The sequence below is a fragment of the Callithrix jacchus genome, chromosome X (genome assembly GCF_049354715.1).
Source record: "Callithrix jacchus isolate 240 chromosome X, calJac240_pri, whole genome shotgun sequence".
Taxonomy (NCBI): domain Eukaryota; kingdom Metazoa; phylum Chordata; class Mammalia; order Primates; family Cebidae; genus Callithrix; species Callithrix jacchus.
The window spans coordinates 56,079,445-56,151,533 of NC_133524.1; the positions used below are offsets into that span (position 1 = coordinate 56,079,445).

Genomic DNA, 72,089 nt, shown 5'->3' on the forward strand with positions numbered 1-72,089 from the left:
AAATAATAGTCCCCTGATGTATCATGTCCTACCCCTACCCCACTCTCCAGAAGCAACATCTTTGAAATCTTTGGGGAATTTTTCTGGTGTGCATATCCCTACCAGTAGACTTTCTTATCAAATCTAGACTTTATTTATTTATTTACAGATGGGGTCTCGCTATATTGTCCAGGTTGGTCTTGAACTCCTGGCCATCCTCCTTCCTCGGCCTTCCAAAGTGCTGGGATTATAGGCATGACCCATCACTTCCAGCCCTAGACATCCTGTTTTAAACAAGTGGGAAGATGAATGTGTGTATTAAAATTCTCGATGAATCCCTGGTTTCAGCAATAAATAATTTCTAGAGCGCTTGCTATGTGGAAGACACAGTTCTAAGCGTTTTGAATGTATTAAACATTTAATTACAAACTGGATTGCAAGGATTAACAATATAAAGTAGGAAGGCAAAGACAATGCTCGATCTTCCCGGTCAAAAACCATTACTGGTAACCAGCAGTAAAAACGGGGAGCTCAGAGGCACTGAAATTGCCACCGGCTCCTTTAATTCTTCATAGCGGATGGGTGGGGCTAGGTCCACCCACATTAAAGAGGCCGAGGGCTCTCATCGCCCCCACCCCGCCCGCGGCGCGGAGCCAGAGCTGAGGCCACATGACGACGAAACAGACGGCACTCTGGCTTTCCCGGAGCAGTCTCTATGGTATTCTTCCCAGCCCACCCGTCCCTTTGGTAGCGACAGTCACGTGACAGACTCCGGGTTTACGGCAGGTGCCCACGTGATCCTGGCCTGCAGTCGGGTGGCTGGGGTGAGGTACCTGGGTTCCTGAAGGGCGGGCGGTTAGGTTTTAACCACCGTCGCCGCCAGCGGACTCTCCTGAGCTGCCCGGCTAGGAAACAACGGCTCAGCTGAGGCGTTCACCGCTTAGTGCCTACGGCAAGGGTCAGCTCTTTCTGCCACCTCCGCCTTCGCGGTCCCCACCTCTTTGCGGGTGAAGTTACCTTTGGGTTTCGAGACCTTGGGGCCTGAGGCCAAACTTGGAACGAACCCTTAGCCCACCTCTCTTTTCCTGTCATTCTCTAACTCTTACTTTGTACCACCGAATCACTTGGCCTTTGAGCTAGCCAGCGCGGCCGTGCCTTGAGGCCAGGTTCGGGGCGATAAAGGTAACCGTGGGGAAGGCGGCCCCCCAGTGGACAAAGGCGGAGGCAAGAATAGAGCAGTCCTGAGGGCTGTAGGCGATGAGAATAGGCGGTTGAGGGGTGAACAAGAAAACAAACAAACAAACAACAATAACAAAACCCCCCCAAAGAGTACTGAAGATTTAGAAGGAACTGGAAAAGACTTGTTGCGCAATGGAGGAATCTGACTCCGAGAAAAAGATGGAGAAAGAAAATCTGGGGCCGAGAATGGATCCTCCTCTAGGGGAACCGGAAGGATCGCTTGGGTGGGTGAAGGGTATTATGTCAAACCTGGAAGAGGGGGTGTTCTAATCGAAGAGAGTATTGTGAATTAGAAAACTTCTCCCCACCCCACAATGATAAATTGCTTCGATATACCAGTAATGTTGATCTGTGGTATGCTTTTGACAAGAGGATAAACTGGAAAGCAAATTGGTGCTAACTGGGCAGAAACAACCCTTGGGAAGGGGCTGATATTCCTGGTGGAGGTGTTGGGGGAGTGTTCTAATTAAAGCAGTTGCGTTGCTTTGAATTATCAGTAAAGGAGATTTCCTATCACCAGTCTGGGGATAGACTAGAAAGAAGATTTGCATTTCCAGGTCAGAGACCAGTGGTTTTGAGGGTGCTTTCTGTGCCAGTTTGTACCTGAATTTGAGACTTGTGTTATATGTACTGGTGCCTGTGATGAGTGAAATAGGGGTTGGAAGGACAGCTGAAGGACTAAAAAGATGCTTCTAGATTTTAACATTAGGAGGCTGAATGTTTTTTAGAAATAGAGATTATTCAATATTCAATCCTCAAATAGAGGATATTCAATATACTCTTACTTTTTAGAAATAGAGGATATTGTTTGATTCATTAAAGCAGCTGCGTTGCTTTAAGATGATGAAAAATTGAATCTTGAATTTTAATGGCTCATTTGTATTCCTAAATAAATCTTCCCAGGAGCTATCTCTTGAGCTTCTAATTAGGAGATAGGAAGCATAAACACAGTTTTATAATTTAGGAAAATGGGGCCTCTATTCATCTGAGGTCCCCCACAGAACTGTACTCAGCTGTTGTCCTGAACATGCTTTCTTTGTACCTCCACGTTTATTTATATTTCATTCACTTCAATTTCTAAGGGAATTGGATCATGGAAACTGTCTTTTGGTTTATATCTGCAGGTGGGTGCTACCAAATGCAGCCATGAAGAAAAAGGTAAGACTGTTAGATACATCAAAACTATGAAGGTAAAGGTAAGAAGTTGATATCCAGGAACTTTGAAACATATATATATATATATGCACACACACCATCTTTTCTGGACTGTTGCAGGAGTCTTCTATGTGGTCTCTGTGACTCTCTTCCCCTTTTATACTATGAGATTTAATTTTTCTAATATGGAAATCTGACTGAGTCATCCACATACTTAAGAACCTTTAGTAACTTCTCTAAGCCCATGGAATAAAATCCAAATGACTTCATGGCCCTTTAAAAATCTGTTACTGACCAAACCCTATGCCACACATATGCACTCTATTACAGCCATACAGAATTTACTTTTCTCCAGATTTACAAAATAAATTTGCACTTTGTGTAAGCCATATACCACACACCATTCAGGCCTCTGTCTGCACATTTATTTTTAACCTAACTCAAATGTTACCACTAAAAGGTGTTATGTGAAGTCTTTAGATGGAATTGGACACACCTTCCTTTCTGCTCTCATAGTATTGTGCCCCACATTGGGGTTTAGGCAGAATTGCTAAGAGTGTAGCTCAAGCTAATTTCTTAACCTTTGGGGGCTTCAGTTTCTTCATTTGTAAAATGGTAGTAATTATATTAACTGTATCATAGGATTGTTGTGACGTTTAAATGAGTAAATGCCTGTAGAACACTTCGATCAGTATCTAACATGATTAGCCTTGGTAAGTCTTTCATAGGGTATTGAAAGAGGTACATTTTATAAATTAAAAACCAAAGGAAATATATCATATTTAGCCTTAGCTTCATCTAATAATTCAGTTCTGTAACTACAGTTTGCTAAGGGAATATTCTTGATGAGCCTGTCCAAAGTTGCTTTCATCAAAAATGCCTAAATATACCAGAAATTTCTACATGAATAAGAACAAAAATTAGTTTGATTTAATCATTCTGCATCATATACATATATCAGAACTCTCAGAGTACCCCCTAAATATATACATTTATTGTTTTTCCATTAAAATTTTAAAGAACACAAGCAAACTTTTTGTGGCAACTTAGACTGGCTCAGCAGTGACATTTCCTTAGTAAGATAAAGTTACGCAGATTGTTAGATTAAATCAAGCCTGAGTATAGTATATATTCATCTTATACTGCTTATATTTGTAATTAGAATTTTTTATGAAATATCCTGAGATTGAAGGTAGAACATAAATTCCTTTCATTTGAAAAGCAAGGTTAAGGTTGGGCACAGTGGGTCATGCCTGTAATCCCAGTACTGTGGAAGGCTGAGGCTGGCAGATCACTTGAGGCCAGGAATCCAAGATGAGTCTGGCCAACATGGCAAAACCCTGTCTGTACTAAATATCCAAAAAAAAATTAGCCAGGCATGGTAGTGCAAGCCTGTAATCCCAGCTACTCAGGTAGGGTGACTGAGGCATGAGAATCACTTGAACCGGGGAGGCAGAGGTTGCAGTGAGCCAAGATCATGTCTTTGCACTTCAGCCTGGATGATAGAGAAAGACGTGGTCTCAAAAAAACAAAAAGATAAAAAAGAAAAGCAAGGCAATTAGAACTATATTTCATAAATTCTAGATTTGAAAGGACTCTCCAAAGTCACTTTACTAAATTCTCTTTTAGTACGAGAGTATATAGCATCTTTGACAAGGTCTCTCTGTATGAGATGCTGACATTCACAGGAAGGCTGCTTACCTTCATGAGGCTACCCTTTCTTTCCCTTGGACAATTCTCACTGTCAGTTACTCTCTTGCTTTATATATTTGTTTTGATAACTTGCTTGTTCTTTTGATGTACATGCTTTGAGCATCTGTTATATGTTAGGCATTGGAGGTATGAGGGGACTGCCCTTCAGGAGCTAACAGTCTTCTGAGAGAGAGACAGACCCCCACAAAATAAGTGATTGCAATGCATCATAGTCTTTGCAAGGAAATAACAGTGCCATGGCAGGACAGAAGACAGTTGAATCAGTCTAGAGCATTAGACTCAGAAAAGCTTCTTGAGAAAATGATTACTGAACCAAGTCTTGAAAGATAACTGCAATTTAGCTGAAAGAAGAAAGGAGAATAGACAGTTAACTGTCAGAGAGTACTGCATGAAACAACGGCACAGGTGCAGGACCTCCCAGAGGACTGGGAACAGTCAGAGGGACTACTAGCAGTTCAGTTAAGTGTGGCTGTAAGCTAAAAGTTCCAGGCCAAGAGCGACAGGAGATGAGGGATGAGAAGTAAATAGACTACATCAAGGAGGGTCTTATATGTAGTCTCGGGACTTCATCCTGCAGGCCATGGGAAGCTTTTGAGAAGAAAAAGGAGGGACAGTGTAATAAATGGAACAAGAGCATAGAGGTAAATGGAAGGGATGAAATCAAGGGCAGAGGTGGAACGGTTGACCTTGAGCAAAAGGAAGAAGAACTGTCAGTTATATTGCAATCCTTTGCTAGGTAATTCCATTAATAAAACATTGAATTATGAGAGAACAGTGTTTAGTTTCTTCTAATGTGGTATTTCTCTACTCTGTTTCTGAACATATTAATGGTACATGTTAATAGCATAAATTCACTGTAATTCTCTCACCTAAAGGATGTTTGTCCTGTGACAGGTAAGTGCCTGGCTCCTGGAATTCTAAGTATCTCTGCATTCACCATTGGTTGAGAAGAGTTTCGTTAGTTCTAAACGTCCACACCAGATTGTTGGTACTGTCATTTCAGGAAAATATCAAATCCAGGGGACAAATAAATCCCTTTAGACTTGATTTGCTCTAGATTGCTAACTTTTTCCCTTTCTTTTTCCCTACTTTGTCCTTAGGTGCTGTTGATGGGTAAAAGTGGGTCTGGTAAGACCAGCATGAGGTCTATTATCTTTGCAAATTATATTGCCAGAGACACACGTCGCCTTGGTGCAACAAGTAAGATGTTTTATCTTATTGTAAAGTCAGGTGATCTTAACTATTAATAATCTGCATAACACACTTGGTTGCAGTAGCTTGGGGATGCAGAGAGGTTGAGTGATTTGTTATGGAGCATGTTTACCCTTTTTGCATTCGTTCTCAGAGAGGTGTGGCCTAATTCCAGTTAACTACTGCTTTCTCTCTTGGGGGAGATTCTTTTCTTTCTAGGATGTTTATGAAGTAGATTGCCCTTGTCCAACTTTTTGTTTATCCTGCTATTTCTTAAACAAGCATTGTTTGTTCGTCCTGGGAGGGGAGAGTATTTTTAACTGTTATACAAAGGGAAATCCATAGGTATTAACAAGCATAACAGTAAAATACTCTAAGATTTTTTTTAAAGCAGCAGTTACACCTTGTCATTGTTAAAAGGTAAATTAAGGTGGTGGGAAGGAAAGAGGTTAACCTGGTTGGTACTCTGCTACTTCTTTTCCTGGATACACATAGATGATCTGATTAGAATTTTGGCTCTGACTTGGGGAATATGTTACTGCCTTTTATAGTTTGAGTGTTAGAATAGACTAATTGGGCTGCCATGGACAGTGAATGTAGGATCCTGGGAGAGCCCTTTTGTCTCTGGGTTGTACTGCCATTTCATTCTGCTGCATCCAAGCATTTCTGGATTCTGCCTTAGTCCTTGATTTTTAGGAGCAGACTACTGATTACTCTATACAGTTTCTGAAGTTTCAAGAACAACAACATTTTAAAAACACATTATGTTTCAGACCCTAGGAAAAAAAGGAGAGGAAACCTCATTTCTTTTCTTATGGTGCTTGGAGTGTAAGTGTAGACTTTGATAATTGGGGCAGCTTTGATGACTAGAAAGCTGTTTCTTGAATGTATTTTTTTTTTTTACATGGAGTCTCGTGCTCTTTTGCCCAGGCTGGAGTGCAGTGGTGCAGTGCTACCTACTGGGTTCAAATGATTCTTATGCCTCAGCCTCACGAGTACCTGGGATTACAGGCACCCACAACCACACCAGACTAATTTTTGTATTTTTACCAGAAACGGATTTCACCATGTTGGCCAGGCTGATCTCTAACTCTGGACCTAAAGTGGTATGCCTACCTTGGCCTCCCAAAGTGCTGGGATTATAGATGTGAGCTATCGTGCCTGGCCTATTTCCCGTTTTTTTCTGCTGGCTTATTCTCTTTCTATTCTCTTAAGCCTTTGAAAATATTTGAGGATAGTCAGTGTCTCAGTTTGTCCTAGCCATCTCTTGCCTCACAAATCTTTTTTTTTTTTTTTTTTTTTGAGACTGAGTCTTGTTCTGTCATCCAGGCTGGAGTGCAGTGGTATGATCTCGGCTCACTGCAACCTCCACCTCCCGGTTCAAGGGATTCTCCTGTCTTAGCCTTCCAAGTAGCTGGGACTACAGGTGTGTACCACCACATCCAGCTAATTTTTTTATTTTTAGTACAGACGGGGTTTCACCATGTTGGCCAGGCTTGGTCTCGAAATCCTGACCTCAGATGATCCGCCTGCCTCGCCTCAGCCTCCCAAAGCGTTTGGACTCTAGGTGTGAGCCTACATGCCTGGCCATCTTGCCTCACAAATCATGTCTTCCTTAAGTCAAACATGTCCAGCTCTTCCATCTATTTCTCATTTGACAAATTTTGAAACATTTTTTTTTTTTTGAGATGGAGTTTCGCTCTTGTTATCCAGGCTGGAGTGCAATGGCGCGATCTCGGCTCACCGCAACCTCCACCCCCTGGGTTCAGGCAATTCTCCTGCCTCAGCCTCCTGAGTAGCTGGGATTACAGGCACGCGCCACTGTGCCCCACTAATTTTTTGTAGTTTTTAGTAGAGACGGGGTTTCACCATGTTGACCAGGATGGTCTCGATCTGCCGACCTAGTGATCCACCCACCTCGGCCTCCCAAAGTGCTGGGACTACAGGCTTGAGCCACCACACCCGGCCTTGAAACATTTTTAAGGACGTGTCAACTTGTCTATATTTTTCTTAAGGTACCAAGACTTGAATGCAGGTGGAGTCTGATCAGGACAGAGTGGGCCTATCACATCTCTTATCCTGGACATTACATTGCTATTAGCACAGTATAACACATATCTTCCTTTCTTGGAGTAACTTTTATTGTGCAGAATCTTACTAAAAAAACCCAATTCCCTTTCATATATGTTGTTATTAAAACATATACTCTTCTGGCTCTTGTGCATTTACTATTTTGAAACAAAGAATAAATGCTTATTTCTATTAAATCATTTAGTTTTGTTTGTTTTAGCCCATCATACGTTCCTGTACCCTTTGTTTGTTAACTGTGAAATCCAGAACAAGTCCATCTCTTTTTTTCCTTTATCCATTAAAAAAGGGATGGGATCTTATTTTCGTTTTAGCTACTGATTCTCTTATCTGATATATTAGCTATCTTTCCTAACTCTAATGTCTGACATATTAGCAATCTTTACTAACTCCATGCAGTTTGTACATTTGATGAATATCTCATCTAGTTTTCGTCTAAATTATAGGTCAAAAGTTTTGGTCAGGATAGTGTCCTATGGCCTGTCATGCCTCTATAATTGACATCTGTGACTCTGGCCCTGGAAACTCTACCTGTCCAAACTTCTCTTTGTCTTGATTTAGTAGATTAAATCTCTGTTTCTTTTAAGTTAAATATCTAGGCCTAATTACCCTGATGGTTTCAGTAGATTAGAGAAAGCTAACAGTTATGGAACAACTGTTATTTGTCAGACTCTTGTGTACTCTTTTATTTACTTTAGTTCTGATGTTAACTTCATTTTATTAGAGAATAAAAAAGGAAGTACAACTTAGAAGTTAATATCATTCCCCTAGGAAGTGTTAGAGTTGGAATGTCAATCTATGCTCTTCCTTTATTCCTTATGCTACATTCTGTCTAGCTTACCTTCTGCTAACAATTCCTGGTAGACTTACTTTTCTTTCTGTTTTAAATTCTGCACAGTTTGTTGAAGCACCTTTTCTAGTCCAATTGCTGTTGCTGTTCTTATATAGCTGATCGGCAGAGTTGACTAACCCTGAGTCCAGAGAATAGTCTTCCAACCAACATTTCAGAGCTATTCAAACTGCTTAAAATAGTTTTGACACAACCTAGCAGTCTTATTGTGAACAAAACTTTAAAAATATGTGAACCCTATACATTAAGGCAAACCATTTATTCAGCAAATATTTTTTGGAACTTTTTGTGTAGCAGGCACGAAGAACATGACAGAGCTCTTGACCTTAAGAATATCAAGCGGGACCTTTATTACTAATACTTTGTTGGTAATTATTGTATCTCCTTACAGGTAGTGAAAGTATACATTAAAATATTATGTTGGTCTTAAGGCTTTAGGATATCATCATTAGCTTCTCATTGCTAAAGAAATACCTGGGTTCTATTACTAAACTTGTCATTTAGTTTGTCATTGCTAAAGAAATACCTGGGTTCTATTGCTAAACTTATGGACAAGTTCAATATAGTGCATTGCTTTTTACTTGATAGTCCTCTTTATGTAGTTGCTGATTTTCTTTAACAGTAGTAAGAGTACTTCTAAAATATTACATTGACTTTAATGTTTTAGTGTTTTTCTAGTTTCTTATTGCTGAAAATAGTCCAGTTTTATTTTGTTAAACTTAGAGCCTACTGTGTTTTGAAATTTGAAGTAAGAATACATGATGGTGATATTACTAATTTATTAGGGGGCTGCTAAATGTATTTGTTGGAATAGTAAACTTGTCAATAAAAATTTTTATGAAGTATTTTAGTCTCAAACACTGTTGACGGCTCCAAGATTTCCTACCTTCTCAAAATTCTCTGTTCCCTTGGCTTTTATTTAATGCTCTATTACCCTGGTTTTCTTCCTTTATCTTTAATCATCCCATCCCTCTTTTAAAAAAATCTTTATCATGGTATTTTCTTCTTTCTGCCCCGTAAGTGTGTGTCATTCCCCAAAGCTCTGTTCTTGGTTCTTTTTAGTTATTCTTGTGACAGTAGGGTAGGAAGAGTAGGAGAGCTCGAAGGCCATATGTAAAAGACATGAGACTAAAGAGGGAAGTAGGAAGTGGGAAGTTAGATCATAAAATGTCTTGTAAGCCAAGTTAGGTAGTAGGAACTGAGGGTAGAGAGAGTTTTAAACAGAAGAGCAATATTTTACAGGTCCCAGGGATTAGGGAAATGTTTGTTTTTGTTTGTTTGTTTGTTTGTTTTTTTAAAAAGCAACATGAACAGATTTATATTTTTTTATTTTTAATTTTCAGTTTTAATTACAAAATTAGTACTTGTGAAAAATTCAAACATTACAGATGCATAAAATGCTGCTTTCTCCCTCACTCACAGGCCTGCTTCCTAGGGACAACCACAATTAGTACTTTTGAGGTTATCCTTCCGTTTTTCTTTTCTGGATGTATATATTCATGCATATGCAGAGACATGATTTTTTACTGTTTAAAGAAGAATTGAATAAAAATCTGCATTTTGGAGAGATCACTCTATCTGTAATATGGAGGATAGATAGGCTAGAGGGAGGCAAAGCTAGAAACAAGTTGATCAGTTTGGAAACTATTTTAGTAGACCAGGTAAGAGATGATGGGTGCTTGATTTGGGCTAGGATGATGATAGCGGATGTGGTGAGAAGCAAATGGATTTGAGATCTATTTAAGAGGTAGCGTCAATGGGACTTTCTGGTAGATTTAGGGAGAATGAGGAGGAAAAAAGTGGACTAAAGGACGAAACAGCTTTTGGCTTACGCAACTGGTTGAATGCACTGAGATAGAGAAGACTGAAAGAGGAGGAGATTTTGTAGGAAGAAAGGGGAGTTGATGAGTTATATATACTTGGATACATTGAGTTTCGGATACTTGTGGTTTATTCAAATGGAGATTTGTAATATATATCAGGAAGGTAGGAGAGAAATCTGTCCTAGAGATACCTATTTCTGAGTCATCAGTACCCAAATGGTAAATAAAATAATATGAATAGGCTAGCTTGTCTTGGGAAAGGTGGCCAAGGATGGAGTCCTGAAGAATTCCAACATTTAAGGGACAGAAAGAAGAATAGGAGTTGTAAGGGAGGATCTGCCAGAGAAGTTGTAGGTATGATATCAGAGACCAAGAGAAGAGAATTTTTTGAGAAGAAGAGAGTAGTCAACAGTGTCATGCTGCAGAAAGTAAGACAAGGACTAAAAAGTCCACTGGATTTGGTTATGGGGCCATTGGTTACTTGATGAGAATAATTTCTATGATATGGGATTAGAAACCTGATTTCTATCCCATGTGCCCCATGTCTAAACAGTCACTGAATCCTGTCACTTCTTTTGTTATTGTCTTTCCCTTTCTCAGTAGCACTTCTTTCCATTTTTTTTTAGTACTAGACCGTATACATAGTCTTCAAATTAATAGCAGTTTGAGCACCTACTCTCTCGTAGACTCTGTTGGAAATACAAAGACATGTAAGATATGATTCCTTTTCCAAGGAGGGGGAAGTAAAGGGGAGAAGGGAAGTAGTTTGAGCACCTACTACGTGCCAGGCACTTTATGTATGATAACTCATTGAATCCTCATAGTAATCCTGTGAGGTCAATGCTATGCTTTGCACCCCCCCGCCTTCTTTTTTAATTGAAGAGGAAACTAATACTCAGAGCTTATGTGACTTGCCCAGGGTCACACAGAGAGGTAGAGCTGATACTTGAATGAAGATTTGTTTGACTACAAAGCCGACGCTTTTTAAAATAATGCTCTGCTGTTCATGATGTAGTTTATAAGAAGATAAAATTGCACAAAAGTTAGCAGTCAATTTAAGCAACAGCTTTGAGATAGTCATAGGAGAAATATCACTGGTTGATTGATTATCACAAATTGTATAGATGATAATTCCTAGACTTTGATAAATTTTCAGGATAAAATCTTTTATTATTACTCCTTGGGATTTTTAGTGCCTGGCAGAGAGTAGATGCTTAATAAATGTTGAAATGAATTCAGAGGGAGAGATGATGGTAAGTGGGGATAGCCAGGCAGGGCTTTTAGAGGAGGTGGGATTTAGGCTGGGTCTTAAAAGATGAACATATTTTGAAAGAAAGATGGGGAGGGCTTTCCAAGTAGATGAACAGAGTAGGTGAAGAATACAGGGGAGGGAAGTATAACTCAGAGGTCGCAAACAGGCAGCCTGTATCCTGGATAAGGCCTGTAGATGTGTTTTGTTTGGCGCATGTGATGGTTTCTAAAAATGGGAATTAGTTATCAACATGTAAAAGTTTTTGTAAAAATCTGGATTTCCCACTACTGTTGAAAAACCTAAAGATCTGGTAACCCCTCCATTCCTGCATGGCAAATGAACAAGACCTTAGTAATTGCTGCTCACTCTGCTGTTGCATTGGGTAGATGTTTACCCTCCATATGCGGACAACTTTGCTCATACATTTACTGGCCTGGCCCCTGTTAGCAAGTTTGCGACCCCTGGTGTAAAGTATCTTGGGGATTGGGGAGGTAGTGGGGTTTGGGAGTACTGTGAATAAACCAAATTGGGCTGGAGTGAAAGGCTGTATTGTGGATCATTGGGGAATGTATAGGTAGATTGGAAGCCAAATTGTGAAGGACCTTGAATGCCTCTGCATAGGCATGGAGGAGCCATTGAAAGTGTTTTGAATGGGGAGTGACATGTTCAAAGTGGTGTTAAGAAGATGAGCCTGGTAGTAGTAGCCTGTAGGATGAAGTAAAAGTAAGTAAGGCTTTTTGGTGGGGAGGTCAGTTATGGAGCTATTGTAGTAGTGTAGACATGAGATGATAAGGCGGCTTCCTTAATTTTGTGGTGGGTTATAAAATAAGGAATGGAATTGAGAGAGATTACAAAGGATTAGCAATGTATTGAATGTGGATAGAGGAGTCAAAAGTGGGAAAAAATTAGGGTCATTAACTAGAAAGGAAATCAATAGCTGGAGTTTGTTTGGTTATATTTTATGTTTGGTTTTTGTTACTGTTTTATAAATGTGTGTGTGGTGGGGGAAGTTGGTGGGGGCAGGTGGAACAGGGAAGATCGATTAAATGGTATACATCTATTACATGTTGAAATTTTAACATTAGTATTATAATTGGAGATTGTTTCTGCTCTAAGTACTAAACTACTAAAAAGTAAAATGACTTACATGAGAGCCAGTTCTGTAGCTCAGGGTAGTTTAGGTGCCCACCTTGCCACTAAACCACACTACTAAGCTGAAAATCACCTTCTTCTTGTGGCTTTGAGCATTTCACTCCGCTTTGGTCCTTTTAAATTTTATGGGTTAGTGCTTTGCTTATTTTGAATTTCACGACACCTGCTATAATTACTAGTTTGTCATATTTGTCTTCCAGTCGATGTAGAACATTCTCATGTTCGATTTCTGGGAAACCTGGTATTGAACCTGTGGGATTGTGGTGGGTAAGTGCCATCTGCTTACTTGTTTGTTAAGCTAATATCAGTAATCACGGCATCTAGTATATCAGCATGGCAAATACACTTAGAGTAACTATCATTTGTAATAGATTGGTTAGAAATTACTTCAAAATTGACACTTGAGTCAATAAAGAGCTCTGACTTTTATGGAATTGTGAAAATGCCCTCTGTCTCTATGAGACATATTTAAATATGTCTGTATGTGACATATTTAAATAGCACTAATCCAAGCTTCATCTAGGTATCTATAGTTTGGGACAGATTATCCCTTTTTGTGGAGGAATAAATTAGGTTTCTGTCTCAGGCAGCCCAGTGCTGAGTTCTTAGCTGTCACACCATACTACTTTATTCTTAGTTACGATACTTCAATAATTTTCTCCAGTCAGTCTCAGTACTGTAGATCAGATGCTGAGCACATGTTCTTTAGCTAAGTTACCTACTTTCTGGAAGAGTAGGAGTTAGCTCTTCCTTTTGTGAGAGAAGTATTCACCACACATTCCATGACAAATGTACACACACTGTGGATGTATGCTCATGTTGCTCCCTACTCTATGGCCATTGCATCTTTGTGCTGAAGGAGCAGTGTGCACTGCACAGTGGATAGGAGCATAGGTTTTGGAGTTAGATTGGGTTTGCACCTAAACTCTGTTAGCTGTGTTATCTTGAGTAGATCATTTAAACTCTCTGAGCCACAGTTTCTTCATGTGTACAGTAGTGAAGGCAATGGTACCAGCTCATAGGGTTGTTTTGATGATTAGGTTAGATGACTTAAAGTTGCACAGCAGAGTGCCTCACAAAATAAATAGATACTGTTAGCTCAGTGTTTCCCACCTCTTCATATAGAGCCAGCCATAGAGTAGGTACTCAGTGAATATTTGTTGAAAGAATAATGCAGTAGCTAAATAATCTATAAGAAAATGACTCCATTCCTGCTAGTAGATGGATCACTTAATACCCTAGCACGTATCTCCATACAAATCCTTCCTCATTATCGTTGGTTCTAATTTTCTAATCTGTGTCAAGAGATTAGTCCCTAGTCCCTTGCTTTTAGGCACTAAGATGTGATGATCTTCATTTTTACAGATAAGGCAGCTGAGGTCTAGGGAGATGATGATTCTACTAAGTTCACACAGCTAATTAATAGCAAAGTGCAAGACTAGAACCTAGGTTCCTGATTTTTTTCTCCTACTATAGGATGCTACTGTTTTCTGCTGGCCAACTGGTAGTTGAGAACTTCCTGGAAAGCAGCACTTTGCCTAAGGAGCAAATAGCAACATTCTGTTAAAAAATTACCTTTGGAGTCATTTTAATGTAGTTTAGAATATTTGACTATTGAGTTATTCATTCAGCAAATTTTCATTGAGTACTTAACAGTCTGTTAGAAGCTGGGAAACAACAAAGAATAGTAATAGACGTGGAACTCGCTGTCTAGGGAAATGAATGGTATTAATGAAAAACTCACACAAGCAAGTGTAATAACTTGTGGTAAGTGTTAGAAATAAGGGAAATGCATTGGTATAAGAGCCTGTGCTGAGTGGATTGACCTATCAGGAGGCCATGGGCAGTTTCTGTGAGGAAATACGGATTGAACTGAAATCCAAAGAGACAAGCAGGAGTTAGCTAGATGAAGAGGTAGGGGGTAGCATCTGAGACAGCGTAAACAGCATGTGTAAAGGCCACATAGTGGATAAACCATGTGCTACTTGAGGAATTGAGAAAAAGTCAGTGTTAGAACATAAGGAGAGGGGCAGAGAAATGGATCTGGTATAGGAGGATCAAAGGGATCTGGTCAGAAACAAAAGGGGCTGCACCAAATGGTTGACATGTTTTACAAACTTAGTTTGTTGGCTCAAGTTGTGGCTTAGGAGGTTATAAGGCCAGACTTATTTATGATTTGCCCTTTAATTAATGATTTGCCCTTTAAATTGAAGCCTTAAGATTATCTTTCACATTGAGCAAGCTAAGAAAAATAGGTCATAAGGAGGAGTAATTGAACTTAGGATTCGCTTACTATAGATTTTTTTTTTCTACCAGGCAAGACACCTTCATGGAAAATTATTTTACCAGCCAACGGGACAACATATTCCGAAATGTGGAGGTTCTGATTTATGTCTTCGATGTGGAAAGCCGCGAACTGGAAAAGGACATGCACTATTACCAATCATGCCTGGAGGCCATTCTGCAAAACTCTCCAGATGCCAAAATATTTTGCTTGGTACACAAAATGGATCTGGTACAGGAGGATCAACGGGACCTGGTAAGAGACAGAAAAAGTATTGCATCAAATGCTTGACATGCTTTGCAAACTTATTTTGTAGAGGTGTAGGTAAATTTGTACCATTTTTTGAGCAATAAAAGGTCAGCAGAAGTTTTCAAAATAAAGTTTTCTCATTTGCTTTAACAAAACACTCTTTTAAACACATTTTCAGTGATAAGGGAAATAAATTATTTATTAGTAAATATTTTTCAGAATTAGGTAAAGAGTCTGTCCAAGTGATCTCCTTACTACACAGCATTTATTTATTTTAAAAATATATTTGCTGCCTCAGTTTTATTGTGCTTCAAAGCAGGAAGCTATTGTCAAGGTTAAGACCCACTAGGAGTGAGATGAAAAGAGGTTGCTGCTTTCATTAGATTGACTTAGGAAACTGGTATATACCAGTTCAAGTGCCAACCACAGTGTGTTAGGCACTATGCCAGGTCCCTCATAATTGCACTAATATAGTAGATTTCTCATCTGACATAGGAGTTAGTATACACAAATTTAAACCAGAGAAGACACAGTAGGGGTTGATGTCACCAAAATAGGGGAGTAGGAGATACCAGTCTTTATCGCTCTACAAAAAAACAAATATAGGTAGCTATCCACATACCAAAATAGCCCCAAGAAGGCTCAAAGGCCCATTATAGAAAGACAGAGTAGAATGGGTAAACTCCTGCTTAGCTGTGAGACTCCAGGACTGGCAAATCATGTAGTCTATCTTCAGTTTGCTCAATATAAAATAAAAGGATTGGATTTTAAGGTCTAAGCTGCAAGAGAAGATCCTCCTCTATTTCTAAGGGTATAACACTAAGGAAAGCAGTTTTACTATATGCTGGTCATGCAGAAGAATACAGTTTCTCTTTGAGTTGGAGTATAAGAATCTAAGGAAATCCTTTAATGAAAGGATTTTTTTGTAATAGCTGCAATAGGGAATATTTTTTTTATATGACTGGTTACAGGATTGTCTCCACTGACTATTCCAGTGTTTTAGTTAGCTTATAGGCTTTCAAAAACCATTTGAAGGGTTCCATATTTGACTCAGAAAACTGTTTTTGATTATTTAGTGTCTTTTTAGCTCTTTTTACCTCACCTTCTGTCATTAAGTATTAGTTACTATTTAATACCTAATAACTAATACAGTTTTAATTCAGTAGAAAATCATGTATGTAGCTTGGGTCTTGAGTTTGTGAAGGCCTTGTTATTGCTTTTGTTGCTCTTGCTGTTTTACTATCATTTCCTTTAAAAATCACTTTATTTCCTAGCCAAAATTGCAGTAGAAAAACTTACAGCATTCCAATAAATGAGCTCCTTTAAATATTTACAAGTATTTTATTCACTTGTAATTTTGTGGTTTTTCAGTATTTTTATTTTATTTATTATTTCAATAGCTTTATGGTTATATGTGGTTTTTGTTTACATGGATGAATTGTGCTATGGTCAAGTCTGGGCTTTTAGTGTATTCATCACTTGAATAGTGTACATTATACTCAATAGGTAATTTTTCTTTCCTCACCCCCCCATTCCTCCCCATTTCTGTGTCTCCAGTGTCCATTATACCACTCTATATGCCTTTGTGTCCCCATAGCTTAGCTCCCACTTATAAGCGAGAACATGCACTGTTTGGTTTTCCATTCCTGAGTTATAAACAGATAGTTTGACTTCCTTTTTTCAATTTGGATCACACTTATTTCTTTCTCTTGCCTACTTGCTCTGGCTAGGACTTGTAGGACTATGTTGAATAGAAGTGGTCAAAGTGTGGCTGGGTATGGTGGCTCACTCCTGTAATCCTAGCACTTTGGGAGGCCCAGGCAGGTGGATCACCTGAGGTTGGGAGTTCGAGACAAGTCTGACCAACTTGTCAGGCTTGACAGGTGGAGAAACCCCATCTCTACTAATAATACAAAAATTAGCTACTTGAGAGGCTGAGGCATGAGAATTGCTTGAACTTGGGAGGTGGAGGTTGCAGTGAGCCGAGATCACACCATTGCACTCCAGCCTGGGTGACAGAGCAAAACTCCATCTCAAAAAAAAAAAAAAGGTGGTAAAAGTAGATATAATTGTCTTTTTCCAGTTCTTAGGGGAAATGCTTTAATCTTTTCCCCATTCATTATGATGTTGGCTGTGGGTTTCTCATAAAGGACTCTTATGTTTTTTATTATTCTTTAAGTTCTGGGGTACATATGTAGAACATGCAGGTTTGTTACATAGGTATACACATGCCATGATGATTGGCTGCATCCATCACCCCATCATCTACATTAGATGTTTCTCCTAATGCTATCTGTCCCCTACTCCCCCCTCCCCCAATAAGCCCTGGGGTGTGATATTCCCCTGCCTATGTCCATGTGTTCTCATTGTCCAATACCCACTTGTGAGTTAGAACATGCAGTGTTTGGTTTTCTGTTCTTGTGTCAGTTTGCTGAGAATGATGGTTTCCAGCTTTATCTGTGTCTCTGCAAAGGACATGAACTCATCCTTTTTTATGGCTGCATAGTATTCCATGGTGCATATGTGCCACATTTTCTTTATCCAGTCTATCATTGATGGGCATTTGAGTTGGTTCCAAGTCTTTGCTATTGTGAACAGTGCTGCGATAAAATACATGTGCATGTGTCTTTATAATAGAATGATTTATAATCCTCTGGGTATATACTCAGTAATAGGATTGCTGAGTCACCTGGTATTTCTAGTTCTAGATCCTTGAGGAATCGCCACACTGTCTTCCACAATGGTTGAACTAATTTACACTCCCACCAACTATATAACAGTGTTCCTATTTCTCCACATCCTCTCCAGCATCTGTTGTTTCCTGACATTTTAATGATCACCATTCTAACTGGCATGAGATGGTATCTCATTGTGGTTTTGATTTGCATTTCTCTAATAACCAGTGATGATGAGCTTTCTTTCATATGTTTGTTGGCTGCATAAATGTCTTGTTTTGAGAAGTGTCTGTTCATATCCTTTGCCCACTTTTTGATGGGGTTGTTTGTTTTTTTCCTGTCAATTTGTTTAAGTCTTTGTAGATTCTGGTTACTAGCCCTATGTCAGAAGGGTAGATTGCAAAAATTTTCTCCCATTCTGTAGGTTGCCTGTTTACTCTGATGATAGTTTCTTTTGCTATGCAGAAGCTCTTTCATTTAATTAGATCCCATTTTTCTATTTTGGCTTTTGTTACCATTGCTTTTGGTGTTTTATTCATGAAGTCTTTGCCCATACCTATGTCCTGAATGGTATTACCTAGGCTTTCTTCTTTGGTTTTTATGGTTTTAGGTCTTATGTCTAAATCTTTAATCTGTCTTGAGTTAATTTTTGTAAAATGTGTAAGGAAGGGATCCCGTTTCAGCTTTTTCCATTTGGCTAGCCAATTTTCCCAACACCATTTATTAAAGAGGGAATCCTTTCCCCGTTCCTTGTTTTTTTGTCAGGTTTGTCAAAGATCAGATGGTTGTAGATGTGTGGCATTCTTTCTGAGGCCTCTGTTCTGTTCCATCGGTCTATATATCTGTTTCGGTACCAGTACCATGCTGTTTTAATTACTGTAGCCTTATAGTATACTTTGAAGTCAGGTAGTGTCATGCCTCTAGCTAGCTTTGTTCTTTTTGCTTAAGATTGTCTTGGCTTTGTGGGTTGTTTTTTGGTTCCACATGAAATTTAAGGTGGTTTTTTCCAATTCTGTGAAGGAAGTCAATGGTAGCTTGATGGGGATAGCATTGAATCTACAGATTACTTTGGCAGTATGGCCATTTTCATGATACTGATTTTTCCTGTTCGTTAGCATGGAGTTTTTTTTATTCGTTTGTGTCCTCTCTTATTTCCTTAAGCAGTGGTTTGTAGTTCTCCTTGAAGAGATCCTTCACATCCCTTGTAAGTTTTATTCCTAAGTATTTAATTCTCTTTGTAGCCATTGTGAGTGGGAGTTCACTTATGATTTGGCTCTCTATTATTGGTGTATAGGAATGCTTGTGATTTCTGCACACTGATTTTGTATCCTGAGGCTTTGCCAAAGTTGCTTATCAGCTTAAGGGGATTTGGGGCTGAGAAAATGGGGTCTTCTAAATGCACAGTCATGTCATCTGCAAGTAGAGACAATTTGACTTCTTCTTTTCCTATTTCAATACTCTTCATTTCTTTCTCTTACCTAACTGCTCTGGCCAGAACTTCCAATACTATGTTGAATTGGAGTGGTGAGAGAGGGCATCTTTGTCTTGTGCCAGTTTTCAAAGGGAATGCTTCCAGTTTTTGCCCATTCAGTAGAATATTGGCTGTGGGCTTGTCATAAATAGCTTTTATTATTTCAAGATACATTCCATTGATACCTAGTTTATTGAGAGTTTTTAGCATGAAGGACTGCTGAATGTTGTCAAATGCCTTCTCTGTATCTGTGGAGATAATCATATGGTTTTTATCTTTGGTTCTGATTATGTAATGGATTACGTTTATTGATTTGCATATGTTGAACCAGCCCTGCATCCCAGGGATGAAGCCAACTTGATCGTGACGGATAAGCATTTGATGTGCTGCTAGATTCGGTTTGGCAGTATTTTTATTGAGGATTTTCACATTGATGTTCACCAGGGATATTGGCCTGAAATTTTCTTTTTTAGTTGTGTGTCTGCCAGGTTTTGGTATCAGGATAATGTTGGCCTCACAAAATGAGTTAGGGAGGATTCCTTCTTTTTCTATTGTTCGGAATAGTTTCAGAAGGAATGGTACCAGTTCCTCTTTGTACTGCTGGTAGAATTCAGCTATGAAACCATCTGGTTCTGGACTTTTTTTGGTTGGTAGGCTTTTAATGCTGCCTCTATTTCAGAACTTGTTAAGTCTGTTCAGGGATTCAACTTCTTCCTGGTTTAGTCTTGGGAGGGTATAAGTGTCCAAGAATTTATCCAATTCTTCTGGATTTTCTGGTTTATTTGTTTAGAGGTGTTTATAGTATTCTCTGTTGGTAGTTTGTACTTCTGTGGGATTGGTGGTGATACTGCCTTTGTCATTTTTTATTGCATCTATTTTATTCTTCTCTTATTAGTCTGGCTAGCAGTCTATTTTGTCGATTTTTTTTTAATTTTTTGTTTTATTTTTTATTGCATTTTAGATTTTGGGGTACATGTGAAGAACATGCAAGATTGTTGCATAGGTACACACATGGCAGTGTGATTTGCTGCCTTCCTCCCCATCACCTATATCTGGCATTTCTCCCCATGCTATCTCTCCCCAACTCCCCACCCCCTGCTGTCCCTCCCCTATTTCCCCCTGACAGGCCCCAGTGTGTGATGCTCCCCTCCCTGTGTCCATGTGTTCTCATTGTTCAACACCTGCCTATGAGTATTGATCTTTTTAAAAAAACAGCTCCTGGATTCATTGATTGTTTGAAGGGTTTTTCATGTCTCTATCTCCTTCAGTTCTGATCTTAGTTATTTATTGTTTTCTGCTAGCTTTTGAATTTGTTTGCTGTTTGCTTCCTTAGGGAGTCAGTTTTAGATCATTCCTGCTTTCTCTTGTGGGCATTTAGTGCTATAAATTTTTCTCTACACACTGCTTTAAATGTGTCCCAGAGATTCTGGTACATTGTGTCTTCATTCTCATTGGTTTCAAAGAATATATGTAATTCTGCTTTCATTTTGTTATTTATCCAGTAGTCATTCAGGAGCAGGTTGTTCAGTTTTCATATAGTTGTGTAGTTTTGAGTGAGTTTCTTAATCCTGAATTCTAATTTGATTGAACTGTTGTCTGAGAGACTGCTTGTTATGATTTCCATTCTTTTGCATTTGCTGAGGAGTGTTTTACTTCATATCATGTGGTCAGTTTTACCCACAAAGGGAAGCCCATCAGACTCACAGCAGATCTCTCAGCAGAAACCCTACAAACCAGAAGAGAGTAGGGGCCAATATTCAACATTCTTAAAAGAATTTTCATCCCAGAATTTCACATCCAGCCAAACTAAGCTTCATAAGGCAAGGGGAAATAAAATCCTTTATGACAAGCAAATGTTGAAAGATTTTGTCATCACCAGGCCTGCCTTACAAGAGCTCCTGAAGGAAGCACTAAACATGGAGAGGAACAACCAGTACCACACTGCAAAAACATACCAAGTTGTAAAGACCATAGACACTATGAAAAAACTGCATCGACTAACAGGCAAAATAACTAGCTAGCATCAAAATAGCAGGATCACACATAACAATATTAACTTTAAATGTAAATGAGCTAAATGCCCCAATTGAAAGACACAGACTGACAAAATACAGTCAAGACCAGTCAGTGCTGGAGCCGGGGAAGATGGCACGGTAGGAGCAACTCAGGATTGCAGCTTTCAGTGAAGGTGCAGAGAGTGAGTGCAAGCCACATTTTCAGATGGATCTTTGTTGCCCACAGAACAGGGAAACTCCCAGGTGTAGGAGAGACACGGGAGGCCAGCGCAGCTGTTTCAGCTGGCGCAGCCATTTCAGCCAGCGCCGCAGCACAGCAGCACTCCACACAAAACACACTGTTCTGGGTGCCATGTTAAACCAGCAATTTGAGATTTGGGAAGGCAGATTAGCATATCCATCTGATTAAACAGGACTTGGACAGTGAGCCAGGCCAGGAGATTCCTGGGAAGTGACGTTTGAGCCGGTGCAGTGGGTCGCTGCATGGGAAATCACAGAGATCCCAGTGCCCGATCTGCAGGCGACTGAAACACCTGGGAGAGAGTCAACCATTCAACTTAAAAAAAAAAAAAGAGGGCTCTGAGGCAGGGAACCAGGTGATCGGGCTCAGCGGGTCCCACCCCCACAGGGACAAGCAAAACGGCGATTCGAAACACTCGGGGTTGAGAGTTTCACTGCGGGCACAGCTGAACCCAGGATGGTGCTGCTCAGTGGGGGAGGGGTGTCCGCCATTACCAAGGCATACCGCCCCTACTGAGGTACACTCCCATTGCTGATGCAGCCTGCTGTTGCCGAGGCAACCCACCATAAGAGAGAGAGTCCGCCAATACAGAGGGAGACCACCATCACCACAGCAGTTTTAACCACACCCATATAAACAGGACTACAGGGAATTATACTCGGCAGCAGGGCAGAGGCCACGGCAAGAGGACGGAGCCCACGACAGCAGGGTGGAGCCCACAGCAACAGGGTGGAGCCCACAGCAATAGGGTGGAGCCCACGACAGCAGGGCAGAGCCCACGAAAACAGGGCAGACCCCACAGCAGCAAAGCGGAGCCTCAGCAGGCAAATAGTGACTAGACTGCCTCCTAGCTGGGCAGGACAGTGCAACAGATACTAATAAATAAAGTGCTAACTCTGCGAGACAGAGCATCTGAAGAAAAAAAGGGGATTTATGAGTTCTGCTGCAGCAGACATAAATGTACCTGCCTAACATCCCTGAATGAACAACGGAGCTCACAGCTCAGCACTTGAGCTCCTATAAAGTACAGACCATCTTCTCAAGCAGCTCCCTGACCCCCGTATATCCAAAGAGTCACCTCAAAAAGGACTGATCAGACTGACATGTGGCAGGCAACATTCAGGGACAAAGATAGCAGAAGAAGAAACTGGTAGCATCCCTCACTATTCCGCAGCTGCTACAGGTGTACCCCAGACAAGCAGGGCCTGGAGTGGACCTCAGCAGTCTTACAGCAGAGGGGCTAGACTGGTAGAAGGAAAATTAAGAAACAGAAATACTTCATCATCAACAACAATCTGGGTGTCCTCTCAGAGACCCAATCGAAAAGTCAGCAACTACTCAGACGACAGGTGGATAAATCCACAAATATGGGAAGAAACCAGTGCAACAAGGAGGAAAACATCCGAAACCAGGACACCTCACCTCCTACAAAGGACCAAAACTCCTCACCAGCAAGGTAACAAAGCTGGACAGAGAATGAGTTTGATGAAATGACGGAATTAGACTTCAGAAGGTGGGTAATGAGAAATTTCCATGAGCTAAAAGAACATGTTCTAAATAAATGCAAAGAAACTATAAGAACCTTGAAAAATTTGAAAAAAGATTCGAGGAAATGATACCAAGAATGGACAACTTAGAGAGGAATATGAATGAATTGAAGGAGCTGAAAAACACAACACGAGAACTTCGCAAAGCATGCACAAGTTTCAACAGCTGATTGAACAAGCAGAAGAAAGAATATCAGAAGTCGAAGATCAACTCAATGAAATTAAACAAGAAACCAAGATTAGAGAAAAAAGCGCAAAAAGGAATGAACAAAGTCTCCAAGAAATGTGGGACTATGTGAAGAGACCTAACCTACGTTTGAGAGGTGTACCAGAATGTGACAAAGAGAATGAATCCAAGCTGGAAAATACTCTTCAGGATATTATCCAGGAAAATTTCCCCAACTTGGCAAGGCAGGCCAATATTAAAGTCCAGGAAATACAGAGAACACCACAAAGATATTCCGCACGAAGAGCAACCCCAAGGCACATAATCGTCAGATTCGACAGGGTTGAAATGAAGGAGAAAATACTAAGGGCAGCCAGAGAGAAAGGTCGGGTCACCCACAAAGGGAAGCCCATCAGACTCACAGCAGATCTCTCGGGAGAAACTCTACAAGCCAGAAGAGAGTGGGGACCAATATTCAACATGCTTAAAGAAAATAACTTTCAACCCAGAATTTCATATCCAGCCAAACTGAACTTCATAAGTGAAGGAAAAATAAAATTCTCTGCAAACATGCAAGTACTGAGAGATTTTTTCACCACCAGGCCTGCTTTACAAGAGCCCCTGAAAGAGGCACTACACATAGAAAGGAACAACCAGTACCAGCCATTCCAAAAACATGCCAAATGCTAAAGAGCATCAACAAAAAGAAGAATCTACATCAACTAACGGGCAAAACAGCCAGCTAGCATCAAAATGGCAGTATCAAATTCACACACAACAATATTAACCCTAAATGTAAATGGGCTAAATGCACCAATCAAAAGACACAGACTGGCAAATTGGATAAAAAACCAAAATTCATCAGTGTGCTGTATCCAGGAAACCCATCTCACATGCAAGGATACACAAAAGCTCAAAATAAAGGGATGGAGGAAGATTTACCACGCAAATGGAGAGCAAAAAAAAAGCAGGAGTTGCATTTCTCGTCTCGGGTAAAATAGACTATAAAGCAACAAAGATCAAAAGAGACAAAGAAGGTCATTACATAATGGTAAAAGGATCAATACCACAAGAAGAGCAGACGATCCTAAATATATATGGACTCAATACACGAGCACCCAGATATATAAGGCAAGTTCTTAACGACTTACAAAGAGACTTAGACTCCCAAAAAATAATAGTGGGAGACTTTAACACTCCACTGTCAATATTAGATCAACGAAACAGAAAATTAACAAGGATATCCAGGGCTTGAACTCAGACCTGGAACAAGCAAACCTGATAGACATTTACAGAACTCTCCACCCCAAATCCACAGAATATACATTCTTCTCAGCACCACATCACGCCTACTCGAAAATTGACCACATAATTGGAAGTAAAGCACTCCTCAGCAAATGCAAAACAACTGAAATCATAACAAACAGTCGCTCAGACCATAGTGCAATCAAGTTAGAACTCAGAATTCAGAAACTAACTCAGAACCGCACAGCTTCATGGAAAATGAACAACTGGCTCTTGAATGTTGATTGTATAAACAATGAAATGAAATGAAGGCAGAAATAAAGAAGTTCTTCAAAACCAACGAGAACGAAGACACAACATACCAGAATCTCTGGGACACATTTAAAGCAGTCTCCAGGGGAAAATATATAGCAATAAATGCCCACATGAGAAGAGTGGAGAGATCCAAAATTGACACCCTATCATCAAAATTGAAAGAGCTAGAGGAGCAAGATAAAAAAAACTCAAAACCTAGCAGAAGACAAGAAATAACTAAGATCAGAGCAGACCTGAATGAGATAGAGACACAAGAAACCCTTCAAAAAAATCAATAAATCCAAGAGCTGGTTTTTTGAAAAGATCAACAAAATAGACCACTAGCCAGATTGATTAAAAAGAAAAGAGAGAACAACCAAATAGATGCAATAAAAAATGATAAAGGGGAAGTCACCACAGATTCCACAGAAATTCAAACCATCATCATAGAATAATACAAACAACTCTATGGACATAAACTAGTAAACCTGGAAGAAATGGATAAATTCCTGGACACCTGTGTCCTCCCAAGCCTAAACCAGGAGGAAGCCGAAACTATGAATAGACCAATGAGAAGGTCTGAAGTCGAGGCAGCAATGAAGAGCATACCACACAAAAAAAGCCCAGGTCCAGATGGGTTCACGGCCTAATTCTACCAGACACACAAAGAGGAGCTGGTACCATTCGTTCTGAAACTATCCCAAATAATCCAAAAAGAGGGAATCCTTCCCAAAGTATTTTATGAGACCAACATCATCCTGATACCAAAACCCGGCAGAGACTCAACAAGAAAAGAAAACTTCAGACCAATATCCATGATGAACATAGATGCAAAAATCTTCAATAAAATACTGGCAAGCTGATTGCAACAGCACATCAAAAAGCTTATCCATCATGATCAAATAGTATTCATCCCGGGGATGCAAGGCTGGTTCAACATACACAAGTCTATAAACATAATTCACGACATAAACAGAACCAGAAACAAAAACCACATGATTATCTCAATTGACGCAGAGAAGGCCTTTGACAAAATTCAACAGCCCTTTATGCTAAAAACCCTCAATAAACTCGGTATTGATGGAACGTATCTCAAAGTAATAAAAGCTATTTAAGACAACCCAACAGCCAATATCATACTGAATGGGCAAAAACTGGAAGCATTCCCTTTGAAATCTGGCACTAGACAAGGATGCCCTCTCTCACCACTCCTATTCAATATAGTACTGGAAGTTCTAGCCAGAGCAATCAGGCAAGAAAAAGAAATAAAGGGTATTCAAATAGGAAAGGTGGAAGCCAAATTGTCTCTATTTGCAGACGACATGATAGTATACCTAGAAGACCCCATTGCCTGAGCCCAAAAACTCCTGAAACTGATAAGCAACTTCAGCAAAGTCTCAGGATATAAAATCAATGTGCAAAAATCACAAGCATTTCTATACACCAATAACAGACTTAAAGAGAGCCAAATCAAGAACGAACTGTCATTCACACTTGCTACAAAGAGAACAAAATACCTAGGAATACAACTTACAAGGAATGTAAGGGACCTCTTTAAGGAAAACTGCAAACCACTGCTCAACAAAATAAGAGAGGACACAAACAGATGGAAAAACATTCCATGTTCATGGTTAGGAAGAATTAATATAGTGAAAATGGCTATACTGCCCAAAGTAATTTACAGAATCAATGCTATCCCCATCAAGCTACCATTGACTTTCTTCACAGAACTGGAAAAATACACGATGAACTTCATATAGAACCAAAAGGGAGCCCGCATAGCCAAGTCAATTCTAAGCAAAAAGAACACAGCAGGAGGCATCACACAACCGGACTGCAAACTATACTACAAGGCTACAGTGATCAACACAGCATGGTACTGGTACCAAAACAGAGATACAGACCAATGGAACAGAACAGAGGCATCGGAGGCAACAAAACATATCTACAACCATACAATCTTTGATAAACCTGACAAAAGCAATGGGGAAAGGATTCCCTGTTTAATAAATGGTGTTGGGAAAACCAGCTAGCCATGTGCAGCAAGCAGAAACTGGACCCCTTCCTGACACCTTACACTAAAATTAACTCCAGATGGATTAAAGACTTAAACATAAGACCTGGCACCATAAAAACCCTAGAAGAAAATCTAGGCCAAACCATTGAGGACATAGAAGTAGGCAAGGACTTCATGAACAAAACACCAAAAGCATTGGCAACAAAAGCCAAAATAGACAAATGGGACCTAATCAAACTTCACAGCTTCTGCACAGCAAAAGGAACTGTCACTAGAGTGAATCGGCAACCAGGAGAATGGGAAAAAATTTTTGCAGTTTACCAATCTGACAAAGGGCTGATACCCAGAATTTACAAAGAACTCAAACAGATTTACAGGAAAAAAACAAGCCCATCCAAAAATTGGCAAAGGATATGAACAGACACTTTACAAAGAAGACATACATTAGGCCAACAAACATATGAAAAAATGCTCATCATCACTGGTCATCAGAGAGATGCAAATCAAAACCACATTGAGATACCATCTCACGCCAGTTAGAATGGCGATCATTAAAAAATCTGGAGACAACAGATGCTGGAGAGGATGTGGAGAAATAGGAACACTTTTACACTGTTGGTGGGAGTATAAATTAGTTCAACCATTGTGGAAGACAGTGTGGCGATTCCTCAAGGCCTTAGAAATAGAAATTCCATTTGACCCGGCAATCCCATTACTGGGTATATAACCAAAGGACTATAAATCGTTCTACTGTAAGGACACATGTACATGAGTGTTCATTGCAGCACTGTTTACAATAGCAAAGACCTGGATCCAACCCAAATGCCCATCAATGATAGACTGGACTGGGAAAATGTGGCACATATGCACCATGGAATATTATGCAGCAATCAAAAATGATGAGTTCGTTTCCTTTGTAGGAACATGGATGAATCTGGAGAACATCATTCTCAGCAAACTGACACAAGAACAGAAAATGAAATACCGCATATTCTCACTCATAGGCGGATGATGATCAATAAGAACAGATGGACACAGGGAAGGGAGTACTACACACTGGGGTCTATTGGGGGGAATAGGGGAGGGATAGCAGGCGGGGGGAGCTGGGGAGGGATAGCAGGCGGGGGGAGCTGGGGAGGGATAGGCGGGGGGAGCTGGGGAGGGATAGCATAGGGAGAAATGCCAGATGTGGGTGAAGGGGAGGAAGGCAGCAAAACACACTGCCATGTGTGTACCTATGTAATTATCTTGCATGTTCTGCACATGTACCCCAAAACCTAAAATGCAATAAAAAAATAAAGAAAGAAAGAAAAGACCCATCGATGCTGTATTCAAGAGACCCATCTCACTTGCAAATACACACATTGGCTCAAAATAAAGGAATGGAGGAAGATAATCCAAGCAAATGGAAGGCAAAAAAATGGGGGAGTGGTTACAGTCCTAGTCTCCGAAAAAACAGACTTTAAACTAACAAAGTTCAAAAGAGACAAAGAAGTGCATTACATAATGGTAAAGGGATCAATGCAACAAGAAGAGCTATCTATCTTAAATTTATATGCACCCAATGCAGGAGCACTCAGATTCATAAAGCAAGTTCTTAGAGACCTACAAAGAGATTTAGACTCCCATACAATAATAGTGGGAGATTTTTAGCACCCCACTCTTGATATTAGACAGATCAACGAGAGAGAAAATTAACAACGATATCCAGGACTTGAACTCAACTCTGGTCCAAGCAGACCAAATAGACATCTATAGAACTCTCGATCCCAAATCAACAGAATATACATTCTTCTCAGTACCACATCTCACTTTTTCTAAAAACAGGCGCTTGTTATTTTGAGGTATGTTTCTTCTGTCCCTAGTTTGTTGAAGGTTTTTAATCATAAAGTGATGCTGGGTTTTATTGAATTCTTTTTCTGCATCTACTGAGATGATCATATGGTTTTTGTTTCTAATTCTGTTTATATGGTGAATCCCATTTATTTACTTGTGTTTATTGAACCATGCTTGTATTCCTGGGATGAAACCCACTTGATCTTAGCGAATGATCTCTTTGATGTGCTGGTAGATTAGATTTGCTAATATTTAGTTGAAGATTTTTGCATTTATGTTCATCGAGTATACGGAATTGTAGCTTTCTCTTTTTTGTTATGTCCTTTCATGGCTTTGGCATCAGGATGATACCAGCTTCCCTTATTCCCTGTCATTTGGAATACTTTCATTTGGATTGGCATCAGTTCTTTGAATGTCTCATAGAATTTCACTGTGAATCCATCTGGTCCTGGGTTTTGTTTTTTGGTAGGGAGATTTTTTTTTTATTACTGATTCCATCTCCCTAATTGTCAGTGGTCTGTTCAGATTTCTATTTTTTTTCCAGATTCAAGCTTGTGGGGTTGTGTGTTTCCAAGAATTTATCCATTTCCTCTAGATTTTGTACTTTGAGTGCATAGAAGTGTTCATAGTATTCTCAGTCACCCTTGGTATTTCTGTGTTATCAATATGATGTTTCCATTTTCATTTCTGATTGAGCTTATTTGAATTTTTTCTTGCTTTATATAGCTAGTGGTTTATTAATTTAGTTTATCTTTTCAAAGAACCAACTTTTTGTTTCATTGACCATTGCATTTTTTATTTCTTTTCAATTTTCTTGAATTCTACTCTAACCTTTGTTATTTCTTATTTCTTTTCTTCAGCCTACTTTGGGTTTGACTTGTTTTTGTTTCTCTAGTTCCTTGAGGTACGATGTTAGGTAGTAAATTTGTGATCTTCTTGTCCTTTTGATGTAGGCATTTAGTGCAATAAACATTTATCCTCGCACTGCCTTTGCTGTATCCCAGAGATTTTGATAACTTGTGTCAATGTTTTCATTCACTTCAAAAAAATTTTTAATTTCTGTCTTGATTTTATTTTTGACCCAAAGATCATTCAAGAGTACACTTTTTAATTTCCATATTCTTTTATGATTTTGAGAGTTCCCCTTGTAATTGATTTCTGGTTTTATTCTGCTTTGGGTTGATTCAATACTTGATATGATTTTGATTTTTAAAAATTTATTAAGACTTGTTTTGTGGCCTGTCATATGGTCTATCTTGAAGAAGTTCCATGTGCTGACAATAAGAATGTATATTCTGCAGTTTTGGTGTAGAATATTCTGTAAATGTCTATTAAGTCCACTTGTCTAGAGTCCAGTTTACATTCAGTGTTTGTTGACTTTCTGCTGCAGTGATCTATCTAGTGCTGTCCATGGGGTGTTTTAGTCCTCCACTATAATTGCATTGCTTTCTATCTCTATTTTGTAAGTCTGTAGTTTCTGTTTCATAAATCTGGGAGCTCTGGAGTTAAGTGTGTATATATTTAGCGTTGTTATATGTTCTTGTTGAATTGATTTCTTTATCATTATAATGACTTTTTTTTTCTTTTTTACTGTGTTGATATAAAGTCTGTTTTATCTGATATAAAAATAGTTACTCCTACTCACTCTTGGTTTCTGCTAACATGGAATATTTTTCCTACCCATTTACCTTAGGTCTATAAGAATCTTTACAAGTTATCTGGGTTTCTTGAAAACAGCAGCTATTTGGTTTGTGTTTTTTTCCATTCTGCCTTCTGTATCTTTTAAGTGGCACATTTGATCATTGACATTCAGTGTTAATATTGACATGTGATGTCTTATTGCAGTCATCATGCTGATTGTTACCCAGTTGCTTGGTTTTCTTCAATGTGTTACAGTTTTATAAGTCATGTGGATTTTTTGGTTTCAAGTATTTTTATATTGGTGCATGACCTTTCATTTTGATATTTAGAACTCCTTTTGCATTTCTTATAGGTCTGGTCTAGTGGAGACAAATTCCATCAGCATTTGCTTATCTGGGAAAGACTTCATTTCTCTTTCATTTATGAAACTTAGCTTTGATAGATACAGATTTCTTGGCTGACAGTTATTCCGTTTGAGGAGACTAAAGATAGGACCTCAGTCCCTTCTGGCTTGTAAAATTTCTGCTGAGAAGCCTGCTGTTAGTCTGATAGGTTTTCCTTTATAAGTTATCCAATGCTTTTATCTCACTCTTCTTAGAATTTTTTCCTTCATGTTGACTTTAGGTAGCCTGATGACTATATGCCTTGGTGATGAGTTGTTTATAATGAATCTCCTAGGAGTTCTTTGAGCTTCTTGTATTGGGATGTCTAAATTTCTGGCAAAACCAGGGAAGGGAAGTTTTCCTCAAATATTTCATCAAATAGGTTTTCCAAACATTTTACTTTTTCTTCTCCCTCAGGAATACCTGTGATCCTTAGATTTTGATGTTTTATACCTAAATCCTATTTACTGGAGACGTTGCTCACTTCTTTTAATTCCTTTTTAAAAATTTTTTATCTGATTTGGTTAATTTGAAAGCCTTGTCTTCAAGCTCTGAAATTCTTCCCTGTACTTGGTCCAGTGATTTCTTTATATTGATTTCTAACTTTCTCCTGAATATCATTTAGCAACCTAATAATTAACATTTTGAATTCTTTATCTGGCATCTCAAAGATTTCATTTTGGTTTGGATCCATCACTGGAGAGTTAGTGTGATCTTTTGGGGCTGTTGTAGAACTCTCTTTCTGCATGGTGCCAAAACAATTTTTCTGGTTCCTCCTCATTTGAATAGACTATTTCCTCTTATTATTTTCAAATTTATTTCTTGTTTTACTGGGTTTTAAAATTTTTTCTCCCCTTGAGGATGTGACTTTAATGTGTATAGTGTATGGTCACCAGCTTTGGCTTTGGGTGCTTTCAGTGGCAAAGACTGTGTTTGAGCTCCTTGGTTGTAGAGAATCTTTGTTGTGCCTCGGGTTTCTTAGCTACTGGTTGTAGTAGCAGTGTGCTGGGTGTGTGAGAAGGCTTGCTGTCTCCCATGGGCCAGAATGGCAGAGATCTCATGAAGCATATCTCATTTCCCAGTGGTGTGCATTTTGTTAGTTTTGTGAAAAATATACTGGGGAAAAAAATAAAATGCAAACCACTGGGAAATGAGATAAGTTTCATGAGACCTCTGCCATTGAATTGTTCAGCCTTCATGCTAGTACAGGCGCCTACAGGTAAAAACCAGCTGCAGCTGAAGCAAGTGGGTATATGCAGTACCCCATTTGTGGGCAAAAGGCCCAACCTTGACTGAGCTGGCTGGGGGAGCTGTCAATGAAATGTACTGAGGTCTTTGCAGGGGGACAGAAGGGAGCTACCTCAGCTCCTCTCCCAGGCCAACAGGAAAGCCATCTGCCTCCCCATCATGCCCTTGTTTTGTTGTTGTGGATATTGAGATCAGACAAGCATCTCTATCTGTAGGAATGCTGACATTTTGTGTAAGAGGGATTGTGACTTCTTGTGCAAGCCTGAACCCAGAGGGCACTGCTCTTGTGGAGATGTAGTCATCCTGAAGTGCTCCAGAACGACTGTCTACAGGCACACCCATGCTAAGTTCCTGGAACAGAAGCCCAGCTCTATCTGTAGTGGTGGGCAAGGGAGAGAAGTTTCCTTCTCTAGGTCCCTTTATGAGCACTGGAGCTGCCTGACTCCTGGGGTAGAACTGCAGTCTTTTCCCACTGAAGATGGCCTTGCACCTGTGACTCTGCTAAAGGAAATTTCCCACAAGTGGAAAGTTCTGGGACTCAAGGCCTGCAGTCTGGTTTCTTTTGTCCTACAGGGTGCTCCCTTGATGTGGTGCACTCCCCGTTTCCTTAGGTGTGGCAGTCCCTGAGGGCCAGACTACTGTGAATCCTGGGGCTCATCTGGTCTAGTCACCCTGTAGGGCTTCAACACTCTAGGCTGTTGCTGGGGGAATATCTGCAAGGCATCCAGTGATGTGAAGACACAAGGATTAAAGGTCCCTGACCAAAACAGTTTCACAATGGGTGCACATCTAGCATAGCACCCACTGCTATAGCTCAGGTCCATAGGGAAAGGGAAGGGACCTTGTATGAGCAAGATAATGCCTTTGAGGAGTTCCTAAATCACAGCCCATTCTGGTACTTGTGTTCATGAGTGCAAAGAAGCCCTTTTTGAGCTTGGATACTAGCAGTCTGCTGCAAAGGCCAGAGAAGCCAAGAGCACTTCCACCTACCCTTTCCACAGATTACTAAGTCTCTCAGGGTTTGATCTCGGCCTGCTTCTTGTTACTTTCTTTTTAATTTTTTGGTGTGTCACAGATTCTTTGACTGAACTCGCTGATAGGCTCCAGTACTCTCTGCTTAATATTCCATTTGGGTTATGATTACTTACTGTAAATTTGGTTCTTCCTTCTGAGAATTGGTCACTGATACTTCTTATCAGCCAACTGAAGAAGCTCTCTGATGCCTCAGCTGTGGACAGGTCTGCAGGATGTGTAGTGGTTTAGGCTCTGCTCTTGAGTTTCAGAGGGGGACAATGTTGGGTGAATATGGACCAAGCTGCCCTGCCCTCTCATCTCTCAGCAGTAGGTGTAAGCACAATCTATGATAAGGGTAGCAGGGGAATGACATAGATTCTGAAAGATTTCCCTGGTTAAAAATAACCTTAATGTGATGGCTTTCTCAAATCCCAGCTATAGTAGTAATGTACTTGGCACATGGATAGGCTCAAGGCCTCCTGATTAGCTGGGATGGTGTGGGTAAATGATGTTAGCTGAGGTTATGTAGAACGTTTCTCTTTCTTGAGTGGTGTGTTACTGTGTTAACAGATGTCATAATGGGCATATGTTGGCCTCTAGCCAGGAGGTGGCGTTTGCAAGAGAGCCAATTGCGATGGTGGCTGTGGGATTTGTGTGTGACTTATGATACCCAGGGGTAGTTACTTGTGTCTCAGGCAATGGGCAGGGCCAAAAGTCCCTATCTGTTGTGTTATGCTACCAAGGCAGGTGGAGGGGCAAAACCAGGTTGGGGCTGGGTCAAACAGATTTGCACTCTAGCTCCCCATGTGTAGGTATAAGCAGTGGTCCCAATGGGGCTTGGAGGGCAGTTCCCTGGCCACTAGGGTAATGTTCCAGGGAGAAGCACAACTGACTCTGCTGCACAAAAGAATCCACACTGGGAGAAGGAGTAGTAGGTGTCGGTGAGACCCACTCAACTCCCACACTCTTGATAAGGTGGGTTTCACACCCACCGTCTTCTGCATGCAACAGCTAGCTGGGTCCCATGCAGTCTGTTCAGAATGCAAAACTGCCCCAGGCCACAAGTCTTCCTGCTGCCTGAGATAGAAACCATGCCTTTTAGGCCTCACTTCTGTGTATTCGTGAAGCTGGGGCACTTGGCTCCTGCTCCTGTGGCAAGAGCATACTTCCCACTCACCGCTCAGTTCTGGCCAAGGGAATTTACCCCCACTCAAGAGATTAGAGTGCAAATCTCAGTTGGGAGCTTCTCCCAACCTACGACCACTGCCTGAGTTAGCTGTGAGGTTCCTCTACCAGGAATGGTTTCCTTTTGTCCCCAGTGGGGTTTCAGGGTACATGCAAAGTACTTCTCAATACCGCTCTTTTTCATATACTTCCCACTGTCACCAAATCATCTCCAGTGCTGGGTAGGGGTAAGGCTTTCTCCTGTGGCCTGGCTTGCTCAGCTTCTCGGTGGGAACGTGTATCAAGGAGACATTCTCTCCAGCTTTCATGCTCTGGAGACTCACAGTGGTCTGCCTGGCTCATGGTGTGGGTTGCTGCCCACCACTTCTTTCAAAGTGTCCAAAGTTTCTTTCAGTTTTTCTTTTGAGTTTCTGTGTTCCTTCTTGGATAAAAATTTACGCTGTGGATCTCTACACACTGCTCTTTACAAGCAGGTGAGTCCCGCTAACAATGCCTTCAGTCTACCATCCTGGAAAAAACAAATCACTTATAATGTTGATTAATCATCTTATTTTCTAAATGCGTATATAAAGATTCCCAAAGATAGATTGATGTTCTTCAAGATGCTTTAAGCTTAATTAAGGAAAGTATATTCTTTATTAAAAATGTAGACTTAGAAGTTTTAAGGTAAAAATGGTAGGGTTCTTCCTTAAATATCCATTTCAGGTAAGGTTGGTGCAAAACTAATTGCAATTTTGGACCATGAATTTTAAATCATTATAACTAGGCTCAAACACATCTTTATTAATCAAAATAGGAACCATTACAATCAACATATTTTTGCCAACAAGAAACAAGTTTGTTTAATCCTGTAGCACAAAAAGCCATGCTTTGGGATTTGCAGACTCTTGGAAAGCATTTTCTGCATCCTGCTGTCTGTGGAAGTGTTTTCCCTGCAAAAAGTTGTCAAGACACTTGAAGTGGTAGTCGGTTGGCAAAAGGTAAGGCGAATATGGTGGATGAGGCAAAACTTCATAGCCCAATTCATTCTACTTTTAAAGTGTTGACTGTGCAATGTGCAGTCAGGTGTTGTCATGGAGAATTGAGCCCTTTCTGTAACCATTGCTGGCTGCAGGCATTGCAGTTTTTGGTGCATCTCATTGATTTGCTGAGCATATTTATCATACGTAATGATTCCACCTGGATTTGGAAAGCTGTAGTGGATCAGACCGGCAGCAGACCACCAAACAGTGACCATGAGTCTTTTTGGTGCAAGTTTGGCTTTGGGAAGTGCTTTGGAGCTTCTTCTCAGTCTAACCACTGAACCGATTGTCACCAGTTGTTGTATACAATCCACTATTCCATGCACATCCCAATCCGATTGAGAAATTATTTGTTGTTGTTGTTGTGTAGAATAAGAGAAGACAACACTTCAAAACATTTTTTTTTTTGCTCAGCTCATGAGCAAACCTATTAAGCTTTTTCACCTTTCCAATTTGCTTCAAACACTGAACAAGCATAGAACAGTTGACGTTAATTTCTTTGGCAACTACTTCTCATGTAGTTGTAAGAGGATCAGCTTTGATGATTGCTCTCAGTTGATCATTGTCAGCTTCTGATGGCCAGCCACTATGCTACTCATCTTCAAGGCTCCTGTCTCCTTTGCAAAACATCTTGAACCACCACTGCACCATTTGTTCATTAGCAGTTTCTGAGCCAAATACATTGTTGATGTTCTGAGTTGTCTCTGCTGCTTTACGACCCATTTTGAACTCAAATAAGAAGATTGCTCTAATTTGCTTTTTGTCAAACATTATTTCCATAGTCTAAAATAAATATAAAATAAACAACAAGTAATAAGTCATTAGCAAAAAAAAACATAAAGCGAGAAATGGACATTAAAATGATGTATAACATAACCACATTTACTTAATAACGTATTCCAACATCAAATGGCAAATTTCAACAGTACAAAAACCACAATTACTCTTGCACCAACCTACTTATTTTCTTCTATGTGTGTAACTTAGGGTTCCCCAGGGAAACAGAAGTAATCTTGTGTGTGCGTGTGCACCCATGCATAGGAAGACAGGAAAGACAGGAAGAGACACACACACAGAGAAAGGGGTATTTATTTTAAGGTCGTCAACTGATTAAATAAGGCCCACTTATGTTATGGAGGGTAATCCTCTTTACTCAAAGTCTTGATTTGAGTGTTACTCTCAACTGAAAAATACCTTCACAGTGATATCTAGACTGCTGTTTGACCAAATGTCTGGATACTATGGTTTAGCTAAGTTAACACATAGAACTAAACATTATAGTCCACCCCTTGTCAACTTGGCACTCATACACATCTACTGAAACCATACTTAATCTCCAAATAAAAACAATAACAAGGTCACACTTCCACTTAACATGATACAGTAATCCTGCATTCAACCAAAAATCCACTAATTGTTTTCCCAGAAGACAATGTAAAGTTATTGGTTAATGTTTACTCTTCTCTTTTACATTACATGTAAAGTTAATACTTAAATATTGTGATATATCATATGTTCATGATAAGGGATTAGGAGGGAAAAATAAACATTTATTCTCTCTATATATATATACACACACACACATTAATAACAATCAAGATGAAATACTCATGACAATTGCAATTCTCATTTGCACAACTGGTCACGTGATTTTTAGCTGGCATTTATGACTGCCTTATTCAGTTCCAGATTACCTTTGCCCACAGCAAGTACCTCAGTTTGTTGTATTCTCTGGTAGGGCGACCCAAAACGATTAGTGGACTTTGCTGAACTGGGCATTGTCGTTTGCCATTGAGTTTAATCACAGAGCATGGTATTACTAAGAAACATCCTGGGAGCTCTCCTATGTTCCAAAAATACTCTTCTTCCTTACCTCCATTGTGGAGGAGAAATCCAGTTTCCCCATGGTAGTCAGGATCAGTTACTCCAGTCAGCATGGTAACTTCCTTCTTTGCTTGTTGATTCAGAGGCTTGAGGGACCCAAAGTGGTGGCTGGCAGTCATAACTTCCAATTCAATGGAATCACTTCCAGGTCAGTGGAATCACTGTGTCTCCTGGTAGACAGATTTGTGCCTTTGGAACTGAAACCTCTAGGCCAGCAGAGCATAAGGTCACAGGGGCAAGAAACAAAAACTTTGCTAGTGCGTCACTGGAGTTAGTGGTAGCTAACTTCATTTTCCACCCCATGAATCCTCACTATGAAAGAAAAAGCACCATTTACTGGACGCTGATTCAAAGTACGTACAGCCTCCTAGAGAACCTTGCCCTAGCTCTGCCAAGTATTGCAGCATAGTTGGCACTATAACTGTCTTCAAAAGGCCATTCTGACCAGGTATGATGTCTCATGCTTGTAGTTCTATCTACGTGGGAGAGTGAGGTGAGAGGACCTCCTAGCCTTGCTAGAATCCAGCCTAGGCAACATAGTGAGATGCATTTCTAATTAAAACCAAACAAAAGGCCATTCTGCCATTCTGTCAAGCCACCTGCTTTAGGATGGTGGGGAACATGGTAAGACTAGTGAGTTTCATGAGGATAAGCCCATTGCCTCACTATTTGCTGTGAAATGAGTTCCTTGATCAGAAGCAATGCTGTATATAATACTATGATGGTAGATGAGACATTCTGTAAATCCATGTATAGTTTTGGCAGGAGAAATGCATGCAGGGAAGGCAAGTTCATATCGAGAATGTGTAATTCAGTAATTGTGTCCCTTCCATGATGCAAGTAGACCAGTGTAATCAACCTGCCACCAGGTACTTAGCTGATCACCTTGGGGGATAGTGCCATATTAGGGACTCAGTGTTGGTCTCTATTGCTAACAGATTGAACACTCAGTATTAGCTGCAGTCAGGTCAGCCTTGGTAAGTGGAAGTCCATGGTGTTGAGCCCATACATAACAACCCTGCCACCATGGCCACTTTATTCATGAGCTCACTGGGCAGTTCCCAGCATGGCTGGAGAAAGAGGCTGAACAGGTCATCCTGGTTACTTGGTTATTAAAATCCTCCTCTGCTGAAGTCATTCTTTGGTGCCATTCATATGAGACACAAATATCTTTACATTTTTCACCGATTTAGGGAGGTCTGTTTATGTGCCTACCTCTTCCACAGACCTTTTTGTCACCAATTTTCTGATCATCTTCCTTCCAAGTTCCTAACAATCCAGAAAACCAGTAGCCATAGTTTGTGCATTAGTACCTAGTTGTATGTCTGGCCATTTCTTCTTTGTAGCAAAGCGAACAACCAGATGGTCAAAGTTTTGCCCATTGAGAGGATTTCCCTTTACTACTTTGTTTCAGGACTATCCCATACAGGGGCTGTGGTATTGCAGTTGTCCACTTGCAGATGGTCCCTGTGTATCAGCAGAACTATCTGTAAACCAGTCCTGAGTTCTCTTCCTTCTATGTCAGCTGATTGTGGGTAACTCCCCATAAGACCATAGTTGCAGGCTGGAAAACAGAGGGTAGTATAGGCCGGGCATGGTGGCTCATGCCTATAATCCCAGCCCTTTGGGAGGCTGAGGTGGGCAGATCACTTGAGGTCAGAAATTCAAGACCAGGCTGGCCAACATGGCAAAACCCCACCTTTACTAAAAATACAAAAATTAGCCGGGCATGGTGGTGTGCACCATGTGCCTATAGTCCCAGCAACTCAGGTGGCTGAGGCACAAGAATCGCTTGAACCTCAGAGACAGAGGTTGCAGTGAGCAGAGACTATGCCACTGCACTCCAGCTTGAGCAACAAAGTGATTAAAAAAAAAAAAAAGAGAGAGGGTAGTTTAGCAGGTATGGGGACTGTGGCAATGTTCCTTAAGTGTTCATCCAAGGCCTACTTGAGCCTGATCTCATATATACCACTTTAATTTGGTGATGGAGTCCTACTGTGTATACACAATTTTATGGCTTGGTAGGTCAAATAACACCCTGTTCATGATGAGTAGCTCAGGTCTCATGGTAACTTAGTGGTCCCTGATTAAGTATTCAGTCTATACTAAGACATAATAGCAAACCAAGAACTGTTTCCCAAAAGGCGTATAGTTATCTGTGAACAACAGCTGGGCTTTGCTTCAATGTCCTGAAGGATGTGCTCTAATTCACCTATGGGTGCTTGGCAGTGACTAAATGGCATCGCTATCTGCCACTGACACTTCAAGCACCACTGGATGTGCTGGATCATATGACCCAAGTGGTAAAGCAGCTTGAATAGCAGCCTGAATCTGTTGTGTAGAGCCACTTTCTGTTCTGCGACCCCTGTCAAAACTGTCAGGTTTTTGGGTCTCTTGGTAAATGGGCCAGAGTAACACAGTAAATGAAGACTGTGTTGCCTCCAAAATCCAGAGAGGCTTACTAGATATTGTGCCTCTTTCTGGGTTGTAGGAGGAGCCATATGCAACAACTTATCCTTTACCTTACAAGGGATATGTCTCCATATCACTGTACTAGAAATTCCACTGAGGTAGAAGGCCCCTGAATTTCTGTCAGATTTCCCATCCTCTGACATGCAGCTATGTTACCAATAAGTCTAATGTAGTTGCTGCTTCTTGCTCATTAGGTCCAATCAGCATAATGTCATCAGCGTAATGGAATAGCCTAATATCTTGTAAAAGAGAAAGGTGGTCAAGGTTCTTGTGAAACAAATTATGACATAGGACTAGAGAGCTGATATACCTCTGCAGCAGGACAGTGGTATTGCTGGACTTGCCCGCTGAAAGCAAACAACTTAGAGTGTACTTACAGTGGGCCTTAATAAAGACAGATGTGGAGAAAAGAGCATTTGTTAGAAAACTAGCTCCATACAGGTACCAGGGATGTGTTAATTTGTCCAAGCAATGAAACCACATTTGGCACAGCAGCTATAATTGCAGTCATGGTTAGTTAAGTTTATGATAATCCACTGCCCAGGAGTCATCTGTCTTCTACACAGGCTGAATAGGAGAGTTGAAAGAGGATATGGTGGGAATCACCAACTCTGCATCTTTCAAGTCTTTAATGGTGGCCCTAACCTCTGCAATCCCTCCAGGAATATGCAGTATTGCTTTTGATTACCATTTTCCTAGGTAGAAGTCATTCTAATGGGTTCTGCCTGGCTCTTCCACCACAATAACCTTCACTCCACAGGTCAAGGAACCAATGAGGGATTCTGACAGTTGTTGAGTATGTCTGTTTCAATTATATATTATGGAACAGGGAAAATAACCCACAAGAAGATTGCAAGGACTCACTGGACCTACATGAGACAGATCTGAGCTAGAACTCCATTGATTACTTAATCTTGATGAGGCCCTACTTTGACTGGTGGACCACAGTTACCTTTTAGGTATCCCTGGAATTAGGGTCAATTCAGAGCCAATGCCCAGTAGTAGATTATTTCCTTTTCCCTAATGCACAGTCACCCGGGTAAAAGGCCACATGGGTCCATTTGAAGGAGGCTGGGAGGAAGATTAACCATATAAATACTTGGCAGTATCCTAAGGGGACCCAGGCTCCCCTTCCTTCAAGGGGTCTGGGTTTGTAAACTGGTACAAATCTGGATATTGATTGAAAAGCTGTGACTCTCCAATTTAATAATTCAAATTAAATTTGTTATTGCTTGACCTAGAATTCTTCCACATATACAGATCAAGTAAGAATTTAGTAGACTTCCCATCCTTTTCACTTCTAAGAACATCATGATAACTGTCCAACACCATAGGTCTCTACAAGTCAGACTATTCTGATTAATGCTTTGACACTGCTTCAATTATAATACTATGCCCACCTTGTCTTTGGTGATTAAGTGCCCCCACTTGGTTCCTGCCATTCTAGGATCCAACTACTCCCATTGCATTTAGGTTTCCCAATTCAGTGCCAGCAGTTCCCACTATAAGTTCTAGCCTGTAGAGAAGAATGGTCACATAATTGAGGAAAGAAGCTGGAGCTGCCCTCACAAATTTATTTTTCACAGTCATGATGAAAGAAAGGTGTGTCTTCTAGAACCTCCCAGGTTTGGTGAGTAGGCCTTAAATAAACGTTTTAATACTCGAACATTCCAATGTCCCTAAAGCTGCTTCTTCTGCGGATCTCTTCTTCTAGAGTATACCAAGGCAGTTCTGGCATTTCAACTTCATGTCGTTTAGGCCATCTTTTAGTCCATGTTTCATCCAGCTGTTCAAACAAACTGTTAAACCTCTTTCTTACCCCATGGGCTGCAACATTAAGTGTGGAACCGCTGCTTGATGAGCTCATATCAGTAAATTCAGCCTAATCCAACTTTATATTTTTTCACCATTATCCCATACATTTAATACCTATTCCTATACATATTTCCTTGGTTTTTGTCAGTGTAAATTGGAGAAATTATGTAGTACTATGGAGTAGAGCATAATTCCTTTTGGGTCACCCTTCATACCTCACCTTTAGGAGTCTGCTGAGACTTGAATTAATTATAGGTCTAGAAGCAAAGAAGAATCATGGGGGTGAATCAGGAGTGTCTTGTGTGGCACATACCTCAGGGGTGTCTCAGGCCAAATAGAGTTAATCTCAGATATGGATGGAGTGGCTTCTTCTACTGGCAAAGACGACTCAGAATTTAAGGGTTCAATTTTGCCAGCTTCATCAGGATCTTCCCAAATAACTTCCATTCCAAATTTTAGAATCCTATTTCTTCCTGGTCAGTGCCCTCACTTTATTAGCAAACAACCTGTGAGGTTGTGAATTCAGTTTGCATTGTAATTCATCCACTTAAAGAGTGAGATTCTGAATTTGGTTTTCATCAGTCTCAGCTCTGCAACTATATGGGTAAGAGTTTTTTTTTCAGGGCAGTCATAGAAACTTTATGGTCATTCATAAAGCACTGATACTGATAATTCAAATCTCTTAGCCCATCCTTTCTCTACTTTATTCAGCACAATTAGCATCAGCCAGCCAATCTCATATTTGTTATTTTGACAAAAATATTCAAAATTATATATGTGGTCACCTGGAACCTTGCCTCTCAAAAGTATTTTATTAGGAATATCCAGTGGTAGTATTTTGTGCTCTGCTGCCACATCACATTATGGTTTGTCAGTACTCTTTTTTTTCTACTGGAAAGAGTCATTAGGGCCTTTAAATCTAATCATATTAGAGAACTAACCCCAGAACCAATTTAGAAACCATCCTTAAGATTCTTCTCTAGAATCACTGTCATTAGTAAGGTCTGTGTTAGGATTCTCCAGAATAACAGAATTAATAGAATATGTGAATATACATATACATATGTATGTGTGTGTGTGGCGCAGGGATGGTGCGGGGAGAGAGAGATTGAGAAAGATTGAGATTGATTTTAAGGAATTTTCTCAACTAATTGTAGAGACTAGCAAGTCCAAAATTTGCAGGGCAGGCCGACAGACTGGAGACCCACGGGACAGTTAATGCAGAGTTAATTTTGTGGTTCAAGTGATAAAGCATTGAGGCAGAATTCTTTTTTCTTGGGGAAATGTCAGGCTTTTTCTCTTAAGGCCTTCAACTGATTGGATGAGGCCCACCCACATTATAGAGAATACACTACTTTACTCAGAGTCTACAGAGTCTACTGATTTAAATGTTAATCTTAACTAAAAAATGCCTTTGCAACAACATACGGATTGGTGTTTAACCAAATGTCTGGGTACTGTGGCCTTGCCAACTTGACACGTAAAATTAATCATCACAGTGTGTATGTACATATTTAACACCAACCCACTGACTCCTGGCAAAATATCTGCGTATATGTTTATGTAGATATTTTTCCATATATATGTGTGTCTGAGAGAAATATATATACAAAGGTTAAAATATTTTCATTTATAAATTATTGATATGGGTATAACTATCTTAAAATGACCCAGATTTGGTGACTTGGAATGTTTGATGTATTTTAATAAGACTCCTCTGTATGATAAGCTTTGTTTATAAACATAGTGCTCATAGTGAGTATTCAGCATAAGCAGGATAGGACTGAAGAATTCTGGCTATTGCACTTTCAGATCTGACCTGAAATACTTTCTGCCATACTAGTTTGTGAAATAGACATACTTAAAATTCCTCTTAGAAAGGAATAAAAACTCTGGTTAAAATATGATAAAATAACTACATCTTAGATTGAAAGATGAACGTTATTATATGTTGATCAGTATGTTGGGCTTTTTAATTTAGATTTTTAAAGAGCGAGAAGAAGATTTGAGGCGTTTGTCTCGCCCATTGGAATGTTCTTGTTTCCGAACATCTATCTGGGATGAAACTCTCTATAAGGTGTGTATGTCTCCCTGAGTTCCCTCATTTTAAGAGCATGAAAAAAAACTAGAAGAATATTAACAAAACTAAAAGATTTTAAACTATTTCATAGCCACCTAGATTTGTTGTACTAAAAAGAGAAATAATCTGCAACAAATTGTTTGAAGAATATCAAACTTTAACAGACTTGGGTTTTGATACTAGATTGGGTCGACATAGTTACCAAATCACACTGAATTAGCCAGTTTGGTCATGATTAATTTGATACTGGTCTTTGTGATAAGCAGAGGTTTCACTTACTGGCCATCATCCATTTTGACCTGTTGTGGTCTCAATGCTGATTGGAGTTGTATCTAGTATTCAGGTACACTACACGTTATAAACTAGTCTGCCTAAGTTTGGATGGCAATAAAATGAAAATATTTAGGGAAGAGACTGGAGAAGGAGTCTTAGAATCAGACATATTATGCCTAGCATATGATATAATAGCTTCAACATTCATGCCAAATTGGAGACAAGCATTCTTTCAACCAGAAGTACTGTTCCCATTGCTGGAATGGATACCACACTGCTTACACTAATTACAGAGGTTACAACAATAGTTTTGTTATGGATGATGCTGAAATTACCTTATTGGGCACATATGCTCCTTATCCTGATTCCTCCGTTTCTCCTACTGATGTAGTTATTTGAAGGACTAGCTCCTTTTGGATCCTCCTATAGTTAACCCTTTCCTTCAGACTGCTTCTGGTATCCATTGACAAGTCTGACTCTGGGTAGGAAAGCACCCTTCTCTGTCACTGGTAGCTAAAGACTCAGTGTCAACAGCATCTGACAAGTATCTACAACCAAAAGCACAGAAACCTGACATGCCAAGGAGAAAAACCATTGGACTTTTAAATAGCATTGCTTTTTTTTTTAACTAATTCATTTTCCCCAATATTATGTTGACCCAGCCTCACTCTAATAACAGATCATTTTGAGATACCTGTCTAGGAAATACTGTTCTAGATTAATATGGGCCGAATTTCTCTCAAAGCCTTATTCCCATAGAACAGGTAACCGTGAATAAGGATGGACATGACGCACTGATAAGAACCAACTGCGGTGTGAAGGATGGCAATACATAACACGACCAAAGACAATTGGCTAATCACAACACTGCTGTGAGTGACAATGTCTCTGCTGTGGTTAGCTTTGGTGCCTTCTCCAAGGTAAATTCAGCAGTGACATTAACACCGACCTGGGAACTTGGAACCTGAACCCTCATGCCTAAGTAATAAAATTAATTGAAACAGAGACATGGCACTTCTATCTCTTACATCCATGTTGCATAGAGCTGACTTAAATTTTTATATTAAGTTTTATTCAACAAGCACTCATTACATACCTGCTTGATGCTGTTGGATACACAAATGACTAAGACCAGGTTCCTGCCCTCTCGTAGGGGAGAGAAGAACAAAGTACACCTTACCAGACAAATTGGAGTGAGAGTGAAGGAAGTATTATAATGAAAATACAAATCAAAGAGCCTACAAGAATAGAGGGAGAGTGTAGTTAATTTCAACTGCTTACATTAGTCATACTCCTGGATGAAGTCAGTTTTAGGCAAACACACAGACCATTTTGAATTCAATTGATCAATAATTTATGCAGATAACAACAGACCTTTGGGAATGATAATGCCACTAGTTTCTCTTTTAATGGTATATTATTCCATTGAGGGGAGGGGCCATTTGTCTATGTGGCTCTGCTATTTTCATAAAATTGATTCTTGGGTGTATGTTAAATATAGCATCATTACGTTCTGATCTTTAGAGAAATCTATACTGTTGGACTTAAATATTTGTTTAATGATTAGATTAGAAGCTTCTAAGCACAGTAGATCATATTTTTCAACTTTGTTCCTAAGGCAACATGATAGCATTAAATATTTGTTTGCTTCCAATTATCAGTGGAAAGAAGTTTCTCCAGCATTTTTCAAGTGTTTGAACTTAAAAAAATTTCAACTCAAGAGTAGAAATCAGATGCTAGCTTCATTTTCTCATTTCATTTGTGTTATATCATATTTAATGTCAGCATTTGTTTGGGACTGGATTATCATCATATTTTGCTGTCCACATGTTATAGTGTACTTACTCATTTCAAAGGTCTGGGACTGGCTAGCTGTTAATAATAGTACATTGTGTTTCTGTTCTGTTAGGCTTGGTCCAGCATAGTTTATCAGCTGATTCCCAATGTTCAGCAGCTAGAAATGAACCTAAGGAATTTTGCTGAAATTATCGAAGCAGATGAAGTACTTCTGTTTGAGAGAGCCACTTTTCTGGTAAGAACTTTCTCCGTTGCAGATGAACTTCACACTGTACCTTCTTTGTTTTCAGCAACAGAGAACAGCATGTCACTATTTTCAGGAAGAACCTTTTTTCCTCTTGTCAACTTCAGCATGTACAGCCTTATTTATAAAATAGTATTGTCAGCAAGTGACCCGAAAGAAGCTCTTTGGTGTGTAGCTCTTTAGAAGTTAGTGCACCTTAGATTTTTGCAGGTATGTCTTACTAGAGAGCTCAGATTATTTGTGCTAATAACTGTTCATTTGTGTTAATGGATTTCTATTTCCTGTGGACTTTTATTATGAAATATGGGATATTTTCCTTTTGAGAAAACTCACATCCTATCCTTTTCTCTAAAAGACTGATTGAAAACTTTTAATATAGAAGAGATGTTATGGTCATCTCAGTGATATAGGAGTTCACATGAAGAATTAGAGAGGGAAAGAGGCATGTTGGTATTTTAATTTTTCTTGTAAATTGAACTTAGCAACTATATTGGAGCCTACTGTTTATATAGCCCTGAAAGGGTAATGCAAAAACTGGTATTGTATTTGTAAATACATTTTAAAAATAGCAATAATAGAAACTAATTTAAGATTTCACAACACACTGCATAAGTAATTGCTAATTAGCCTTGGTAAATATAACTCTAAGAACAGTTCCCAGTGAATAATTTTTTTCTGAGCCTTGCCAATGCTTGGTGATTTTAGAAACAATTCTTAATCTCTAGGGGCTTGTTTTCCTTCTACAAATATCTGTATCATAGGTTTATTGTACCGATTAAAACGGGCCACAGGAATATTGAGCACCTAGCAAGCCTTGGCATTTAGTTGGTAAACTATTAAATATTGATTCCTTTTGCTACTGTAACAACAGGGCAGAGAATCCAGAGCACAATTTTCCCCTCTTCCTTTGTGGAAATATTATTTGTAACCCCAGAAGTATTTGGGAGCCATCCTTCTTGCTAGCTGGTACAGATGGCACAAGGAGTCCTAATTAGAGTATCTTTTTGTCTCAGCCCACTGGCAGAGGTCACTTGCTTGGAACTGTGCTACCCTGAGCCTGTTTTTCCTTCTAGTATAAGTAGCAGTGAGCAGAAAGCTATTCTGTCTTGATATATGTGGCAGGACCAAAACCTTCTTCAGCAGTATTCTCCTACCATGTCTGCTACACATGGTTGTAGAGGTTAACCTAATATAAGCTCCCTGTTCCTCACTAAAAGTAACACATAGTTTTTGTTTCTCTTGAGACCAAGTTTAGAGGTGACTGAACATTTTCATTGAGGTGGGGTAAAGTCAAGCAAGGGGAATTTGTTCTTCCATTGGTTTAGAAATTATGTTTTGAAATTTTCACATTGTGTCATGGAATTTCCCTATGAGTTTTCTTCTGGCGAGTGACTCAGTTTTGCTTCCTACTCTGCATTTGTATATTCAGCCTTTAGGTAATACTTGTGTAGTGTTATTAAAATCTGAAAATGTTAGAAAAAGTATTTTCAGCTGGTGTGGGTGTCCATCCTGAATAAGTTCATTTGTAAATAGTCCTCAGGGATTAGAATCAACCAGTTAAGCTTTTAAGATATAGTTCCAAAAGCTATTTGATTAGCTTGGCCTTTATTAAAATTAAACACATGAAATATTCCTCGAGAACAGCTAGTAATTTTTATTTGTTTTTCTTTTTGATTTGTACTTTTTAAAAACTGAAGACCAAAATAGGCAATACTTAAATGATTTAATAAACTTCTAGGACAATCCTGAAAATACTGCAAAAACCTTTATTTCAATGGTTGTGACAGTCATGGCCATTATGATATGGAAGCATCAAACACCCATTCATGCCCATAGCAAAAATATGAGAATATAGTACATAGGAATATGCAATGATATCTAAAATGGTTTGTCATTTAATAGTTTAGAGTTTAGATTTAATAAAATTAAAACCATACTAGATGGGCCATCCAAATAGATGTTGAAATCACACAGATTGTTAGTAAGATATAGGACAGAGGAAAAGAGACAACAAGCCAGGTAGCTCCCAAATCTACCTTGAAAACTAGAGTGACCAAGGGACTGACAAATGTCTGCTTTGAGGAATAGCAGAGGATGATATGACTGTTTTGCATGGATTCAAAGGACAATATTTTTTTATAGGTGATTTCTCACTATCAGTGTAAAGAACAGCGTGATGCTCATAGATTTGAGAAAATAAGCAACATTATTAAGCAGTTCAAGCTGAGCTGCAGGTAAGAGATCTTGTAGGTATGATCTACTCATCTCTTGAATAAAGTGTCATTTTTTAGAAGTTCAAAAAACTATAGTTTACTTCTATATTCAGAATAGTTCCTTCAGTCAAAGAGAAAGCTAAATTCTAAGGGCCCTCCAGTTGACCAAAGTGCAGGTCCTTGTCCTTTAATGTAAACTCAGCTGGTCCAGAAGCAGCATATGAAAAATATCCAAACAGAATATCCTTTTGAAATGATTGATACTATCTGGGAAGAAAGAAACAGAATATCCAAGAGAGTTTTGAAGAAGAAGAAGGAAGGAAGGAGAATTTGCCTTACTGAATACCAAAATTTATCTAAAACTACTACTTTAAGTGTTTACTATTTTAAGTAATTAAAATAGTGAAGTACTGATTCAGAAATGGTACAGAATAGAGAATCTGGAAATGTTTAATCATATTGTATTAGCTTTCATTAAATAAAATTTGAATCATAGCATTGTGAATATAGGAAAAGAATGGCTGAACATCGTAATTTAGCAAAGATTTAATAATCAAAATCTTTACCCTGATAAAAGTTTGATGCCAGAACAGCAGTATAAGCTTACTGTCTTTATGTCTTAGAACACTTTGAGACTTTCTGGAATGTTGTTATGCTAACATTTTTAGGAAGAAATAGCCAATGATAAGCAAATATAGTTACCTTGTTTTCAAAGAAATAGGATCATTTCTTGAATTTAAATGTAACTCTGAAAAGATACAGTTATTAATTTCAACAATAAGGAAATTTCAACTTAAGGTGCTTATTAAATACCGGAGAAGTCTTTTGAAAATGATTTTAAACATGGATCTAGGTCTAAGCCAATTTTCATTTCACAGTCAGTTTCAAGTGCTTTAGCCAGATGTGGTGGCATGCACCTCTGTAGTCCCAGCTACTTGGGAGACTTAGGCAGGAGGATCACTTGAGCCAGGATTTCAATGCTGCAGTGAGCCATGATCGCACCACTGCACTCCAGTCTGGGTGACAGAGTGAGACTCTGACGCGTAAAAGAAATAAATTGAAATTTTAAAAAATCAAATCCTGGCCCACTTTTGTCCCAGTTACTTTTCAAAATACAATAAATTCACTATAAAAGTTTCCTTGGAAAAAGTGGAGTTAGTGATTAACCATCTTAATGAAGTGGTGAATTGAGGTATAATGCTATAAAAAATGTTTAACATAAATGATAAAAAGCTTGTTACAGTGTTATTATTTTGTTGTTTACTCACTTTTCTTCTTTTTCCTATAGCAAGCTGGCTGCCTCTTTCCAGAGTATGGAAGTCAGGAATTCTAACTTCGCTGCTTTCATTGACATCTTTACATCCAACACTTACGTGATGGTTGTGATGTCTGATCCGTCCATTCGTAAGTTTAAACTTAGCTGACCTAGGTTCAAAGCCACATATTCTTTAAACAGTTGTACCAGAGGTAGTACTTTATTAGATGCTTGAAAGCTATTTTATAGTGGGGACGGTTATACAACAGCGTGAAGGCACTTAATCCCAATGAACTGTATGCTTAAAAATAATTAAAATAATAAAGTGTTATGTATATTTTACCAAAATAAAAAAAGACTATTTTAGTACTAGTGGTAGTTTTTATTTAATAGACTTATATTTTAAAGCTTAAAAATAATTTAGCCTCTAGGGTATTACGTTTTTCTTCATGGGAACTTCAAAAAGCAAGTCACTAAATCCAAGAATTTTAAAGAAAAGAGAACCCAAATCCATGATTTATGTTTCATATGGTATAGATTTTTAAAAGACTAGTCAATCTAAACTCTAAACTATTAAATGACAGACCATATTATATATCATTGCATATTCCTATGTACTATATTCTCATATTTTTGCTATGGGCATGAAGGGGTGTTTGATGCTTCCATACCATAATGGCCATGAGTGTCACACCATTGAAATAAAGGTTCTTGCAGTATTTTCAGGATGGTCCTAGAAGTTTAATCTCTCATCCATTGGCTTTTTCTACAGTTAATATTAAAATACAACAAATTTACAGGTTTTATGCTTTTAGCTCCAAACCAAAAGATTTTGGAAATTTATTTTGGAAAATTTTGTGTTTAGAATATGAATAAATCTTCTGCTTATTTGGAAAAATTAAACATTGATAACTTGGGACCTCCTATTTCTGTGTGTTCTCTGACATACATTGAGGGATTTGGCTCTCTTTTGTTTATTTGTTTTTACTAGTCAGACATTCCTTTGGCTGCCCATACTTAATTATGTTGGGTGTCTCCCCGCCCCTACCCTCAGCTTCTGCAGCTACTCTGATCAACATCCGCAATGCCAGGAAACACTTTGAAAAACTGGAAAGAGTGGATGGACCAAAGCAGTGTCTTCTCATGCGCTAAATATTGATGAATATTGTTTCACACAAAAATTTAAAGTTTCGTAATTAATCTTAATGTTGTATTCATATATGTAGGCTCTGAAATGTTGTGATGCTTATTGCTTCTGTATTTCTTCTCTACTCCCTAGTCTTAATGTTTAACCTTGAATGCTATTTACTTAAATAGCCGTTGAGGAGTTAGAAGACGAATTGTTGATGAAGTCGGTGTAACATAAAAGTAGGTGATATGTAAGTTTTCTGATGACAAGGTTCTAATAGTGTTTAAATGTACCAGCAACCTGGTTCTGATAGTTGTATTTGCCAAAGCCTTTCTCAGCATCATCTTGTATTCCTTATCAGATAGTAAGTAACCTGTAAGTTTGGAGTATTACTGTTTTCTCAGCATGCATTAAAAATATTCCTTAACTTCAATTGTAAATAAACTTTTGCTGTTACGGATTTCAGTGTCTATTTTTCTTTTCCTTGTTTTTTCAACTTTGTCCTAAGAAAGTAAAGGAATTTCACAGTTATCCTAGATGAAGTGGGCCTTCTGGTTGGGAAGGCACAGAATAAAGTTGGATGGGAAAGATATAGCCAGATTATGACCTTAAAGCTAGGCAGAATAATTCAGATATATGACATCTAAATTTGATAGGATATAGGAAAGCATTGTAGGCCTTTGAGCAAGGAAATGAAATGAACAGTTTTGAAAGAAAGTTAACCTAGACCATATGAATTGACTGATAGCAGGTGGGGAAGCTCTGGTAGTAATCCATGCTTGAAGTGTATTGAAAATGTATTCAGGATGCAACTGGAGAAGCAATGTATAAAAAGTGGAGGGAAAGTAGAATTTATGAGGTCCAGGAGTGGTTAATTGTATATATTCAATATCACCCAATGAAATATACCTACATTATTCTATTAAGCAGTATTAAAACCTTTTTCAAGCTGGCAATTGTCTTTAACTTTATCCACCAAGGAAAAAATGAAGCACTGTGAACTGTGAGAAACGGAGTTTGATAACACTAACTAGAATTGCTCAAAGCCCTAACCTTTTCAATGTCCATTTGAAAATTGAAAATAGAAGACAGAACCATTTAGGGAATCTACAGCACAGTAGACAGTAGACTCATCTCATTTCTCCTTCTCTATGTCATAAAGGAACTTCTAGACCACTGGTCTCTCACCTCTTCTCATCTTAATTATTCCCAGTTGAGGAATAAGTGGAGTTTTCACTGAGCAGCAAAAAAAAAAAAAAAAAAAAAAAAAAAAAAAAAAAACTGTTGTTTTGAGTGGTCTATGTTATGTAGACTAAAAACTCTCAACTTGTAAAAGAATTTTATGGGACTAATTCTGTCAGTAGCTGTGTGAATCTTCTGCAGAATGAGAGATCTAAGTGTTGTAGAGTCTCTATCCTGTTAGCATCTAGGAAAATGAAAAGAGTTCAGGAAAATGACAAGATATTGAACATGGGTGTATTCTGTGACTAGTAATGAGTCACGATTTGGCATGTTATCATTTTCAGTATCTGGGGTGGGATTTAGAAGTGGGATTCACTTCTAAATCAGACATTCATACTACTTGAATGTGTTCTTCTTAAGATAGATATTGATGCATATAGAGGCATTAAATTAGATGAACCCAGAAAAAATCATAGTTATATCTTTATCCTATTTGTCCTTAGTGCATTCAGTCCCTGCTCAGATTCTAGTTATAACTTGGTCATAGATGTTTTGAAAGGTTAGAAAAATGAGGTTCTTCTTATGGTGATGGCGAAATAGCTATTTTTGTCACTGAAGACAACAGAGTTTTGAGATATATATTTATCCAAAGATGCAGTCATTTAGAAACAGAGGTAGAATCAGGTAGATGGTGAAGGCGTTCACATAGAAACAGAGAGAAGAAATCAAAATTAGAAATAAAATGAAATGACACAATGGAATAATGCTTTTTATAGGCCATGTTAACTATGTCAGTAGGATAGCGCAGTGAGTCTCAAACTTAAGTATGCATCAGAATCACTTGGAGAGAGGCTTATTAAAACAGATTGCTGCCCCACCCCAAAAGTGTTAGGTTCAGCAGATGTAGGGTGAGGCTCATTAATCTGCACTTCTAGCACATTCCCAGATGATGCTGATCCTGCTGGTCCAGGGACTACACTTTGGAAACCACTGCTTTAGGGAAGAGAAGAGGAAATGTAGACATGGAAACAAGTATGGGAAAAACGTGTGTTCACCACTTTGGCAATAAAAAGTGAAGGCATTATACCACGTATGATATGTACATTTTAAACCACTGATTCTTAAAGTGATCTGTAAGTTTGAGAAGCACTGTTGTGGACAAAAGCAATCCCTGGGAAGCTTGTGTTCCATAGGTAATATGTAACTGGAAATCCTTGCTAGTATAAAGAGAGTATGGGTACTGATTTGTATTGGGACGATCTAACTTATTCCAGTTTCATCCAACTTTATTTGCTAACTCAATAGGACATAAAGAAAATTTAGGTGGATTGCCAAATGAAAATGGTGCTGTACTTTAGTTGAGTACTTGCTAAGTGTCAGGCTGTAAGTGCTTTATAAGGATTATCTCAGTTAATCTTTTACAAGAAACCCATGGCCTAAGTACTATCACTGTCTCCATTTTGAAGATGGGGAAACTGGGCTCAGAAAGGATAAGAAACTTGCTAATAGTTATTGTAGTAATGGCAAAGCTGGGATTTGAATTCAGTCTTAATTCCGGAGCTCATGCACTTAATCTTAACCTTAAAGTTACATGGCCTTCCTGAATGTAAGGGCCTATTCGGGGTGGAGAGTATGAGGTACACCCAAGTGTGGTACTTCACTGTGAGACTACCACTATTTGGCTACTATGAAATAGTAAAGCAAACACTTGTGAACTTATCTTACTCCTGGTTTCACTGGAGCATAGAAAGCCTTACCACAGTAGGCAGTACAAAGCAGTCACCAGGAAAGCAAAGCAAAAACCCCTCCAGCTTGAAGGATTTATGTGAAACAGTTTTTTGATATTTAGAAGTTTTGTCCATGAATTGGGGCAGTTATAGTCTCTACTTCTCTGGGGCCATTTATTAATAAAAATGAGAGGGAGAAAGTTTGTAACTAACTTTTTTTTTAAGTCCTTCAACAGTGCTTTGTGTAGGCCAGTTTATTATTTCCCACTCAAATTCCTGACTCCTCATTATAAAGCAAGAAGTGATTACGGCCCTCCTGTAGTCCTCACTAACAAAATTTCTGACCTCATTAATTAGTCAAAAGATGGTTTTTTAAACAAACCGTGCCTTACTATGTTTCAGACACTGTTTTTGGAGTCCAGGATACAAGAGTGAACAAAATAAAGCCCTGTACTCATGGAGTTTATATTCTAGGAAGAGGAGACAGACAACCAATTAAGTAAACATAATATATTAAGAGAGACAGTTATATGAAGAAAATTTAAGCAGTAATGAGGGAAGGGGCTGGGACAGGCAGAATAATGGCCCAGTAGAGGATTACATCTTAATCCCTGGACCTATGAATATGTTATATTGCATGGCAATGGGGAATTAAGCTTGCAGACAGAATATAGGCTACTAATCAGCTGCCCCCAAGATAAGGAAGTCATCCAGGTTTATCCAAATAGCCTAATGTAATCATAAGAGCCTTTCAAATGTGAAAGAGGGAGGTAAGAGAGTTAGTGTCAGATTGACTTGCTGTGAGAAAGACTCAATTTGCTGTTCTTTGCTTTGAAGATGGAGACAGGGGGCCTTGATCCAACAAATGTGAGCAGCCACTAGAAGCTGGAAAAGGCAGGGAAACTGATTCTTTCCTAGACTCTCAAGAAAGAAACAGAGCCCTGCTGACATCTGGATTTTAGCCCAGTGAAACCCACGTCAGACTTCTGACATCCGGAAATATAATAAATTTGTATTGTTTTAAGCCACTAAGTTTGGTGATTTGTTAGAGCAGCAATAGTAAACTATATTAATCAGGGTTCTCCAGAGAAACAGAACCAATAGGGTATGTGTGTGTGTGTGTATACAAATTTAGTATCAGGAATTGGATGACATAATTCTGGAGGCTGAGAAGTTCTAAGATCTATAGTCAGCAAGTTGAAGACCCAGGAGAGCATATGATGCAGTTACAGCCTGAGTCCAACAACCAGAGAACCAGGAGAACTGATAGTGTAAGCTCCAGTTTAAAAGCTGACAGGCTTGAGACTCAGAAAGAACAAGTGTTTCAGTTCAAGTCTGAATGCAGGAAAGACTGATGTCCTGGCTAAACACATTCAGGCAGGAGAAGTTCCCCCTTCTTAATGGGAGAGTCAGCCTTTTTTTTAAATTGTAATTTACATTCTGGGGTACATGTGCAGATCAGGCAGGACTGTTGCATAGGTACATTCATGGTAAGGTGGTTTGCTGCCTCCATCCCCCCATCACCTATACCTGACATTTCTCCCCAGGTTATCCCTCCCTACTCTCCCTCCCACTATTCCTCCCCTAGCCCCCCGCAATGGACCCCAGTGTGTGATGCTCCCATTTCTGTGTCCACATCTTCTCATTGTTCAACACCTACCTATGAGTGAGAACATGCGGTGTTTGATTTTCTGTTCTTGTGTCAGTTTTGCTGAGAATGATGGTTTCCAGGTTCATCGATGTCCCTACAAAGGACATGAACTTATCTTTTTTATAGTTGCATAGTATTCCATGGTGCATATGTGCCACATTTTCTTTGTCTAGTCTATCATCAATGGGCATTTGGGTTGGTTCCAGGTCTTTGCTGTTTACAAATGTAAACAGTACTGCAGTGAACATGCATATGCATATGTCTTTATAATAGAACAATTTATAATTCTTTGTGTATATACCCAGTAATGGGATTGCTGGGTCAAATGGAATTTCTATTTCCAGATCCTTGAACACTGTCTTCCACAATGGTTGAACAAATTTACACTGTCTTCCACAATGGTTGAACAAATTTACACTCCCACCAACAGTGTAAAAGTGTTCCTATTTCTCCACATCCTCTTTAGCATCTGTTGTCTCCAGATTTTTTAATGATGGCCATTCTAACTGGTGTGAGATGGTATCTCAATGTAGTTTTGATTTGCATTTCTCTAATGACCAGTGATGATGAGCACTTTTTCATGTTTGTTGGCCTCATGTATGTCTTCTTCTGTAAAGTGTCTGTCTGTTCATATCCTTCACCCACTTTTGAATGGGCTTGGGTTTTTTTTGTAAATCTGTTTTAGTGCTTTGTAGATTCTGGATATCAGCCCTTTGTCAGAAGAATAAGCTACAAAAATTTTTTCCCATTCTGTTGGTTGCCAATTCACTCTAATGATTGTTTCTTTTGCTGTACAGAAGCTCTGAAGTTTAATTAGATCTCATTTATCTATTTCGGCTTTTGTTGCCAATGCTTTTGGTTTTAGTCATGACATCCTTGACTATGCCTATGTCCTGAATGGTTTTGCCTAGGTTTTTTTCTAGGGTTTTTATGGTGTTGGGTCTTATGTTTAAGTCCTTAATCCATCTGGCATTTATTTTAGTGTAAGGTGTCAGGAAGGGTCCAGTTTCTGCTTTCTGCACATTGCTAGCCAATTTTCCTGACACCATTTATTAAACAGGGGATCCTTTCCCCATTGCTTGTTTTTGTCAGGTTTGTCAAAGATCAGATGGTTGTAGCTGTGTGGTGTTGCCGTGGAGGCCTCTGTTCTGTTCTGTTGGTCTATGTCTCTGTTTTGGTACTAGTACCATGCTGTTGTGGTTACTGTTGCCTTGTAGTATAACTTGAGGTCCAGCAGCATGATACTGCCAGCTTTGCTCTTTTCGCTTAGGATTGCCTTGGCTATACAGGCTCTTTTTTGGTTCCATATGAAGTTTAAAGTTTTTTTTTTCCAGTTCTGTGAAGAAGGTCATTGGTAGTTTGATGGGGATAGTGTTAAATCTATAAATTACTTTGGGCAGTATGGCCATTTTCATGATATTGATTCTTCCTAACCATGAGGATGGAATATTTTTGCATCTCTTTGTGTCTTTTTTCTTTGAGCAGTGGTTTGTAGTTCTCCTTGAAGAGGTCCTTTACCTCCTTTGTTAATAGTATTCCTAGGTATTTTATTCTCCTTGTAGCAATTTTGAATGGGAGTTTGCTCTTGATTTGGCTCTCCGTTTGTCTGTTATTGGTGTATAGGAATGCTTGTCATTTCTACACATTGATTTTGTATCTTGAGACTTTGCTGAAGTTGCTTATCAACTTAGGGAGATTTTGAGCTAAGATGATAGGGTCTTCTAAATACACAATCATGTGATCTGCAAATAGAGACAATTTGACTTCCTCACTTACTAATTGAATACGCTTTATTTTTTTTCCTGCCTGATTGCTCTGGCTGGAAGTTCCAATACTATATTGAATAAGAGTGGTGAGAGAGGGCATCCTTGTCTAGTGCCAGATTTCAAAAGGAATGCTTCAAGTTTTTGCACATTCACTATGATATTGGCAGTGGGTTTGTCATAAATAGCTTTTATTATTTTGTGATACATTCCATCCATACCTGATATATTGAGTTTTTAGCATAAAGGCTGTTGAATTTTGTCGAAGGCCTTCTCTGCATCTATTGAGATAATCATGTGGTTTTTGTCTTTGGTTCTATTTATGTGGTGGATTACGTTTAGCCTTTTTGTTCTATTCAGGCCTTCAACTGATTGGATGAGGCCCACCCACATTAGAGAGGACAATTGCTTTACTCAGTCTACCCATTCAAATGTTAGTCTCATCTAAAAATACCCTGACAGACACACCTAAAATAATATTTCACTAAATATCTGGACACCTTGTGGTCTAGTCAAGTCAACATGTAAAATTAACCATCAGAAAAACTAAAATGGGGTTTTAGTTAGGGAGATCAGAGATAGCCTCTAACATGAGGATGACATCTGAACAAAGAACTGAATAAAATATGAGAGAGCGAGCCATGTGTATAGCAAGTTTTAAAAAAAGACATTCTAGGCAGAGAAAACAGCAAGTACAACATCCCTGAGGTGGGAGGGTTCTTGGAATATTAGCGAGGCAGCAGCAAGGCTAATGTGGCAGGACTGGAGGCAAGAGTGGTAAGAAGAATAGGAGACTGAGGTGAGGAATGAGATAAAGACAGGGTGAGAGAGAAGACTGTAGGGCCCTTTAAGCCATTGTAAGGATGTTTGTGTTTACTACCAGTAAAATGGGAAAGCCAAGAAAGTTTTGAGCAGAGGGGTGATGTGATCAGACTTACTTTTGAAAAAGAGATCACTGCTAAAGAATAGATGATTTGGAGATAAGAGTAAAAGCAGGGAAAGCAGTGAAGAAGCTATTGTGATAGGTAATATTAGGTATCACTTTGACTGGATTGAGGGATGCCTGGATATCTGGTAAAGTATTGTTTCTGAGTGTCTGTGAGGGTGTTGCCAGGGGAGATTGACACCTGAGTCAGTGGACTGGGAGAGGAAGATACCTTCGGTGTGGGTGGGCACCATTCATTCAGCTGCCAGTACTGCTGGAACAAAGCAGGCAGAAGGGGGATAAGCAGTTTGTTTACTGAATCTGCTTGTTCTCTTTCTTCCCATGCTGTGCCCGATGCTTGGCTTCATCTTCTCCTACCCTGGGACATCAGACTCCAGGTTCTTTGCTTTTTGGACTCTACAACTTGCACCAACGGCTTCTCAGGGGGCTTTTGGGCCTTTGGCCTCAGGCTGAGGGCTGCACTGTCAGCTTGCCTGGTTTTGAGGCTTTCAGACTTAGACTGAGCCATGCCACTGGCTTCTCTCTTTCCCCACCTTGCAGACAATCTATTATGGGACTTTACCTTGTAACTGTGTGAGTCAGTTCTCCCTAACGTGCTCCCCCATGTGTGTGGAGAGCATACACACACATACATACTCCCCTGTGTGTGTGTGTGTGTGTGTGTGTGTGTGTGTGTGTGTCCTGTTGTTTCTGTTCCTCTGGCGAACCTTGACTAATACAACTATTAAAGTAGCAAGTGAGAGATGATGGTGGCTTGTCTTGGACCAGAATGGTACCAGAGGAAGTGATGAGAAGTAGGATTCTTACTAAGTTTCTAATGTCGGGTCAATAGGGTTTCTTAATGAATTGTGTAAGAGAAAGAGGAATCAGATAACATCAAAGTTTTTGGCTTGAGCAACTGGATTAATGAAGCTGCCTGAGACTGAGAATGTTGAGGGAGAAACTGGCTTGAGGAAGAAAACAAGAGTTGGGAGTTTTGCACATGGTAAGCTTGAGATACCTGTAATACACAAATGGAGCTGCTGAGTATGAGTATGAGTATGATGTATGAGTGTGAAACTTGGAGGAGAGGTTGAGCTACAGATTCAAATTTACTTCTGACATTGGATGAGATAACTCAACGGTGAGTATAGATAAAGAAAATAATTAAATAGTTACTTAAAATGTATAAAGAAGGGAGGAAATAGCTTGCCACAAGTGTTAGAATAGATGGCTGAAGTTGTAGAATCTCAGACTCTTGTAAGGAACATATACAGTCGTGCACCACATGATGACGTTTTGGTTAATGACAGACCACATATATGATCGTGGCTTCATAATGGAGCTGAAAAATTCCTATTGCCTAGTGGTATTGTAGCCATCTAACATTGTAACATGACACATTACCTTTTCTATATTTAGATACATGAATACCATTGTGTCACAATTGCCTACAGTATTCAGTACAGTCACATGCTGTGCAGGTTTGTAGCCTAGGAATGATACGTTATATTATATAGCCTAGGTGTGTACTAGGCTATACCACTCTAGGTTTGTGTACGTATACTCTATGATGTTTGCACAATAACAGAATAGCCTAAATATCGTCATTAAGCAATGCAAAACTATATTTGCATATTCTGAAAAAGTGAGGAGTTGAAATGGATAACTCCTTAAGCTTACTTTCAGGCCCATATAGGTCCTTAATATTGATTGGCTGAATGCCAACAAGAATAGCAAATAATATTTACTGATCTGTTAAGATGTGCCAGGCATAGAATCTAATTGTTACATGTATTAACTCACTTAAACTGTCACAGCAGCTCTATGAAATGGGTATTGTTATTTCTTTATTTTGTATAAAGAGACTAGTTTGTACTTTAATCAAAAATCCCTCTAAACTTATAACTCTTTCTTGTGAATATATTTTATAGTTCTCACATTAGTTTCTCATATATTGTCTTTGTTGTTCTTCCCAACAATCTTGTGAAATGGATAGGAAAGGTAGTAGCACAGTTTTATAGATAAGGCAAGTGAGGATCAACAAGGTTGTGATTTATCCAGTGTCACAAATAAGTGAAAAGTGTAGTTGGCACTTAAACCCAGTTCGGATTCCAAGCCACCCTCACCTATACCTGCCATAGAACCTTGCTCTAAGACAGCACTAGCCAGTAGAACTCTCTGTGATGATGGAAATGGAAATTTTCTAATCTGTGCTGTTCAGTATGGTAGCCACTCAGCACACGTGGCTACTGAACACTTGAAATGTGGCTAGTGAAACTAAGCAAATCATTTCTTAGTTAAATTTTAATTAAATTTAAATAAATATAGCCAGATGTGACTAGTGGCTGCCATAATGGACATTGCAGCTGAAGAATATGAATAATTATTAGCAAATGAAGATTATATGAAAATGTTACTAAGGAATTCCACATCTCTTTGTGTCACAAATAGACCCTGATGAATTTTTTCCAACTGTTTCAAGAAGACTTAATCCTGTATTGTGCTATTTCAAAATACAGAAAAGGATGCTGTACTGTCCAGCTTGATAAGACACATAAGATTTTGATCCCCAAACCCCAAAATAACTTTACCACAAATGAAAATTTCAGGCTGATCATAACTCATGAACATCAGACATTTTAAATAGACTTGGCAAACCACACATTACATTGGAAGTATTCCACATGATCATCAAGTGGAAATTTCAGCTTAAAATTGTTATAACAGAGTTGTTATTTGAATATATAAAATAAATTTAGCTATATAGAAAAACACCCAAAGGGAAAATAATGTATGACACATGTAGAGTAGGTAAATAATCTAAATAGTCACCTCTGTTTAATATCCAAATTTTACTTGACAGTTTACAGATTAAACAAATGCTTACTCCAGGACCCTCAGTAGTTGTGATAGGCAGTCTCCATGCATTTGTGTTATCCCTTCCCCTTAAGTGTAGACTAGATCTAGTGACTCTCTTCTAACAAATAGAAGTTTGCAAAAATGATCAGATGTCACTCCTTAGATTAGGTTACAAAAAGAGTCTGGCTTCTGTCTTGCTTGCCTTTTCTTGCATTTTTAGCATTAAGAACTGAGGAACTGAAGGTCTCTGGCCAACAACTAGCAAGAAGCTTACAAGGTTGTTTAATTCTTCCAACAACCACGTAAGGGAGCTTGGAAGCACATCCTACCTCAGTATAACCTTCAGATGAGACCAGAGCTGCAGCCAACACCTTGATTGCCAGATTATAAGAGATCTTGAATCTTTGAGGCAGAGATACTCAGCTAAGCCTCACCTAGTTTCTTGACCTGCAGAAACTATGAAATGATAAATGCTTATAGTTTTAAGCCATTCAATTTTAGTGTAACTCTTTACACAGCAATATAAACTATTATATTAGGAAAATCAAAGATTCACTGGCTTTGCTTCAGCCTCATTAGGGAGCTTCCTTTCAAGTGGGGGAGAATGCATGAGATGATACACAAAGTAGATCCTGAAGTAGAAAATAATGCATTGCCTACGTAGCTATCAAAAATACATTTTGGCTGGGTGCGGTGGCTCACGCCTGTAATCCCAGCACTTTGGGAGGCCGAGGCGGGCAGATCACAAGGTCAAGAGATCAAGACCATCCTGGCCAATATGGTGAAACCCCATCTCTACTAAAAATACAAAAAATTAGTTGGGTGTGGTGGCACGCACCTGTAGTTCCAGCTACTCGGGAGGCTGAGGCAGGAGCATTGCTTGATCCCTGGAGGTGGAGTTTACAGTGAGCCTAGATCATGCCACTGCACTCCAGCCTTGTGCCTGGCAACAGAGCAAGACTCTGCCTCAAACAAATATATATTTTAAGGTACCATTATGTACCATTCAAATGCAAAAAATGACAGGACTATTGTATACTTTCAGCATACTGCTGTAATATACTTTGCATATTGCTGAAAGCTCCAAATCAGTCCTTTCTGACAAGGGATCTGGCAAAAATATGACAAAATTTTTCTTACCCTTTGATGTGGTAATGATTACATTTTAGCAAGATATCCTAAGAAAATACCCAAAGTATGTGTGGTTTTAGAGAGAAAATTTTTAAAAGATGACTAATACTTCACTCTAAATAATAGCAAGCAATAGGAACATTTCAAATACCCAACAGTGGATTAAAGATGTATATCTGATATGGCAACTTAATGGAATACAGTAGAATATCATGCTATCTAGGATTATGTTTGGCTACAGATAACCAAAAATCCCAAAATGGAGTAGTTTAAATAAGGTTTTTTTTTCTCACATAATAGAAATTTGGAGATAGATCCTCTAAGACTTGGCTGTATGGTAAAATCGGAGACTCAGGCTTCTTCTAGTTGTTGCTTTGTTATCTTTAAAACGTTACCTCATGGTCCAATATGGCTATTTAAACTCCAGCCATCACATCCACATTTCAGCCAGCAGAATATTTTAGGATACTTCCTGACAGCCACATAAAGCACTCATTCACATTTCACTGTCCAGATCTAGTCACATGATCATATGTAGCTATGAGGGAGATTCAGAAATGTCATCTTTTATTTATTTATTTTTTGAGATGGATTTTCACTCTGTCACCCAGGCCAGAGTGCAGTAGTGGCACAATCTCGGCTCACCATAACCCTCGCCTTCCTTGTTCAAGCGATTCTCACACTTCAGCCTCCCAACTAGCTGGGACTACAGGCACACACCACCACACCCAGCTAATTTTTGTATTTTAGTAGAGGTGGGGGTTTACCATGTTGGCCAGGCTGGTCTCGAACTTCTGACCTCAAATGATCCACCCACCTCGGCTTCCCAAAGTGTTGGGATTACAGGAGTGAGCCACTGCACCTGGCCACTGTCTTTTAGTTAGGTACCTTGCCTCCCCATATAAATAATGTTTTGTTGCTAAGAAGCAAGGGAAGAATGGATGTTGGGGTAGGAAAATAGATTTTGTCAGAAGCTGCTACTTATAAGTCTATGGATTGAGTTGATAAATGCATATGCATGACTGACTCTTGGCATTTATGAGGTGTATCATCAGAGATCTTAAAAATTCTAAACCTGTAGAAGTGAAAATGTTGACTTAAGTGCCTGGCTATTTTCTGGAATCATTTCTGTTGAATTAGTATTTCCTCTGCTTTGTCTTACAACACAAGTTAATCCCTTTTCAATTTCGTTAAGTTTCCTTGATAACCATGTTTCACAAATAATTCTTTTTCTCACTTGATAAGAGCGCTGCCTAAATGGCCGGGTACGGTAGCTTACGCCTGTAATCCCAGCACTTTAGGAGGCTGAGGCAAGAGGATCATGAGGTCAGAAGTTCAAGACCAGCCTAACCAAGATGGAGAAACGCCATCTCTACTAAAAATACAAAAATTAAGGCTGGGCATGGTGGCTCACGCCTGTAATCCCAGCACTTTGGGAGGCCAAGGTGGGTGGATCACAAGGTCAAGAGATCAAGACCATCCTGGTCAACATAGTGAAACCCCGTCTCTACTAAAAATACAAAACATTAGCTGGGCACGGTGGCACAAGCCTGTAATCCCAGCTACTCGAGGCTGAGGCAGGAGAATTGCCTGAACCCAGGAGGCGGAGGTTGCGGTGAGCCGAGATCGCGCCATTGCACTCCAGCCTGGGTAACGAGAAAAAGTCTGCCAAAAAAAAGAAAAATACAAAAATTAGCCAGGTGTGGTGGTGCACATCTGTAACCCCAGCTACTCAGGAGGCTGAGACAGGAGCATTGCTTGAATCTGGAAGGTGGAGGTTGCAGTGAGCCAGGATCGTGCCACTGCACTCTAGCCTGGGCAACAGAGCATAACTCCGTCTAAAAAAAAAAAAGTGCTGCCTATATAACAACAAATACGGAGAAAAAGAAGAATCAGGGATGCTGGTTATTTTTAAGTGGGGAGGGTGACTTGCTTTTGTATAATTCAAATTTGTACCACAGGAAAATAACGAATTACAGTCTTAGATTTTCAGGGAGTTGAAAATACTAATTACACTTACATGAATACATTGAAAAAGATCAAAAGATAACTTGAAGAATTATTTTTAGAAGCCATCATTATAAAGTTGCTTATTTTCCATAAAATTATTCATAGTTGTATTAAAAAGCAAAGGTGTGTTTTGGTGCATAAAGGACCAGATATTTTAGTAAAAGTCTCTTCACCATCTATATTGCAATTGAATAGATTTGGCTTTGAATCAGGGGAGGAGAGTGTGGGACGTAGATAAGATTACTACGACTCTCACCTGTCTATATGTAAGGCTGCAATATAGAGAAATAAGATAGGGCTTGTTAACAGGCATAGTGGCCCTCCCTTCACTATCATATAGCACCATGTGGCTAAACATAAAAGGCCTACTCAAAAGGGCCACATGTGTCATTCTAAGGTATTTGGATTTATACATGATCCAGGCTAGGTTAGAGTTGACAGTACTCCAAAATTAGGCAAACCATCTCCAGCAAAGCACCATTTTGTAGGGAGTAAGAAAGAGAGGCTATGGGGTTGACTGGCCACACTGGCCTCACATGAAGGGACCTGGACCTCTGTTTCTTGCTTTGGATAATATCCCCTATGCTCCTTCTGCTTGTGATCATGCTGGTCACAGTGCTTACTGTAGCTGTCTAATCATGACCTAGAGGAGATGGTTGGGGAGATGTAAGAGAAAGAAGCCAGTGACTTCTCATTGCTATTGCAGTGATGTACCAGAACTGGGTCAATGCCATATGCCTTACTTTTCAGGAGGTGTTGATGTATCTGCTTGTATATAACTCTCTGAAAGTCATCTTCAAAAATTTTGAGCTGCAGAAGGGACAGAGTAGATTTGAAAAAAGAGAGCACAGAAAGGAGACTACCCATAACCATATCTGCCATGAGGCCTTTGATAAGGTGTATTTTTAAAACATTAATAGACTGTGATTACAGAGGTTTTAGGTTTACAGAAAAATGAACATAAAGTACAGAGTTCCCATATATTCCTGCACCTCCCCAAGTTTCCTCAATTATTGACATCTTGTATTAGCTGTGGTGCATTTGTTATAATTGATGAGCCAAAGTGATACATTATAATTAACTAAAGTCCATAGTTTACATCAGGGTTCACTCTTTGTGTTATACATTCTATGAGCTTTGACAAATATACAATAATGTATATCCACATCATGACAGTGTCATATAGAATAGTTTCACTGCTCTAAAAATCTCCCATGTTCTGTCTATTCATCCCTCCTTCCCTCCTTCCAATCCAATTCCCTGTTCTGCTTACTGTTCCCTACTGTTCTGTTTACTGTTTCCATAGTTTTGCCTTTTGCAGAATGTCATATAGTTGGAATCATACAGTAGAATAAAGCTTTTACATTGTGGGCCTAGACAGAGAGAGACCTACCTCTGCATAGTCTTCAGTTCAAAACAAGCTTTCAGCCTTTTCCTCCCTCTAGCAATTGAATAAATCTTTCCCATCTTTGGGGGAAAACCCCTCTTTAGATTACATGTACTTCCTCAAGTATCCTCTCTTTCTCCTCACAGCCAGATTTTATTATTCTGTTTCCTCAACTCCCATTCATTCCTCTACCTACTCCATTCTGGCTTCTGTCCTTACCAATCCACCAAAATAGCCCTTTTTAAGATCACCAGTTCCATCCAGGCCATGAAATTCAATGGACATGTTTTAGTATTCATCTTACTTGACTATTAAAGCAATATCTGGCACTGGTGAGCACTCACTTCTTTTTGGAACACTCTGTTCCCTTCTTTTTCTCGATAGCATAGTTGTTCTCACCTCTTTGACTGCTCTTGTCAGTATACTTTGCAAAAAATAAAATGCCTCTCTCTTTCTATACTATTTACCTAGACAAGTTTATATGCTTCAAATTCCATTACATGCTAAGCCTTCCACATGCCTACCTGATCTCTACAACTGCCTATGTAATAATGTGCAAATGCTTACATGATATCACCACCAGGATTATCTTAGGGCACCTCAAATTTACCAAGTCTAAAAACAAACTTATGACCATTCCCTAAAATGTTAATATCAAATGATCATATAGGTTTACCATTATGGAACAGAGTCTAGCAGGGGCTTTGTTAATGTGCATTTGGAGGCCGTATTAATTACTTAAAGGTATATTATACCTTCATGTAATGCTGAAGAAGTGAGGAGAGGATGGAATATGGATGAGGTACATACTAATGATTTATGTTGGTATTCTGTCTGACAGGATGGGGCAAGGGATGGGGCACTCAAAGTCATATTTCTTTTGATTTAAAGAAAATGAAGATATATGACATTTCTTACATGTCTAACTTTGTGGAATAAGATTCATACCTGCGACATAAGGATACATTCATTAGTATGATTATTTGATTAATGTCTATCTCCTACATTTGTCTGTATGCTTGATAAGTACAGGAATTATGCCTGTTTTGCTTACTGTTGTATCTTTAGTACTAACATAGTGCCTTGCAAGTAGTAGACTTTCAGTAAATGTTCAGTGCACAGTTAGTGGTCTGTATCTTCTGCTATGTATGCTTGTATGCACTCAAGTGTAGTCTGATTTACCCTTATTCTTTATTCAAACATATGCCTCCATAACTTTAAAAAGTGGAATTAGGCAAACCTGGCCAGAGAATAAGTAATACCAGACATATTCTCAGACTACTTTGTGAAGCATGGGAGATGCTGAACCTGTAGGTAGAAACTGAACCTGTTCATTTAGAAGAGCCACGTGTTGCCTCATCTTGTTCTTATTGCAGTTTGTCATTCTCAGTTTTGGTTCTGTCTTGGTTTTTGTGCTCGATCAGATAATCAGCTTCAAAAAATTATGTACAAAATCAGAACAAAAAGCATGACACCTAGAAGTTGTCAAGACAGGGCTCTTGGAATGCATAAATATTTTACTATGTGAGGGTTGGAGTGTTACTAAAAGCAAGGATTATATGTTGTACTCATGGATAACCTCAGTTAAATGGCTAGAAAAAATGGAGGCACTTAAGAAGTACAGGAGGAAAGCAGAGAACCTGTTAGAAACTGCTGTCCTAATGAGCAGCAGTCAGGAAAGGGCTGGGGCCAGGAAATTGTGATGGACTGACTTTTTATGTATTTTGGAGTAGGCCATGGCTTACTCTTTAAAAAAAAAAAAAGCACCAGAATCTCTCTGTGTTAACATTACTTCGCATTTCAAGGCTTTCAACTGATCTTACAGATAAGTCACCTGTCCTTCTGATCTGGGTCTTCTTTTGGTTCTGTGCTATCCCTTTAGGCTTGTTCAGACAGACAGAGGTGCTTATGTTCCCATCTCTTGGTAGTTGTACAGTCTTGGACATTCCAACCAAGTGCTTTGTGCTTTGTGAACCCAGAAAATCTGAGACAGGTCTCAGTTAATTTAGAAAGTTTATTTTGCCAAGGTTGTGAATGCTCTGTGACACAGCCTCAGGGAGTCCTGACAACATGTGCCCAAGATGGTCAGGACACAACTTGGTTTTCCACAATTTAGAGAGACTTGAGACATCAATCAATATATGTAAGAAGTACATTGGTTCAGTCTGGAAAAGCAGGACATCTTGAAGCAATAGTAGAAAGACTGGAAGCTGGGAGGGAGCTTCCAGATCATAGTGGGGACACAACTGGTTGCATTCTTTTGAGTTTCTGATTAGCCTTTTTAAAGCAGACAATCAGATATGCATCTATCTCAGTGAGCAGAGGAGTGACTTTGGAGAGAATGGGAGGCAGGTTTGCCCTAAGCAGTTTCCAGCTTGAGTTTTCCTCAGTGTTTTGGGGGATGCAAGATATTATATACTTTCACAGCTTCCACTGAGGATTGTCCTTTAAGTCCTTTCAGCAAAAATGGAGAAACCTTGCAGCCACCCAAGGGACAGGTAAATATCACCTGAGATCCTACGAAAATGAGGCATTTCTGTGTCAGTTCCCAAGCCCAGTGTGCCACAGGGAGGTTCAAGGCATCATGGTTTCAAATTACAACGCTGTTACTTACATGCTATGGGATTCTGCCTAAATCTTTAGATCTCTCTGCAGTTCACTAAAACATCTTTCTATAATATGTGAATATTTTTTTCTGGATCCCTAATGACCATTTTCCACTATATTTTAGATACTTTTCAGTGTGTCTGGGAAGGTACGTAGGGATCAATATTTAATGTGTATGTGTGTATCTGCATGAAGGAGATGCCTATAATCCCTTTAGCAAATGCACACAAGCACACACATACACACACATGTTGATAATAATTGCATAGTAATTACAGAATTACTATAGTATGTTTAGTAATATTCTGAAGCAAAGTGTTTTAGAAGACTGTCATCTAATTGACCAAGGAAGTGATTTCCTCTATTCCATTCCCACTGTCTTGGAACCAGGGACCTGCTTCTCACTGCCAAACAAGAAGATCTAGAAAAGCAGCTGGGCTGAGAGGGTGGTGATCAGTCAAGAGTCAGTGTGATTGCCACATAACACTTCTCATTCCAGACACAAATTCTATGGATTATGCCTCATGTGTGGAGAATGGTGATTTAGCCTTAACCTCACTCCCCTAGGCCAAAAACACAAGACTCCTGTCTGGAAACCTTGCTAGGTTGTTTCAGTGGGGCTGTGCTGGGTATTTTAAGTAGGAGCAGTGATATGATAGGAAGGAGAACTAACATTTATTTCATAAGCAAATATTATGTGATTTCATTTTATCTTCACAACAATCCTATGATAGAGGGGTTTTAAATATCTCTCATTTTAAAGATGAGAAAATAGAAGTTCAGAGAGGCAAAGTAACTTGCCCCAAGTTACAGAGCCAGAAAGTGAAATTCCAAACCATATCCTTCTAAATCCAAAACATGTTATTTTTCTTAAGCTAATTGACATAAAAATGCATACAGGAAAATGGTTAAGAATAAGGACTCTGGGGATGGATTGCCTAAGGCTGAATAGAAGTGTGATGTTGGTGAGTCACTTCACATCTCTTGGTTTTAGCCTCATTATCTTAAAATGGGGACAATAACAGTACCTTCTTCCTAGGATAATTTGAGGATTAAAAGAGTTAACACAAGAAAAGTACCTCCAGTGCCTAGAGTAAAATCTGCAAGCTATTCATTATCATCCCACAGTGCTTTGGAGCTCCAGCCCTCAGAGTATACTGGTAGCACAGGGCTCTCACATTCCTTGCTCTCATCCTCACATCTATAGCCTGGGGCCTCTTTAGCAGGGATTATCTACTGCTAAAAGAAATAAGGCATTTTCCTGGTACCCTGCAGGGAACCTTTTATTGAAGGGATCAGCTTATCTAATTGGCTTTAAGTATTACTTAGTTCAGCTTCTCAAGAGAAGGAGTTTTTAGTGCTGTGGGGTCACTCCCACTTAAGGAGGGGCATGATAAATGGACAATTTGGACATAAAAGCAGCTTAATTTTTTTGAACTTTTATTTTAGGTACAGGGGTACATATGTGGTTTTGTTATATAGTTACATTTGTGTCACAAGGGTTTGGTGTACAGATTATTTCCTCACCCATGTACTAAGCCTAGTACTCAACAGTTACATTTTCTGATCCTCTCCCTCCCCTAACCCTCCACCCTCAAGTAGGCCCCAGTGTCTGTTGTTCCCCTCTTTGTGTCCACGTGTTCTCATCATTTAGGTCCCACTTATGAGTGAGAATATGTGGTATTTGGTTTTCTGTTCTTGCATTAGTTTACTAAGGGTGATGGCCTCGAGTTCCACCACGGAAATGTAATACACAGAAATGAACATTCCTTGAACAAAAATCTTTGCTCTGTAACTATAACTTCTTAGTACAGATTTCTTGAAGTGAAATGGCTGGATCAAAAGATATAAACATTTTTAAAGCTCTTTAAATTTAGTATTAAATTGCTTTCCAGGCAAATAATATCCCCATCAACACATAAGATCATGGATCTGCCTATTCAAAAACACCTCCATAAGCCATAAAATTATTTAAAATGTTTCTTCTGAAAGAAGTCATAGACAACACAAACAAATGGCAACACATCCCATGTCCATGGATGGGTAGAATCAATATTGTGAAAATGACCATACTGCCAAAAGCAATCTACAAATTCAATGCAATTGCCATCAAAATACCACCACAATTCTTCACAGAATTCGAAAAAAAAATTCTAATATTCATATGGAACCAAAAAAGAGCCTACATAGCCAAAGCAAGACTAAGCAAAAAGAACAAATCTGGAGGCATCACACTACCTGATTTCAAACTATACTATAAGGCCATAGTCACCAAAACAGAATGCTACTTGTATAAAAATAGGCACATAGACCAATGGAACAGAATAGAGACTCAGAAATAAAGTCAAATACTTACAGCTAACTGATCTTTGACAAAGCAAACAAAAACATAAAGTGGGCAAAGGACACCCTTTTCAACAAATGATGATGAGATAATTGGCTAGCCACATGTAAGAGAATGAAACTGGATTCTCATCTCTCACCTTATACAAAAATCAACTCAAGATGGATTAAACCTAAGACTTGAAACTATAAAAATTCTAGAAGATAACATTTGAAAAACCCTACTAGACATTTACCTAGGCAAGGATTTAATGACCAACAACCCAAAAGCAAATGCAATAAAAACAAAGTTAAACAGCTGGGATCTAATTAAACTAAAGAAATTTTGCATGGCAAAAGGAACAGTCAGCAGAGTAAACAGACAACTCACAGAGTGGGAGAAAATCTTCACAATATATACATCTGACAAAGGACTAACATCCAGCATCTACAGCAAACTGAAATCAATAAGAAAAAAACAATTGCATCAAAAAGTGGGCTAAGGACATGAATAGACAATTCTCAAAAGAAAACATACAAATGGCCAACAAACATATGAAAAAATGCTCAACATGACGAATGATCAGGGAAATGCAAATCAAAACCACAATGCAATACCACCTTACTCCTGCAAGAATGACCATAACAAAAAAATTTAAAAAACACTAGATGTTGGCATGGATGCAGTGATCAGGGAACACGTCTCCACTGCTGGTGGGAATGTAAACTAGTACAGCCACTATGGAAAACAGTGTGGAGATTCCTTAAATAACTAAAAGTATAACTACCATTTTATCCAACGATCCGACTTCTGGGTATCTACCCTGAGAAAAAGAAGTCATTATTTGAAAAAAATACTTGCACACACATGTTTATAGCAGCACAATTCACAGTTGCAAGATCGTGGAACCAATCCAAATGCCCATCAATCAATGAGTGGATAAAGAAATTGTGATATATGTAGATATATATAGATAGATAGATAGATCACAATTATATATATATAAAATTATCCACCATATATATATATATATATATATATATATATATATATGATGGAATACTACTCAGACATAAAAAGGAATGAGTTAACAGCATTTACAGTGACCTGGATGAGACTGGAGGCTATTACTCTAAGTGAAGTAACTCAGGAATGGAAAGCCAAACATCATATGTTCTCATTGAAATGTGGGAGCTAAGCTATGAGGACACAAAGTCATAAGAATGATCCAGCGGACATTGAGGACTTGTGGGGGAAGAGCAATGGGGCTGCCAGGGACAAAAGACTACAAATGTGGTGCAGTGTATACTGCTTGGGTGATGGATGCACCAAAATCTCACAAATCACCACTAAAGAAGTTAATCATGTAACCAAATACCACCTGTACCCCAATAACTTACGGAAAAAAAGTATTATCTGGTATTTAGGTCCCATAGTGAAAGTCAAAAGTGTGAAGTAACAATTTTATTTTAAAATGCCAACATTTGTAACACACCCAAAATTATATCTTTTGCAAGAATTTAAAATTATCTTAAACATTTTTAGATGTCAGTCTAAAAATATGTGGGCCCATATAGTTTGCAAACTTTTTTTGTAATGTTTCTTAACCTTGCCTTCACATTGGAGTTTCCTGGGGGGCTTCAAAACTTATGAATGACTGGGTCCCACTTCCAGAGTTTCTGATAATTGGTATGTGACACAGCCTCAGCACAAGAAGTCTTTATAGATTCCCAGGTAAATCTAATATCAGCCAAAGTAAAAAGCTCTGGTTTTAGGGTAGGTATGTGAGCAAAAATTTGTTAAGACCATGTTTTATATGAATGGATTTTTGTCACTTCTCATCCCAACCCCATTCCTAGTCTCTGATAAAACAGGGTTTAAACTAACAAAGGTTTAAAAAAAAAAAAGACAAGGGCACTATATAATGGTAAAGGTATCAATGCAACAAGAAAAGCTAACTATCCTAAATATACATGCACCCCATAGAGGACCACCCACATTCATAAAGCAACTTATTAGAGACCTACAGACTTAGACTGCCACACAAAAATAGTGGGAGACTTTGACACCCCACTGTCGATATTAGATCAATGAGATAGAAAATTAACAAGGATATTCAGGACTTGAGCTCAAGTCTGGACCAAGCAGACTTAATAGACATCTATAGAAATCTCCACCCCAAATCAACAAAATACAAATTCTTCTCAGCACCACATCACACTTATTCTAAAATTGACTTCATAACTGGAAGTAAAACACCCCTCAGCAAATGAAAAAGAACAGAAATCATAACAAACAGTCTCTTAGACCACAGTGCAATCAAATTAGAACTCAGTATTAAGAAACTCACTCATAACTCCACAACAACATGGATACTGAACAAC

General features: G+C 39.1%; 1 protein-coding gene across 6 annotated transcripts; it reads left to right on the top strand.

The window, feature by feature from the left end:
- Nucleotides 1-612: 612 nt before the first annotated feature.
- RRAGB (Ras related GTP binding B) lies at nt 613-50,597 on the top strand. Of its 6 annotated transcripts, none has more exons than XM_035288134.3 (11): nt 613-697; nt 2,343-2,376; nt 5,187-5,286; nt 10,665-10,748; nt 12,643-12,709; nt 14,759-14,981; nt 43,128-43,223; nt 45,409-45,531; nt 47,683-47,774; nt 49,042-49,157; nt 50,063-50,597. In XM_035288134.3, exons 2-11 carry the CDS (start codon nt 2,365-2,367, stop codon nt 50,158-50,160), a joined length of 1,011 nt encoding a protein of 336 aa, XP_035144025.1. In that variant the 5' UTR covers nt 613-697; nt 2,343-2,364; the 3' UTR covers nt 50,161-50,597. The 6 variants fall into 6 exon arrangements, with proteins under 6 accessions (XP_035144025.1, XP_008987627.1, XP_002762976.1 ...); XM_002762930.4 differs by lacking the exon at nt 613-697 and adding an exon at nt 753-1,442; XM_035288135.3 differs by lacking the exon at nt 613-697 and adding an exon at nt 753-803.
- The last annotated feature ends 21,492 nt before the right edge of the window (nt 50,598-72,089 follow it).

Bases quoted from the DNA above. Each gene is read 5' to 3' on its own strand.
- RRAGB (XM_002762930.4), top strand. From the start codon at position 1,351: ATGGAGGAATCTGACTCCGAGAAAAAGATGGAGAAAGAAAATCTGGGG. The intron at 10,749-12,642 runs GTAAGATATGAT...TTTGTCTTCCAG, and splicing joins TGTTGGAAATACAAAGACAT to TCGATGTAGAACATTCTCAT. The intron at 43,224-45,408 runs GTGTGTATGTCT...CTGTTCTGTTAG, and splicing joins GGGATGAAACTCTCTATAAG to GCTTGGTCCAGCATAGTTTA.